This window comes from Microcebus murinus, chromosome 8 (assembly GCF_040939455.1).
Source record: "Microcebus murinus isolate Inina chromosome 8, M.murinus_Inina_mat1.0, whole genome shotgun sequence".
NCBI classification, from domain to species: Eukaryota; Metazoa; Chordata; class Mammalia; order Primates; family Cheirogaleidae; genus Microcebus; species Microcebus murinus.
This window is the reverse complement of record NC_134111.1, coordinates 74547852-74602706: the sequence shown is the minus strand read 5'-3', so window position 1 is coordinate 74602706 and position 54855 is coordinate 74547852. Positions and strand designations below refer to the sequence as shown.

At 43.2% G+C, this 54855-nt stretch overlaps 1 protein-coding gene across 1 annotated transcript; it reads right to left on the bottom strand.

Annotated features, from left to right (window-relative positions):
- Nucleotides 1–9914: 9914 nt before the first annotated feature.
- On the bottom strand, nt 9915–51078 carry CASP10 (caspase 10). Its single transcript, XM_012739025.3, has 10 exons — nt 50695–51078; nt 39238–39591; nt 37233–37326; nt 31926–32061; nt 29138–29250; nt 24791–24827; nt 22802–22905; nt 20765–20882; nt 19693–20185; nt 9915–14549 (listed from the first exon to the last, which is right to left on the bottom strand). The coding sequence occupies exons 2-10, from the start codon at nt 39588–39590 to the stop codon at nt 14396–14398; spliced, it is 1602 nt and encodes a 533-aa protein (XP_012594479.2). The 5' UTR covers nt 39591; nt 50695–51078; the 3' UTR covers nt 9915–14395.
- Nucleotides 51079–54855: the final 3777 nt, after the last annotated feature.

The window sequence follows — 54855 nt, the reverse complement described above, 5'->3', positions numbered from 1 at the left end:
TGTCCTCATTCTGCTACTATTTGTTTGCATTTATTAGCCAAATATGCCAGTTTATTATGTATTTCAAACGGCTTCAATTAATTCAGGGAAAAAAAAATCTGCTATCTGAGTCTGAGACTTCTTGGCTGGGCCTCAGCTGCCCATCCAGCTGCCGTCCCCAATATGGATGCTCCTGTCAAATCAGACACAAGGAACCCTGTCCAGATTCCCCCCCCCTCCCCGCTCAGACCCACACAGACAATTAAATCTTAGGGATCTGGTTCAACATTTTGATCATTAAAATTTTTACAAAAGTATTACATATTCCCCTCAAATAATTTTGAAATGCCAAAAGCATAATAGAAAATACAATGTTGAGCCCCAATCTCTCTTTACCCATAGGGATCATCTTTGTGTGTGCATAGCAATTACTGGATCACAGTGTGTATAGAGTTCTGTGCCATCTTTCTCTCTTTCACCCCAGCCTCATTTCCCTCTAGCTTCCTTTAAAGACTAACCCTGAGCTCATCCACCTTATTCCTTCTGTCACCTGCCTGAGCCCCATCTGTTCTACCTGATCAGAAAATTTTTCAATAGACTTGTCATGTTGACTTGCTGCCCTCTGGTGGATTTTTATTTAAGGCATTTACAAACACTGTGGAATTCACTCTGGCAATGACCACTGACATAAAATACCTGTGATTCTTGGATATAATTCTCCCTCCGGGAGGATCAGTTATCTGATTTCATGGGAACAGGAATTTGTTATTGGCCTGGACAACAGAAAAGTGTCTGGAAAATCCCCAAGTATTTGGAAACTAAATAACACACTTCTAAAAATCCAGGGGTTAAAAAAAAAATGAGAAGAAAATTAGATCATAATTTCAACTGAATTGAAAACAAAACATGAAAACTTGTGGAATGCCACTAAAGCAGTACCTATGGGGCAATTTATAGCACTAAAAAGAGCCTATAAGGTACAGGAGTTGGGAAGGGCAGGACAGGATTCAAGGGGCATAAGGAATATTTTGGAGGTCATAAATGTGTTCATTATCCTCACTGTGTGTGTATATATATATATATTCATGCATCACTTAATGACAGCAATATGTTCTGAGAAATGCATTGTTAGGCGATTTTGTTATGCAAACATCACAGAGGGCACTTACACAAACCTAGGGGTAGAGCCTACTACACACCTAGGCTATGTGGAATAGCCTATTGTTGTCATGATACTGAATGCTGTAGGCAATTGTAACACAATGGTAAGTATCTGTGTTTCTAAACATATCTAAATACAGAGCCTGGATGCACCAGGCTGTTCCTGGAAGGCAGGAGGAACGATGCTCAGCAGAAGCCAATGTCAGCACCTCTGGCACCTTTACGGACGGAAGCCTTCACCAGCAGCCCTCAGCCCACAGCAATTAAAGTTGCTATCAGCCCGCAGGGTCAGCCCTCCAGAAGCAGCCGGCTGGGGAAAGGCAATTCCATGCTTTTCACTCTGGAAAGCAGCGTGGTGTGGCCAGCTTGGACTTAGTATCAGCCAGACCTGGATTCAAATCCTGACTCTGCCTCTCACTTGCTGAGGAATCTGGACACCTTCCTTTGCTTCACTGAGCTTCAGTCCCTTCATGCGGAAAATGACCATTTGACAAGGCTGCTGAATACCTGCGGTGCTTTACGTGTGACCTGAGACTCGTACTATCCCACAGACAACAGGTGCTCCACAAATGCTAATTCCCTTGCCTGGTATTTCCCTGGCAGCCACGCGCCACCTTCTTCCTGGAGCTGTTGGGGTGGCAGGGCGGGCAGGAAGCTCGGTGTAAACAACCAGCCTTCAGTCCCGCTCAGACACACGGGCCGCCAGAAAGCAACGGCTCACAGCAGGTGACTCACCTCCTTCCACCCTGTGCTCAGGCCGTGCCACTCCCAGCTTGCCACGCCTCAGTCACGGCTGAAAACACTCCAAGTCCCGCCGTCTCTCAGAGACTTGTTCTTTACTGCCTGGCCCTGTGAGCTGTCATTTAGAAATTATTTTAGTTTCTTCTTTGAAAAAATATATTTAAAAATCAATCCTACCCATAGATATAATCATACAATTATAAAATTAAAAAGCAGTAGTTTTGTCACTATATTTATTTCTTTATTGAAAAACTGATTACAGGCCGGGCACGGTGGCTCATACCTGTAATCCTGGCACTCTGGGAGGCCGAGGCGGGAGGATTGCTCAAGGTCAGGAGTTCGAAACCAGCCTGAGCAAGAGCGAGACCCCATCTCTACTATAAATAGAAACAAATTAATTGGCCAACTAATATATAGAGAAAAAATTAGCCAGGCATGGTGGCGAGTGCCTGTAGTCCCAACTACTTGAGAGGCTGAGGCAGGAGGATTGCTTGAGCCCAGGAGTGTGAGGTTGCTGTGAGCTAGGCTGACGCCACGGCACTCACTCTAGCCTGTGCAACAAAGCGAGACTCTGTCTAAAAAAACAGAAAAAAAGAAAAACTGATTACAAACTGATAAACCCCTCCCACGGCCTCTTCAATGCTTCCTTGAGGTCACCGCTGTTAGCCTTCTGATTTTTCTAGGTCTATAAAGGCATAAGAATTCCTCCTCTGCCACGTCCTAGCTGTGTGACCTTGAGCAAGTTAACATCTCAGTGCTTCTGCCTCCTCATTCATGAAGTAGAGATAATAGCAATTCCTGCATGTGAGGGTTACTGTGACAATCAAATGAGTTAATACATGCAAAATGCTTAGAACAGGCTCCTGGCATGCAGAGTACATACATAATAAGTATGAAAATATATTGTTATGATGTATGCACATACATATCACACACTCCATTTCTTTTACAAAAGCAGGGCCAGTGTGCTGTGCCAGTATCAATAACGGTATTGCCTCTCCGCTGCAAATCCGCTCTTCTCTGTGCTGCTTGATGACACTGCAGCTCCACCCTACAAAAAGACCCCTTCGCCAGCTGGCACAATCCCAGCCTTTGTCAGTAGGAGGCGCTGCAGGGGCAGTGCAAGACCTGGCAGAGAAAGGTTTCTCTTCCTGGTTCTGCTGCTGTTCTTCCTACTCCTGTGGCATGGCCACCAGCGGCTGTCAGAAGACGCAGTGGTGTTCCCACGCAAGGACTGCAGCGGCCCTGCAGGGGGCAGCTTCCTGCTCACCAGCCCCCATTTGCTGACTGCAGACTCGCTCAGGCCATGACACCCCAGCCAACTCTCTACCTTCAGTGGGCTCCAGCCCCATCTTCACCAGTTCTGATTCGCAGCAGCGGGTGGAGAGGAGTCTCCCCGATCTGTTCCTTCCTCAATGCTCTCTCTCCCTCAGCCCCCAAGGCAGTAGCTGCTCACTACATCAGCTGCTCCTGTGTTCTTTACAGCGCCCTTGACCCTTTAGTAGGGAACCTTCAGTAGGGAACCTTCTTTCACTCATTAATAACTCCATTAAATTTTCCCTTTCAAATTACTGGTGTGGCTCCATCTCTAACTGGACCCTAACTGAGATATACATAGTCCCAATTCACTCTCTTAATTCATGCCTATTACATCGTTGGATAGCTTGTAAGATGTATTAGCTGTTCCTCTACGTAAGAACGTGGGGAATTTTCAATTTGAGACTATATTATACACTGTGTAGTAGTGAATGTGTGTTTTTAGCCACCTGACTATTTCTGAAGGAAAAAATCCCTGGAAGAAGAGTGACATGCTCTGTCCTAGAGTTGTGCAATTAAATCTTCGAAAAATGTGAAATTGCTTTCCCTATAAGGCTGCACTGATTTATATTTCCAAAATGGTAGAAAAGAGTGCCCCCCTCCCACACCCTCAGCAATCTCTTCTCCCCTGACATTTACTAATCTTAGGGGTAGTATCTCATCCTATCCGTTTTTTTTGTGCAATTACTAAGGAGATTGAACATCTTTTCATAATTTCATTGTCCATCTTTATCTCTTCTGTGAAACACTTGTTCATATGCGTAATCCAATTTTTTTTTTTTTTTTTTTTTTTGAGACAGAGTCTCACTTTGTTGCCCAGGCTAGAGTGAGTGCTGTGGCATCAGCCTAGCTCACAGCAACCTCAGACTCCTGGGCTCAAGCAATCCTGCTGCCTCAGCCTCCCGAGTAGCTGGGACTACAGGCATGCGCCACCATGCTCGGCTAATTTTTTCTCTATATATTAGTTGGCCAATTAATTTGTTTCTATTTATAGTAGAGACGGGGTCTCGCTCTTGCTCAGGCTGATTTCAAACTCCTGACCTTGAGCAATTAGCCCGCCTCGGCCTCCCAGAGTGCTAGGATTACAGGCGTGAGCCACCGGGCCCGGCTATCATAATTCAATTTTTATTTGGACTCTTTGTCACTTTTTTTCTGATTCATAAAAATTCTTTGTTGGTTCATTCCTAAAAGGATGCTTAGTTTTACAAATTTTATCAGGGGCTTTCATCTTTAGATAGTTACATAGCAAATATTTTCTCCTAATTCATTGCATGCCTTTTTTATTATTGTGATAAAATAGACATAAAATAAAATCTATCCTTTTCACAAATTTTAAGTGTACTGTTCAGTGGCATAGAGTACATTAATATTTTTGGTTGTGCAACCACCACCATCACCATCCATCTTCCAAAACTTCATTGTGTGTCTTCTGATGCAATTTTCTTATGTTAGATTACACAGAAGTTTTACATTCAAATTTATCAACTTTTTCCTTTATGATTTCTGGCTTATGTGTCTTACTTAGGGAAACTTTTGCTGGTCTTTTATCCTCTACATTTTCTTTTAATCCCTTTCTGCTTTTAACATTTATATCTTTAAACCATTTGGAATTTTGTGCTTGTGCAAGTGGTCTGAGGAAGGCTTCTAACTTTACTTTCTTGTTGTTGGAAAGACAATGGTCCTAACTTTATTTTTAAAAATCCATCTTTATTTGATTATTTTATGTCACCTTTGCCAAAAAAGTATCTTCTCTCTCCACCCACATTGTCATTTCCTGGAGGAGAGGGACATTTCTCACATCCCTACGTTTCCTCCTTACCTGATACATGCTAGAGCTGAGCACATGGTGGTTGCTGGTGTGACTAGTAGGAAGCCAAATGGGAAGTATGAATGCCACATTTCTAGTGAAATGAAGCAGCAGGTGTCAGAACTCAGAATAAGTAAAAGCTATTTCCCAATTCAAGAATAGATATGGGCCGGGCACAGTGGCTCTTGCCTGTAATCCTAGCACTCTGGGAAGCCAAGGCGGGCGGGAGGTCAGGAGTTTGAAACCAGCCTGAGCAAGAGCGAGACCCCGTCTCTACTATAAATAGAAACAAATTAATTGGCCAAGTAATATATAGAGAAAAAATTAGCCAGGCATGGTGGCGCATGCCTGTAGTCCCAGCTACTTGGGAGGCTGAGGCAGCAGGATTGCTTGAGCCCAGGAGTTTGAGTTTGCTGTGAGCTAGGCTGATGCCACGGCACTCACTCTAGCCTGGGCAACAAAGCGAGACTCTGTTTCGAAAAAAAAAGAATAGATATGATTGTGCTTTGTGTTTGTGTTTGTGTTTGCGATTTTTTATTTTGTTTTGTTTTGGTTTTTTGTGAGATAGAGTCTCACTCTGTTGCCCGGGCTAGAGTGCCATGGCATCAGCCTAGCTCACAGCAACCTCAAACTCCTGGGCTCAAGTGATCCTTCTGCCTCAGCCTCCTGGGTAGCTGGGACACACAGGCACATGCCACTGTACCTGGCTGATTTTTTTTTCCTATTTTTAGTTGTTTGGCTAATTTCTTTCTATTTATAGTAGAGATGGGGTCTCACTCTTGCTTAGGCTGGTCTTGAACTCCTGAGCTCAAGCAATCCTCCTGCCTCGGCCTCCCAGAGTGCTAGGATTACAGGCGTGAGCCACCACGCCCGGCCTGTGTTTGTGTTTTAATTACTAAACAATCTGGCTTATCCCTTTGTGTGATGCACTGTCTTAGGTTGCAATGTAGGAAACAAAGGCTGGATATGATATTGTTTTTGCCCTTATGGGGTTTGCAAGACCTCAGTGTCCATCGGTAAGAGCTATTTAGATCATGGATGGTTCACACATACGAAGGCGCTCTAGCAGTTGTGCAAACATATAGATCGAGGATACCTATATGTTCTGCTATGGAACAGTCTCCAAGACACCTTCAGTGGGCTAACCAACGTGCAAAACAACATGCAGCATTGGTGGGATGGGAAGAGAGGGAAGGACACAGATACACATATGCTTACATAAGAATAAGATATCTCTAAAGTGTGTTCAAAACATTGGAAACAATAATTACGTCCATGGATGAAACTGAAGGTTTAGAGGACAATGTAAAATTTACTTTTTTCCTGTGGACTCTTTTGTACTGTTTGAATTGTTTCACCACTTCCTCGTATTAAATTTCTAAATAGAGAAAATGGGCATTGTAGATGTATGTTTACCACGTAATGGGAGAGACACACACATACACACGAAACAAAGGTGTGAACAGTAAGAGCACAGAAGAGAACCAAGTTCAGAAGTCTCAACTCTGTGGCTCCCAGACAGGCAGGTGGCGCTATAAAGGGCCAAGTTCCTGTCTTGCTTCAGGGAGTTGCTGGTATCTAGGGTGCAGCTGCTGGGTGCAAAAAGGAGCAAGTCTCCGGAAAGGACTAGAAAACACTGCTGCACACAGGCATGGGGGCAAGGTATCTGCTCAGAAGGGGCCATGGGAAGGGACGTTGTTGAGATCCAAGTCTGCTTGGTGCCCCCACACTGTTCTCTTCCTGCCCCTGGTTTAGTTTCATTGTCCTTTCCGGAAACTTCAACCACCTACCAACACAAAGAACAATAAAAGGGCGAACTTGGCTGAGTGAATTTATCACATGCAGCGACCCCAGATTCAGGGAGTCAGTGCTAGGGACCTGGGGAGTTTGGACATTGGCCTGGCTTTTGTACACACAGCTATACTTTCACTTCCTGGCAGAATGACTCACCTTTCTCGTCAGTAATGGAATTATTCTTATATTTGTGCACAGTCTTCAACCTAAGCCAGGCCCATTTCTGACAGGCCTGAAACTGTTGATGAAGTTGGCTTGTCCTTGATGTCTCAGGATGGTCACTTGAGCGGAGAGGCCATGGCTCCCATCTTCAGGACTAGGGCTGGGGTGCAAAATACCCTGCGTAGACCTGCCCTCTATCCCTTAGGTAATATTTTCATGAGGTGAGTATAGTATAGACAGGAAGGACAGGTCCCTGGACTTGATCTGCCAGAGTTCAAGTCTGGTTCCTCCTACTTTCTAGCAGTGTGACCTTGTTTATTACTTAGCTTCTCTCCGCCACTTCCATGGGGTTCACCATTTTTAGCAAGAGCAGGTGGCTAGACCCAAGGACTGGAGTTGTAACTTGGCAGAAGCAAAAGGCCGCAAGGCAGGACTGGCTCACTGTTCCCTCGAAGTGTGGCCAGACTGAGGATTCAGGAAGGCATGGGTCAGGGTGAGGATTCTTATGCGAATATTCCCCCAGCCCTAGTAGAAGGATGTTAGAAGCTGGGACCCTCAACACCCCTATGACTTGTCCTACGCACTTTCGCCCTGGAAAATTCCTAGGACAAAAACAGCACCCCACCCTCCAGGTATAGCTCCGAAAAGAATATGTTCCATGACGTGCTGACCGCGAAATGCTCCAGGGTGTGCTAACTGCAATTGTTCCCGACCACCTGCCAGGTTGGGGTTGAGTAATCAGTCACAAACAGCTTCCAAACCGATAAGACGCTGATTGGGGCTGATTGCCCCAAACCCAAGCCTCATCATCACCCCACTCTATTTTTCTGTTTCTACTTCCTTGTTTCTGTATGCTTATAAAACCTACTAAGAATCTAAGTAAAGTAGACCTTGACAACCATTTGCTTGGTCTCGTTCCTTTCTCTCGCCCATCTCTTTCAGGCATGGTCCCCCTTGACCCCCACGAGTAACAGAAGGTCCCTCGGGCCGGGACAGAAGGATCTTCTTGAAGTTTTTAAGGATCTTTTTGAAGGTTTTTCAAATGGTCAAACAGCAGACTGATCCAGTATAGCGCTGAGCTGCTGATTGTGCCTGCAGAGCTAAGGCATGTCGGTGGCAGCTGGGGGGAGGGGTGTCACAGATGAAGACAGCTGAGTCTGCAGAGAAGCCCTGGACTCACACACATTTCTCAGAAGTAAGTTCGTCAGAAGCATCACAGGGAGTTTCCCATCTGCAGGCTTACTTCCTGCTCCAGACTAGATGCCTGGAATGATGATTAGTTTGTAACAAGAATGGCTCAGGGCCATAAAGTGTCATTGTCCCTCAGCAGTGCTATTTATATTTCTACCACAGAAATAAAAATGTAGACGTGAACTGGGTTGGAGAAACGTACCCTTTCCCAAACAAGAGGGCAAAACCACCCTCCACGCACTACCTGGCCAGGTGTTCAACAGTGCACCAAACCGGGAAATCACCCAATCTGGTGGACAAATTACATTAATCAGCATCAACACACAAATAAAAGATTTAAGAAGAAAGAGAACACCCACACATCCAGCACTCGGGTGAGGAAATAAGACGTGATCGACGCATCTGAAGCCCCTGTACTTCCTCCGCTTTGCGTCCCTCTGTCCCCAAAGCCCGACTCCATCCCAGGCAACCACTACTCTAAACTCCTCGTTTATCACCACGGTGGATCTCTGCATCGACACAATGTGCATGGGAACTCATAAGCAACACGTAGCAAACATCGTGGTTTTAACATTGTGTGAAATGTTACACAGACAGAAAATATTTTTGCCATTTTTTTTTCCAGGCCATTGTCTCTGTTACAGTCTGGGAGGAAGAGAAATGCTGTAAAGCCGGAGAGGGAAGGGGGCGTCAGGAGTGACGTCCTTGAGTCAGCGGCACCGACGGCCCCTGCAGAAGAGGAGGGCCGGCTTTTGCGAACGCGCAGGCACCCACGGGAGAAAAGGCCACGAGCCAGGCTCCCAGCACGGGCCGGTCAGTGGGCGCGGCGGGGGAGGGTGGAAATGTGGTCTGACTGCTTCCCTTAGTGAGGTGAGCGAGACCATGGAAGGTAAGTGAGGAGCGTGGCCAGCAACAGAGGCCTGAGGAGACAAAAGAAGGTGTGAAACATCAGAATCCATAGGAACATGAAAAATAAAAAAAAATAAAAAATAAAATAAAAAAAAGAAGGTGTGAAACAGTGTGAGAGTGCGGAAGGGTGACCTAATGAGGGAAACGTCACAGCAGCGCCGAAACCACTGAGCCTGTTGGAGGTTTGTGGCCGTCGGCTGTAATGTATTCTGCAACGTGGTGTAAGTTTTCCCACTGGCCACGTCCAGGAATTCCAGTGCAAACTTGGAGTGGGTGGACACGTGGGATTAACGGGAGTTGGGATTCTGCCACCTGAGTAGGACTGAGGGAGAGGATTGAAGCCAGTACTGGAGAGTGAGTTGACTGATCTCTAAGCCTGGTGAAGACGGAGTGAGGGCAGGGTTGAGGCTGGAGTGAGGGCAGGGTTGAGGCTAGAACGAGGGCAGATGGGGGCAATCAACTAACTGGAGGCCTGGGGGCACTGGCACCAGAGGGGCTGCAGGGAGCATCCTGGGAGAAGGGAAGGATCGGAGGTGGTTGTCAAGGATGGGCAGGCGTGACACTGAGTTTGGGCGGCAGTCCAGATATTAGTAATGACAAAGCATACTGGGTGCATGACTGGGGAACATGGAGTAAGATTAGCTCACAGGAAGGGCATGGGGGAGCTCGGGGACAGGTGCAAAGCAAAATGATGGGTAAATACATACCAGAATGGAGTTAGGAATGAACGTTCTCTTCCTTGTGTGTTCTTGTACTTCCCAAATGTTCCACAAGGAGCACACATGACTACGTAGTCAGAAAACGGGTTATAAAATAGAATCAAGGATATGACACAAAGGTAAAAATTGAAAAAAAAAAAAAAACTTTTTTATTAGTAAGCAAATTTCTAATATTTACAAGAGTCCAGTTCACAAAGCTCATACAGAAAGTTATTTCCATTCTAGAATTGTAGCAGGATTTCTGAAACATCGTACAGAGTCATTTAAAATGAGACTAAATAAGAGATATAAGTTTCATAGTGTTACATGGCTGGATACCTTCCTGATGGCTCTTTTATAAATATATTTGTTTTTGTTGCATTTGCATTAAGAAACCTTGGAGTTATCTACGAGATAAAGAGGTGGGAGGACTAGGGAAATGGTGGACAGAATTGGGGGCAAGGCTTTTCTTGAATACCTTTGAGTATTTTCTTATCTTGTAAAGATACTATCTACCCAAAATTAAATTAATACACTTTAAAATTTTTAATAGAAAAATCTTTTAAAAATTCAGACTTGTAAAATTTATGTTACGAAATGGTTGTTTGCAATGCCAAATGAGTTCTGCTTTAAACAAGGAAATTCCCTTACTACTTTTTTTAAAAGGATGCTACTACAAAATTTTAAAATTTTTGTAGAGGGTTCCATTAAAAAAAAAGAAAAAGAAAAAATTTAGATCCTATTCAAAGAGAACGAATGTGTTGCTACATTCTTATGACATCTTAAGAGCAAACTGCAGAATTTCAGCAAAACCCAGACCCTACCAGAAAAAAGGTTAAATGATTTGTCACATATCCAGCCTGAGCAAGAGCAAGACCCCATCTCTAATAAAAATAGAAAAAAATTACCCGTGCACGGTGACGTGCTCCCATAGTTCCAGCTACTTAGGAGGCTGAGGCATTGCTTGAGCCCAGGAGTTTGAGGTTGTAGTGAGCTACAAAGACACTACTGCACTCTAGCCCTTTTTTTTCTTTTCAAAAAAAAGAAAAAAGAAAAAAATTAACTTCCACCTTTGTGTGTTGAGCAAAACTAGCAAAGTACATAGGAACTTCACTCAATCTTTTCCTTCATAAATGTCTGGGCATACAATGGCTGTAGCCATTGCCAAATAGCTGTGATCAAATCCCCTATGATTCCTGAACTCAAAATTCACACACACACACACACACACACTTAAATACAGACAAGTATGTTTTACACATTGTATACGGCACACGCAAACCAGTGGGCCCAGCCCTGCCTGGGAGACATGAGGGAGAGTGATTGCACTCCTGCTGTCTGTATGTATCCATGACTCACAACCACAGATGTGCAGGAAGCCCTACGAGCTTGCTGGAGGCCTCTAAAAAGAATGTTTCTGACTCTAAAGTTTAACCTTCCACAAGCACTAAGTTAAGCAAAATAGTAACATGAAACAGACTAAAGGACCAAAACATAAACATCAAACTCCACATGCTCCTGATGAAGAGATTTCATTAACAGTGTTTTGTCTGGCTCATGCTTATAATCCTAGCACTCTGGGAGGCCGAGGCAGGAGGATCACTCAAGGTCAGGAGTTCGAGACCAGCCTGAGCAAAAGTGAGACCCCTGTCTCCACTAAAAATAGAAAGAAATTAGCTGGACAACCAAAAATACATAAAATAATTAGCTGGGCATGGTGGCGCATGCCTGTAGTCCCAGCTACTTGGGAGGCTGAGGCAGGAGGATCGCTTGAGCCCAGGAGTTTGAGGTTGCTGTGAGCTAGGCTGATGCCATGGCATGCTAGCCTGGGCAACAGAGTGAGACTCTATCGCAAAATAAATAAAAATACAGTGTTTTGTCCAACAGAACTCAGAGCCAAGGGCTGGCCGCCTGCTGCTGCTGCGGATGCCATGAACCAGTGAGGGGAGAATCAGCCCTTCCCTCAGAGGATGCACGGGAGAGGGTGCCGCCAGTGCTGAGTTGCTGCTAATAAAGTCAGCCGGAATAAGGTGCAAAGGAGCTCGAGCCCTGTTATTTCCAGTGAGGGTATTGCCACAAGACCCTGTCACCTAAAGGCCTTCAATGCACCTCCACACAAGTAGATTTAAATGGCTATACATATATATGTTCTCCTTCACCTTTTCAACAGCTAACATTTTCTCTACAGATAAGGCTGAAAAACCTAGCTTGACATAGTGTCGCAGAGCAAGGGAGTGGAGGGGTGAAATGGAAACCCAAGCTGCAAACCCTCAGACCCTTTGCTCCTTCCTGTGCACCTGGTCACCCTTCCTGAGCAGAAGACTGTTCAATGGCTTGTGTACCCAACTGGACAAAGACTGGGCCCACCCTGGCTTGCATGCACAATGGCGTGGGAAGATCATCCTGACACACGCCTTAGACTTACATCCTCAGTCAAGCTGCATTCAAACCCATGTGGTGACTAGCTATATCATAACAGGTTCTTACGAATACTTCTTACGGCAAATTTACCGTAAATGGATTTGACTCTCACATAAATAAAGTCAGGCACCCCTGAGAGTTATTTTTCTTCATTCCTTGACATCTTTTATGAGCACCTGCATATCCAAGGGAAGGTTCACGATGTGCTGTGATGTCCCGTGGCGTTCCGGTTCACGTAAGTGGGAAATAAAACCCCGTAAGCGATGACTGGCTGGAGGACTGAGAGCAAGCTGCTGTACCTCCCTGGGCCTCAGCTTCCTCGTCTGTAAATGAAGCCCTTTCCCACAGGACTTCCAACCACCCACCTAAGTCTAAGCTCTACGGATTCAAAATGTGGCTTCAGGATTAAAAAGAAAAAGTTCCTCTTGAAATAAAAAGAAAGCTCCAGTACATAAAATTGTTCAAAATGCTTGATTTAAAAAGTATCAAGGCCAGGCGCGGTGGCTCATGCCTGTAATCCCAGCACTCTGGGAGGCCAAGGCGGACAGATTGCTCAAGGTCAGGAGTTCGAAACCAGCCTGAGCAAGAGCGAGACCCCGTCTCTACTAAAAATAGAAAGAAATTAATTGGCCAACTAAAAACATATAGAAAAAAATAAAAATTAGCCGGACATGGTGGCACATGCCTGTAGTCCCAGCTACTCAGGAGGGTGAGGCAGAAAGACTGCTTGAGCCCAGGAGTTTGAGGTTGCTGAGAGCTAGGCTGATGCCACGGAACTCTAACCCAGGCAACAGAGTGAGACTCTGTCTCAAAAACAAAAACAAACAGTATCAAGGCTGGGTGAGGTGGCTCATGCTGTAATCCTAGAACTTTGGGAGGCTGAGTTTGAGGTTCAGGGAGCTATGATGACACCCCTGCACTCTAGCCTGGGTGACAGGGCAAGACCTGTCTCAAACAAACAAACAAACAAACAAACAAACCCAATGCTTCCATACAGAGCTACTCCCCCAAGGCACAGCCAGGCATTTCTCTGGCCAAAAAGAGCCCAGTGATCCTTGTGAACAGCTTTGGTCCCTGAGGCAGCCTCCGTCCTCATCCCTTGGGCCAGAGGAGCAAAGCGTATTAGTGACAAGGTGGGCTGCTGACTGCAGGCCACACACCACAGCTGCAAGTCCTGGAAACATCCAGCCAAGAAACAGCTGCTGCTCATATTAGTGACAAGGTGGGCTGCTGACTGCAGTCCACACACTGCAAGTCCTGGAAACATCCAGCCAAGAAACAGCTGCTGCTCTGGACGCAGTCCTGATTCAAGCTTGTCTGAAGCCTGTGCTGCCCATTTGTGGGTTTCCAGGTGAAAGAGGCAGTAGATTCCCTTTTTTGCTTTAGTGACTTTGAGTTCGGTGTCCTGTCACCGAGACCAGAAAGGTTCTGACCAACACAGAATTCAACGTTACAAAAAGTCTCCACTTCAGAACAACGGAGTGTGTCTCTCTTCACACTGAGCCGCCATCTTCATAGAGCTGAACCTGCCCCCATCTGATGAGGAACAGCCTGAACCCCAGAAACCCAAGAAAAGGCCACAGATACGTAAACCAAGGTGAAGTATCCTCTCGTCAGGGTACATACCCAACCCAAGAAAAACAGCTCCCGTGTGTGCACCTTCCTTACACTAAAGCAGGCAATGGGCTGAGCACAGACCCAATTTTCACTTCCTACACGTACAAAAGAGAAGCCTTAGGAAGGGGGACAGCAGAGACAGGTGAGTGGAATGTGGCCTCACTGTCCCATGTACAAGGCCATGCAGAGGGACACAGATCTGTAACTAAGGCAGGGGGCTGTGCAGAGAGGAAATCTAAGCTCAGTCTAGGCTAAGAATGGGGGTTCTCTGAACTCAAAGGAACCTTAAAATAATCGTGGTTCCACTTTGCACTTCACAGATATGTAAACCAAGGCAAAGTATTCTCTCTCCAGGGTACACACCCAGCACCAAGGACACGATCCAAGTCTTTAAAAAGGAAAGTCATCTAACATTTAGACTTGTCAAAAGAAAAAGAAAACACAGAATTGACTGTGTCTGGAAATCGGGAGTTTCCCGCCACTAGAAGCACAGGTGGAGACCAGCTCCTCACCCACCACTGAGTCCTGTGCTAGGTGGGAGGTCGCAGGACAAAGCCACAGGTTCCTTTCAAGTCTAACAGACGATGAAGACTCTCTGCTACCACTGAAGTGCTCCGGGTGGCACAGGGAATACTAGTTTTTTCGTTAGTGTGCTGGCAGACTGGGGCATCTGTTTCTTCAATCCAGATTTGTCCGCTTTTCGACTCACATCATGGTTGACAGCAGTGAGGATGGATAAGATGTCTTCATGTCTGCAGACAGAAAAGAAAACTTGCCTCATTCAGAAGGTAGAAAACACACACTAGGACTCAGAAAGAAACCAGACACCATGCACCAGGTCTTAGATAAATATGTGGCAGATACCATGTTACATTAATAGTGCCCTCTCCATTCTTGGTTTGGGAGAGATACAAAGATAAACATGACACTTAAAACACTTAGAGTGCAGACATGAATCATTGACCAACGATGGCATCTACACAACATCCACAATACAAGACATAATGTGATCAACTCCATATGAAAAGTAGGTAAAGTTCCATTGCAAGTTCAAAGAAAGCACTTCTGCTTGGAAGGAAGAGAGAGGGCTTCATGGAGGAGGTAGCATTTGAGCCTAGGCTTGAAGGATAAGTAGCCTTGACCAGAACAATCTGGGGGGTGGGCAATACATATCACTGGAAGCAAACATGGGCTCTGGAGATAGACTCAATTTTGAATTGTGGCTCCATTGCTTGCTATTGTGTGGTCTTGGGCAGGTTACTTACTTCTCTGTGCCTCAGTTTTCACAGCTCTAAATGGGGACCATGGTAATCCCAATCTTAGAGATTACCATGAGAATTAAATGATGTATTTCAGGTAAAGCACTTAGAACACTGGCTACACTATTCCATTGACCATAATTTTTAATACTATTTCCTACTATCCTCCTCATCATCATTTTTCTTTTCTTCCTTTTTTTTTTTTCCTGAGACAGAGTCTCCCTCTGTCACCCCAGGTAGAATGCAGCAGCATCAGACTAGCTCACAGCAACCTCAAACTCCTGGACTCAAGCAATCCTCCTGCCTCAGCCTCCTGACTAGCTGGGACCACAGGCATGAGACACCATATCTGGCTGAGTTTTCTATTTTAGGTAGTGATGGGGTTTTGCCCTTGCTCAGGCTAGTTGTGAACTCCTGAGCTGAAGCAGTCCATCTGCGTTGGCCTCCCAGAGCGCTAGGATTACACGTGTGAGCCACCCCACCTGGCCCAGCCCATCATCATCATTTTCAGGTGGGGGATGCAGGCCCTGCCTTACTCTCCATCCCTGCATACTGCTTTGCACTCGCTGTTCTCTCTGTTCCCAGATCTTCCTGTCGCTGATCCCTTCACATCCTGTAGGTTCACTTGAAATACTACCTTCACCAAGAAGCCTTTTCGAGTGGCCCCCACCTCATTCTCTATATCATTATATCATGATCCTGTTTTGATATGTTCATAGCAGTTATCACTTCCTGAAATTGTCTTATTAATTTAAATATTAAATACCGAAAACAATAAAATATTGATTGAAGAAATTGAAGAGGACACTAAAAAATGGAAGGATATCCCATGTTCATGAATTAGAAAAATTAATCTTGTTAAAACAGCCATACTACCCAAGTGTTCTATAGATTTAATGCAATCCTTACCAAAATACCAATGACAAGCCAGGTGTAATGGTGCGCCTAAAGTCCCAGCTACTCAGGAGGCTAAGGGGGAATAATCACTTGAGCCTAGGAGTTCGAGGCCAGCCTGGGCAACAAAGTGAGACCCTATCTCTTCACAGAAATAGAAAACACAATCTTAAAATTCATATGGAACCACAAAACACCCCAAGCAACAGTAGCAATTCTGAGCAAAAAGAACAAAGCTGGAGGTATATGCACACCATCTGACTTTAAAATATACTACAAAGCTATAGTAAACAAAATAGCATGGTACAGGCATAAAAGCAGACACAAAGACCAATGGAACAGAATAGAAAGCCCAGAAATAAATTCACATACCTACAGCCAACTGATTCTCAACAAAGATGCCAAGAACACACATTGGGGGAAAGACAGTCTCTTCAACAAATGGTGCTAGAAAAATTGAATATTCACATACAGAAGTATGACACCTATCTTTCACCATATGCAAAAATCAACTTAAAATAGATTAAGAACTTAAACATAAAACCTAAAACTATGAAACTACTGGAAGAAAACATAAGGCAAGCACTTTACAACACTGGGCCGGGCATAGATTTTTTAAATAACACCTCAAAAGCATAGAGAATGAATGCAAAATAAACAAACTGGATTATATCAAACTAAAAAGTCTTTGCACAGTAAAGGAAATAATTAACAGACTGAAAAGATAACCTACAGAATGGAGAAAGTATTTGCAAACTGTATGTCCCACAAGGGGTTGATATCCAGAATATAGAAGGAACTCACACAACTCAACAGCAAGGGGGGGGGGAAGCCAAATAACCCAATTTAAAATGGTCAAAAAACCTTAATAGACATTTCTCAAAAGAAGACATACAAAAATATGAACAAATGTTCAACATCACTAATCATGAGGGAAATGCAAATCAAAACACCAGTGAAATATCACCTCACTCCAGTTAGAATGAATATTATCAAAAAGACAAAAGAAAACAAGTGTTGGCAAGGATGTGGAGAAAAGGGAACACTCACATACTGTTGGTGAGATTATAAATTAGTACCGGAATTATGGAAAACAGTATGGAGGTTCCTCAAAAAATTAAATATAGAACTACCATATGATCCAGCAATCCTACTACTGAGTATACATCCAAAGGAAATGAAATCAATATTCAAAGATAGGCTGAGTGTGGTGGCTCACGCCTCTAATCCTAGCACCCTGGGAGGCCGAGGCAGGCAGATTACTCAAGGTCAGGAGTTTGAAACCAGCCTGAGTGAGACCCCATCTCTACTAAAAATAGAAAGAAATTAATTGACCAACTAAAAATATATATACAAAAAATTGGCCAGGCATGGTGGCGCATGCCTGTAGTCCCAGCTACTCGGGAGGCTGAGGCAGTAGGATCGCTTAAGCCCAGGAGATTGAGGTTGCCGTGAGCTAGGCTGATGCCAGGGCACTCATTCTAGCCTGGGCAAAAAAAAAAAAAAAAAAAAAAAAAAAATATATATATATATATATATATATATATATATATTCAAAGATATATGTGCACTCATGTTTATTTCAGCACTATTTACAACAGGCAAGATATGGAATCAACCTAAGTGTCTAATAATGGAGGAATGTATAAAGATGATGTGGTGTATATACACCGTGGAATACCATTCAGCCATAAAAAACAATGAAATCCTGTAATTTGCAATAACATGGATGAACTCAGAAGACATAATGTTAAATAAAATAAACCACACACAGAAAACAAAACAAAACAAAACATGTTCTCACTCATATGTGGAATATAAAACAAAAAAGTTGATATCATAGAAGCAGAGAGTAAACAGGGGTTATGAGAGACTAATGAGGAAGAGGAGGAAGGGGGAAGGGAAGATGGGGAAAGGTTGGTGAATGGGTGCAAAGTTACAATTGTACTGCCAGGAATAAGTTCTGGTGTTAATTTTTTCCAATAGACTTAGGGGTTACAAGTGGAGTGTTGTTATATGGATATATTGTATCGTGGTGAAGTCTGGGCTTTTGGTGTACCCATCACCCGAATAGTGTACATTGTACTCAATAGGTAATTTTACAACCTTAAACCCTCTTCCATGCTTCCCTAAGTTGTGGTATTCTATTGCACAGTGGGGCAACCATAGTTAACAGGAAAGTATTGTATTAGTTAACAGGAAAGTATTGTATATCACTAAATAACTGGAAGAGAAGCTTTTAGAGCTTCTCACCACAGAGAAATGATAAATGCATAAGGTGATGTATACACTAACTACTGTGATTTGATCATTATACAAAGTATATATGTACCAAAATATCAAATTGTAGACCACAAATATGTACATTTACAATGTATCAATTAAAAAATAAAGAAAACACAAAAAGACATTTCTGGATTAGCAAAAAAAGGCATTGCTTAGTCGTGCTTTCATATCATCTCCTTTTAATAAACTGTTAAATATTTTTCAATAATAATAATGATTTAAATATTCACTTACATTTTTATTATGTGTCTTCCCCTCACTGGACTGTTAGCTCCATGTAGAGGAGATAACATCTCTCTTGTTCACAACTGCCCAGCCCATAGGTCAGTACCCAGTATAGTGGACACATAGTAGACCCTGAATAAATATTGCCTTGTTCCTGAAGCCATAGCCATTGGCCTCTGATGGCTGTGGTGGGGGTGGAGGAGTTGGTAAAGAAGAGGGAAAAGTTGACTCAAGGCTCTAGTCTTGAATTTCCAGAAGAGCATGGTGGCCACTCCTAGAAATGAAGATTGAGGAGTAGGAGCTCCTAGAGAAGGCTGGGAAGATGTGTTCAGGAAGATGCATACTGGATGTGAGGTCCAAGGGCAACACAAAGGCGGGATGTCTGGCAGGCTGTGAATGAGGTTGGCTCAGGCAGTCATTCACTGATCCAGCAAATTTTTATCAAGCCCAACAACATATCTGTATCACGTGCTGAGGATATAAAGTTGAATGAAACAGGGTCTCTGCTCAAGAATTCAGAGATAAGTGGACCGGAGATGGCACTATGAGAGACCTTTTCATGGAGGTGCAAGTGGCCTCTAGGTATAGCTAAAGCTGCCAAGAGGGGAGTGGGGGAGAGAGAGAATGAATGTGCAAGTGCAGAGAAGGGGGCCCAGGGAAGAACCCTGGTGAAGGTCCATTTCCAGGGTACAGAAAAGGAGCATGTGGCAGAAGGGAAGTTGCCAGTGGCAAATAGAATGCCAAAGACAGCACATAGGTGCTCAGCAAATATGAGTGCCTGATAAACCATAAAGGAAGGAACAAATAAAAGGCTCCCATGCTTTGTTCATGCTGTTTCCTCTGCCCAACAAGTCTTTCACCCTGATATTTTCACCCTGATAACATCTATTTGTCATTTCTACTAGTAGACCTACTCTGATCCTCCAAATCTGGGTGAGGTACTTGTCCTGTGCATTCCCATAACATGCGTGCTTTACAACATGTATTTAGCACCTGGGGATGCTCTTCCCTGTCTGTGTTTTTCTATCCCTCAAGCTTCTGAGCAACATGAGGCCGGGGACCGTGTCTTTTTTTATTCTGTATCTTCCTTTCCAGATCCATCTGGTACTCAATACAAGGTTGTCATAAATGGATGGATGGATGGATGGACGGATGCATAGATAGATAAATGGGCAGCTGGACAGGTGGACTGATGTACAGGCAGGTGGATGGAAAAACTCAGAGCTCTCACCTTGGGACCAAGGTCTTCAGATGCTTACACAGAGACTGAATATACCAGCTGCCTTCCTCCATGTGTCGAAACGATAGATAGCCTGGGACAGTGGACAGCCCGAGCAGGAAATCCACCGTGATGGGAATTCTGTACTCCAGAGGAGGGAATGTGCTCTCAGGGTTCATGGCATCTGCTTCAATGGGCACGGAAGGTTGTATCGCTTTACCTTGGCAGGCCTGGATGAAAAAGAGCTTAGGTTTTTGAGCCAGTCTAGGGCACTGGTTGGCTGTGAAGTGAGACAGGATCTTCCCAATGGCAATGGGAACCCCGTCTGAACAGTAGACCTCCCTATCTTTCCCGTGGGTCAGAACACAGAACACGAAGCAGTCCCAGTCAGCATGGTCTGGATGACTCTTCTGTTCCTGCAGAATCTCATCCATACGGCCCTTGGTCACATCATCATGCTTGCACACTGTGAACCCAAGCCACTTAAACACACGCCTCAGGGACTCTGTAAGAAAAGGAGGGGAAGGGGAAATAATGAAATGAAGCAAAACAAAATAAAATGAGAAAGTGAAACGATGCTAATTAGTTCTAAAAATTGCACAGCAAATAGTCTAAAGTTTTGGATTATTTTTACTGTCAGAACAACAAAATCTTACAATGAAACTGCCTGCCTGTAGTACCCAGTGTTGTCACAACAGTCCTGAGAGTCAGCAGTCCTGTCCCGCACATGAGGAAGCTGCAGTCCCACGACTTTCCCATGGTCACAAACTTAGCTAGTGGTGGAGCCAGAGCCCAAGCCCAGGTTTTCTTGAGTCGACCCCGCATGCTCTCCCCAAACCACTCAGGTATAAACAGTCAACGATTCTCGTCACTCTTTAGCGATTGGTGACACCCAGGGATATACAAAAGGCTCAGAAACATTTATGATATCATCCTTACATTTATATGGATGATAAAAGTTACAAAGAGAAAATATGAAAATAAAAAAGAATTGTAAGATCTTCAGAAGACAGAGTGAGAACCCATCTCTTAAAAAAAAAAATCTCCAAATTGCATTTGGTAAATTCTTTCAGGCTTTTCTTACCAGCATCTTTATGGGTCCCTGGTCTAACATCTAGTGAAGAGGCAGAGGTAAATGTGTGGTTGTTGATGATGACACAGTGGCCTCTGAGTTTCCTATTCATCCCGTACACAGCTACCTCCTTGAAGAAGAGATACAACCACTTAGTAGGGATCCTCAATGTAGGGGTTTAAATGTTTCTAACCCATCACCCTAGTGAGTCCATTTTGAAAAAGAGCAGGGTACATCTCTTATTGCCAGTTTTTAAAACCATGTTTTTATACTTTAGTCTAAATCCCTGGGAATACTTGTGCCACATTAATTCTAAAGTAACATATCGAAAGCTTGGTGGTTCTGACGACTCTCTACTCAGTTCTGCTATTAAATTATGATCTGAATATAATTTCAAAGATTCTTTTTAAGTCCTAGAGCCCAGGACAAAGAATAAATCTCATGTGCACTGGAGATCAGCCACTTCCCTTCTCTTAGGGTGCCACTCCTAGTGTCAGAGGCAGACAGTTCTCAAGGTCCTGGCGCTGGCTTGGAATGCCAGATTCTGACTAAAATTCAGACTTCACCCGATTAGCCTGGAGAGTCTCAATTATCATAGTTAGAAAACAGAATATGTGTTTTAATATTGTCAAATCCAGCATTTTTGCAAAAGCATCTTCATTTTTGGGTCAGCAGCATGAAAAAAGCATACGTAAGAATTTAACAAGACAACAAAAATGTAAAAGTGTTTTTTTCAGATGATAGGTTTCTGGAGTGATCTGATTCCTCCAAAAACAGAGAAAATTCTGGCTGGGTGCGGTGGCTCACGCCTGTTATCCTAGCACTCTGGGAGGCTGAGGCGGGCGGATTGCTCAAGGTCAGGAGTTCGAAACCAGCCTGAGCAAGACCTCGTCTCTACCAAAAATAGAAAGAAATTTAATTGACCAACTAAAAATATATATACAAAAAATTATCTGGGCATGGTGGTGCATGCCTGTAGTCCCAGCTACTCAGGAGTCTGAGGCAGTAGGATCGCTTGAGCCCAGGAGATTGAGGTTGCTGTGAGCTAGGCTGACACCACGGCACTTACTCTAGCCTGGGCAACAAAGTGAGGCTGTCTCAAAAAAAAAAAAAAAAAAAAAAACAGAGAAAATTCTTTTGTAACTTTATTTCTGGACATAAAAATAATACACAAGCCAGTGCAGTGGCTCGCACTTATAGTCACACTTACTCAGGAGGCTGAGGTGGGAGCCCAGGAGTTTTAGATCAGCCTGAGCAACACTGAAAGACCTCATCTCAAAAAAAAAAAAAAAAATACATATATGATCGAAGTAGGAATTTTAAAATATGTGCAATTATTTTTGAAGGCTATTGTAAAAAATATACAATTACAAACTGGCTGAGTTGCTTAGTGAAGGCTCTGTGCAACTAAAATGATTCCTTGAAAATATGGTACACATGGCCAGGCGTGGTGGCTCACGCCTGTTATCCTAGCACTCTGGGAGGCTGAGGCGGGCGGATTGCTCAAGGTCAGGAGTTCTAAACCAGCCTGAGCAAGAGCGAGACCCCGTCTCTACTAAAAAATAGAAAGAAATTAATTGGCTAACTAAAAATATAGAGAAAAATTTAGCCGGGCATGGTGGCACATGCCTGTAGTCCCAGCTACTCGGGAGGCTCAGGCAGGAGGATTGCTTGAGCCTAGGAGTTTGAGGTTGCTGTGAGCTAGGCTGACACCACAGCACTCTAGCCTGGGTAACGGAGTGAGACTCTGTCTCAAAAAAAACCCCAGAAAATATGGTACATCTTTGATCCAAGCAGAAAAGAACTGGCTTCAGTGGGTTAAAAAAAGAAACTTCCCCTCTCCAGAAAATAACCCAGAGGGTGCACATGACTGAAAATGTAATAGCATTACTTCCGTAGCCAAAAGTATGACTTGCCACCAAAAAAGGTGGCAAGAATAGAGATAATCACAAGGAGAAGAAGAACCAAGTCAGAAACAAACAGCTCTAAGCCCTCAAAGCCACTAAGGGCTGGACCCTAGGTAGGCGGCACCTAAGAAACTGTCCAGACCTCTGTGCTGGCTTCAGAATTCGGAGTGTTGGGAGATGCTCCTCGGGTGGCAGATGCTGGGATCATGGAGCCCAAGGCCAGTGCACCATCTGTGGCTCTGTCACCTGGAAAGAGAAGTACGTAGGCTCTTCAAATATCTTTACCCAAGCACTTAGATTTCCTTACTAATAATTTTATAATAGAGCATCTAATTCTAGAGGATTGGTTTTTCCTCAAGGCACTCCTGAGACAGAAATTCAGCCACAATTCCCTTCCTGATAAGAGAGGCTGATGTTCTCACATTCCTTTTTGCGTTGTCCCTTTGGAGACTACCCTGCTGCCAGAGCATGGGTTGGGGGATTAAGATGACATGGATCAGATCACAGGTTCCTGGTAGAAAGCATGGATGAGCTGAGTCAGCATTTGTCTGTCACTGGTTATATAGAGGCTAGGTGGATCTCAAGAAGTAAAAAGAGGGGGGAAAAAAGAAAGAAAGGTCCAGGGACCCTATTTGGGCAAGGCAAAAATCAGTCCACAGCACTGGAATTAGCTTAGTCATGCGTTTGGCACTGGCTGAGGATCACACTGCTTTGAAGTGTTCCTGCAAACTCCCTGGTTCCTCTGGATGACAATCTACCATAGAGAGGGAGTCGACAATGGGTTATTTGTCACAGGACAGCAACAGAAAATGTAACATGAACCAGTTTTCTTCTCCCACTCCCAGTAAGTTTATAGTAGAATCCACCAAGCTCTGCCCTTGACTCTGGGCATGGGTTAGTTATTAACTATGGTCAAGGGTCAGTCCTCAGGCTCAGCTCGGGCTGAGCGAGTCCCTCTTCCCCAGAACAGAAAAGGCATGAAAAGGGCCCCAAGCTGCAGTGGCTCAGAGCACCTGTAAATTCCTTCTCACACTGGGAGAAGGTAACACTCCAGGGGAAGCCACGTCTAAACTTTGGAACTGCAGAATTGTAAAGTGGAAAGAAACTGCCTTATTCTTCACAGAAGAGAAGTGGTTGCCTGAGCTCACTCAGGTGCACAGTGGTGGAACCTGCTCCTCGGAGGACGAGCTCTGGAGTCAGAGTGCTGGGCTCAAATGCCAGCTCCACTTTGCTCCCGTTGCAGGACCTTCAGCAAAGTACTACACTCTGTGTACACTCAAATACAACCCACTCTGTGGGTTCCGGTCTCCTCATCATTAAATGGTGATAACAGTAGTGTCTATCTCTAGGTGACTGGAAAATTAAATGACATAACCCCTGGAGAGTTCTCAAACAGTGCCTGGCATGTGGCAGGTGCTCAGTGACGGTAACTCTCACCAATGTCATCACCATCACCGACGTCACACACGCAACCTCCAGGTTAGCAAAAAGACTGATTTCTAGGAAAGCTGTGTGTCTTGGGCTCTGAAGGTTAATTTTCCAGGAAAAAAAAATGAGGAATGAGCTCTGATAGACTCTACATATCACAGAGAGACTCCACCAAAACCTGTTTGTTCATAAGCAGTGTAGCCCAGTGGCAGATTCTGGAATATTTTCCTAAGGTCGTGGTTTCTGAGCACTAAATACACACTATCAAGTCCCTTCTCTGGTTTCTTGCCCTCTGAACAGCAGAAGCATCTGGAGCCACTCTGGAGAAGACACTTCCTCAGACCGCACATTCTGCAGCCACTGCTGCCTGCAGGCTTCAGCCCGGCCAGGGGCTCCTCTCCTCCCTCTCCTCCCCACCAAGAGTGACCTCGTTCTGAAGGCTGGAGGGAGAGCAGCTGTATTCCCCAGAGTCGGCTGTGCTGAGCATTCAGAGCACAGACCACCCCGCCCTCCCCATACCCCACAGAAGAGCTGGCATAATCCCTGCATTCATTGTTTTGCTTTGAATTGAAATAAAAAATGAATTCACCACTAATTTGTAAATCTTCTCTATCAAGTCACCTTGCATTACTTGCTATATATCTAATATATCTGCTCCTGCCTTACTGACCCGAGTTGTCAAAACTGTATTAGAAATACCTACCATTACTCCTTGCATGCTCATTTTGACAAGGCCTCTCCTGTGAAGAAAACAGAAAATGCATGAAATACAGGAAGTTCACACAGTTAAGACGAAGACCAAAAATCTAGACTTGCTACAGAGAAGGGCAGACATCTAATCCCCAGCCACAGGAAAGGGCATTGACAGGAGACAGGAGGAGAATCAACTCTCGCCCCAAAGGGGAAGCTTCACAAACACACACTGGCAAAAAATACAACATGACATGTGCACCAGGGCATTTATTCTTTGCAGCATTGTTGGAATAACTAAGGATTGGGAATAGCCTATAGGATGCCAAAGACAATCTCTATACTCCTCTTCAGGAGATACTGTCACATAAAGGAAGCAAAGTGAAGAATAGTACTTCAGTATGTTATTAGGCCATTAAATATGAAATGTCCAATTTCTAATTAGAAGTGTTGTTTATTATATCTCAAACAAGAAGCAGTACAATTGATCAAAATATGTGCCTAAACTATCAACACAGTTTTGCCATCTTAATGGTAGCTTGATTATGAAGAAGCCTGGAGAGCAAGTGGTGACGAAATCTTGAAAGGTGTTTTCCACAGCTGGTTGAGAATTGAATATGTTTCCTTGCAAGAAGTGGTCCAAAGCCTGGAAAAAGTGGTAGTCAGTTGGTGCAAGGTCTGGTAAATACGGTGGATGACAGAGCGTTTCCAAGTCCAGCTTCTATAGCTTGAGCAGCATAGTTTGTGCAACATGTGGTCAAGCATTGTCTTGCGAGAGGATTGGCCTGTCTCTATTGACCAATCTCGTTTGCTTAATCACAAGCATTCTCAACATTTCATCCAAGTGATTGCAGTAGACATCCACTGTAATCGATTGACCAGGTTTCATGAAGCTGCAGTGGATAATACCAGCACTGGACGAACAATCAGACACCATTAGCTTTTTTTTTTTTTTTTTGCTTATTTTTTTTTATTTTGGCATATTATGGGGGTACAGATTTTAAGGTTTCAATAAATGCCCTTTACCCCCCTCCCCCCACAAGTCTGAGTTTCCAGCATGACCATCCCCCAGATGGTGCACATCTCACTCATTATGTATGTATATACGCGCCCCCCCTCCCCCCGCCCAATACCCTATTACTGTAGTACCTATGTGTCCACTTAGGTGCTACTCAGTTAATACCAGTTTGCTGGGGAATATATGTGGTGCTTGTTTTTCCATTCTTGGGATACTTCACTTAGTAGTATGGGTTCCAGCTCTAACCAGGAAATATAAGATGTGCTATATCACCATTGTTTCTTAGAGCTGAATAGTACTCCCATTAGCTTTTTTTGATGAATATTCAGTTTTGGACTGTGTTTCAGCACTTCATTGTTGTCCACACTGTGCTGAACACTTGCAGTAAAGAATCCATTTTTCATCACACGTAACAGCACAGTGTAGAAATAGTTCACCTTTATGTCATGACAGCAAAGAAAGGCAAACTTTGAGAAGATTTGTCTTCTGATACTCGCTTAATTCATGTGGTACCTATCTATCCAGTTTCTTTACCTTGGTGATCTGTTTCAAATGGTCCAATATTGTTGGAATAGCAACGTCAAACCTTGCTGCTAATTCACACGTAGGTTGAGATGGATTCACTTCCACTACAGCTTTCAGCTCATCATTATTCCCCTTGGTCTCCGGTGGCCCACATGGCTCATTTTCAAGATTAAAGTCACGAGAACTGAGCTTCTCAAACCATCGACGTACTATGTGTTCATTACCCGCATCCTTCCCAAACAGTTCGCTGGTATTTCAAGCTATCTGCACTGCATTGGATCCACTAGGAAATTCATATTTGAAAATAACTCCAATTTTTTTACCTACCCATGGTTTCAAAAAAACTGCTCTAGAAAAAATTTGAAAGATAATCTCAAGCCAAACCATGCGTTTGAAAGAATGAGGATGTACCTTCACAATTAAAATAAAATAAGGGTCAGAGTGAAGTGTCAGAGGTATCAACTGTCAAAGAGTACTTAAGGAAATCAAACATTTCATACTTAATAACCTAAACTATCTCTTTTGTAATAAAGGGGAGATATGGGTTGGTTTTTCTCAAAAGTAACAATAGGATAAATCATAAAACAAATACAAGTGGTACTTGATAAAGGAAAAGAGACGAGGATACAATGTAGAATTTACTTTCGGCCTACATTAACATTTTGTATAATTAAATACAAAATTAACACAAAGTCTAGGGCCCTGTCTTCTCTGTATCCTCCTCCCTCTTCATCACCATCATTACCTCCCAGCATCCTCAGCCCTCAGTCTACAGCAGAAAGCCCCAAAGGAAATTGTGTGTCCAGTAAGGCCTTAAAAACAAGCAGTTAAAGAGAGCCATGCCTCTCTTTAAGAAAACTCTAGACCGGGCATGGTGGCTCACATCTGTAATCCTAGCATTTTGGGAGGCCGAGGCAGGAGGATTGCTTCAGCTCAGGAGTTTGAGACCAGTCTGAGCAAGAGTGAGACCTTGTCTCTACTATAAATAGAAAGAAATTAGCCAAACAACTAAAAATAGAAAAAATTAGCCAGGCACAGTGGTGCGTGCCTGTAGTCCCAGCTACTCAGGAGGCTGAGGCAAGAGGATCGCTTGAGCCCAGGAGTTTGAGGTTGCTGTGAGCTAGGCTGACTCCATGGCACTCTAGCCCAGGCAACAGAGTGAGACTCTGTCTCAAAAAAAAAACCTCTATGCCACAATCAAAAATATTGATTTAGGGGATTTAGTGTTTTTTGTTTTCGTTGTTGTTTTTGGTTTTTTTAGAGATGGAGTCTCGCTCTGTCACCCAGGCTGCAGTGCAGAGTGCAAGTGGCATTATCATAGCTCATTGTCACCTTGAACTCCTAGGCTCAAGCAATCTTTCTGCCACAGCCTCCTGAGTGGCTGGGACTACAGACACATGCCATTGCACTGAATAATGTTTTTTAATTTTTTTAGAGACAAGATCTTGCTATATTACCCAGGCTGCTGTCAAACTCCTGGACTCAAGAGATCCTCCCACCTCTGCCTCCTGACTCGCTGGGATTACAGGTGTGAGCCACCGCACCTGGCTCTGATGTTGTTTTTAAACAAATTAGGAGATGTTACTTGAAATACAAAGAGTGTCTTCTCATTAAATCCAATTACTAGCAGTGTTCTTTTAAATAAGAAAACCCCTGCCTGAGGTGCATATGAAACATGAGATGTTTCACCAAGTTTTATTTTATCTAGCGCTTGTTGGAGAGGGGCAGGGTTGCCCAGTAACTTTTAAGATAGCTTCAGTCCCTGAGAGTCCACGAGAATATAGGTGATCTGATATGCTGCCCCCCAATCCCCCGGCACTTCCAGCACCACCACAACTAGCCCCCACTTTAAACCGGCTGTGGCCAGAGTCTTCCCTGGTCAGCATGACTTCAGAGACCACAGCTGAGCCACACTCCTTTAGAAACGCTGAATTTCTAAAAGGCAAAGAGCAGAATCGTGTGTGTGTGTGTGTGTGTGTGTGTGTGTGTGTGTGTGTGTGTTCTAGGTACATGTCAGTATCTGAGCATAAAACTAGTTGAAAAAGTGGGTAGGAAGAATTAGGTTTAGCAGGCAATTTAACTTACAATTACCGAATCCTAGAATGTCAGTGCTGGGAAACCACATTTTAAAAAGCTACTGGGGCCAGGTGCAGTGGCTCACACCTGTAATCCCAGCACATTGGGAAGCCAAGGCAGGAGGATCGCTTGAGGCTAGGAATTTGAGATCAGCTGGGCAACATAGCAGGACCCTCTTCTTCACAAAAAAGTAAGTTAAAAAAGCTGGGCATGGTGATGTGTGCCTGTAGTCCCATCTACTCGGAAGAAAGGCTGAGGCAGGAAGATCATTTGAGCCCAGGAGTTCAAGGCTACAGTGAGCTATGATGGCGCCACTGCTCTCTAGCCTGGGTGACAGAACAATACCCTGTCTTTAAGAATTTCAAAATGGTAACAGCAGAGCATTAAACAAAGCATGGGGCACTGTAATGACTGCTCAGATTGCATGCCCATGAAGCCAGCTCTAATTGCATCCTACAGATAAGGACAAAGGAACCATTGCAAAGCAACCCAAGGGTGTGTGTGCTGGAGTCAGGTCTGGTTTGTAATAAAGGGGAGCTAGTGAGAGCCAATTGTTAAATTTTCAGAAAATGTGCAATCTGGTTGATGTCATGTTGTTTGCTTGAAATCAGCCATGGTGGGACTCTTTACAGCAAACATTACAAATGAGGGCCTCTCTCTCTCTTTCTCTTTCTTTCTTTTTGGGTTGGGGGAGGAAAGTGGAATGGATTGTTACGTTGACAAGCACACCATTGAACCTACCTGTAAGGCTCCAAGCAATTTTGTAGTGTCTGATCGGGAAAATAGCTGTTCTTCCTCTCCTTGATGCAATGACTCAGTTTCCTTGTCCACAGGAAGTGTCGCTAACTGGGCAGCTGCAAATAAAATCACAGAAAGCGAAACATAACCAGTCATCACAAGCAGCCATCAAAAGTATTTTAAAGAGACTCGTACATTTCTAATGGCATCTCTTTATGGAGGCCTCAATATACACCCAGAAAAAATGTGAATTTATAATTCATTTTATTATTGTTAATTTTTATTCCTTGTATTGTTATGTTTTCTTTCTTACTGTTTTTATGTTTTTGTTATTTTAATAGTTTTATTAGTTCCTTAAAAGTACTATATACTTTGCCAAATACTATTTTAGAACTTATGGTGCTTAATATACCAGGTAATTACCAAATAGAGATTCCAAAAGCATTACCTCAAAAATTAGTATCAGAATTCAGACTATAATAGCAAAAAAAAAAAAAAAAGAAAGAAAGAAGGAAAGAAATAAAAAAAATAAGAAAGGAAGAAAAAAGAAAAACCATTCAAAAGTGCTAATTACTTAAAAATGTTCTATCCATAAAATGGATTTCTATGGAACCATTAATAAGAATGAACAATATCTATATGATATTCATGAAAATATCAGCTATATTAGGTGGGGGGAAAAGCAAGTTATAGAATATGATTAGCATGGTCTTAGTTAAATCTACATATAAAATATCTATAGGCATACAATTCTTTCTATATAGAAGAATATATCCAAAGAGTGGTTATCTTTGGAGAATGGGTTGGCAATGGAGGAAGGAGGAGAAGAGAGAAACTTTTACCTTCTACATTCTGATTGTTTTCATTATTGAATTTTTATTTAATTTTATTATAATTATATATATTCTTTTTAATAATAAATTTAAAATAATCAAGCAAACACCAAGGCTCAAGAAAACTCAGAAAGTTAACCAGGTGGTCCTTAAATAAAGCTAATATCCTAATCAGATACAATGAACTTGGACTTTGGGTCACACTTACACAAAAGTCTAAAATCTGCATACTTACTGTCTTTTCAGGCCTTTAGTCTTTCATCCTAAAGGCAGAATTAGGACCAAATTCTTAAGACTGTAGAAAGTCAATATTAAAATATCAATAATGATTGACACCCAAAAGAGATCACACAGGTAGGTTGTAGAAAAGAAAAATCAAAATTAAAAGTCTTCTTCTGGTATAAAACTCAGTCCTCAGGAGTCACAGAGGCAAACGTAAACATTAATTACATAAAACTAGCGTGTCTTCTCCAGAGTTCAAACATCCAAAATAATATGACCACTTGCCCTGTGTTTACCTTGTGTGGGGCACTATATTATAGGGAAATGACAACGTGTTCAGGAAAAAATATCTCTGCTTTCAGAGCTCATGTAAGGATTCCAAACACTCTTTCAGTATCAACTTCCTGGTTTTTATTTCTCACTTAATAATTTAATAAGGACAACTGATCTTAGTCTTCCTAACTTTTACTTAAATTATGCATTTATTCATTGCTTTAGTCATTGCTTGAGATTTTATAAATTTAACAACAGTATATTTTGTTTCTCAACTCATTCTGTGTTTATTGAATTCTTAGGGAGCAGCTTCCTCTTAGCTAGTTTCATTCTTAAACAAAGAAATTTGCATTCACTCACCGAGCCAACTTATGAGTGTGTCATAAAAGCTTCTTGGATATACTCATGAGTTTTTATGTACAGCTGTTGTTTAACAGTGGAGTGACAGACTCAGAAAAACATAAATATTTAGCATATTGACACACAGAGAGGCAGCCAGATTTGATTTCTGCCCTGTGTTTCTACCTCTATATAATATCACAGCAAAACCACCTTCATTACACAGGCTTTTAAAATGAGAGAGAAAAATTAAACTCTTCTCTGAGAATATGAACGTCTTCATGACCTCTCTCTGACAAACATAGTCATAATAGCAACATGTGCTAAATGCTTACTCCATGCCAGACAGGCATTTTATAAAAATTATCATTCAGGCCGGGCACAGTGGCTCACACCTGTAATCCTAGCAAGGTGTTCAAGACCAACCTGAGCAAGAGCAAGAACAAGACCCCCATCTCTGCCAAAAATAGAAAAATTAGCTGGGTGTCCTGCCCTATAGTTTCAGCCACTTGAGAGGCTGAGGCAGAAGGATCGCTGGAGCCCAAGATTTTGAGGTTCCTGTGAGCAATGATGATGCTATTGCACTCTAGCCTAGGTGACAGAGTGAGACCTTGTCTCAAAAAAAAAAAGAAAAAAAATTATCTCAGTCCTCACAAAAACCTATTATGCCCACTTTACAGACAGGGAGAGTGAGACAGAAAAGCCAAGAAAGGGCCACTACACCACTAATAAGTGGAGTCCTGGCAGTCTGACTCTAGAACTCCACTCTTAACCCCTCTGCTATCCTGCCTTCTTTTTCATGTTATTTCATTCAAAACAATTTCCTCTACTCTCACTCCCTTATAAGTATTAGAAGACGTTTGTCTAAAACTACTTTCCCCCTCTAAACTATAAATTCCAAGAGGGCAGGAGCTTTGCTCTGCACCGGGCTATATTCACAACTTCTAAAGCAGTGCCAGGCTCAAAGTATGTGCTCAATAAATGTGTATTGAATGAGCAAATGGAGACATTTTCTGGCTTTCCCAAGAATAATATTATCAGACAGATGAGTAAACATCATTCATGACCAATACGTTTAAGAATTCCCATGGTCTAAGGCAAGTAAGCAAGCACAAGCTACTTACCTTTCTCTCCTTTATACTTCTCTATCTTTTCTACGAGTTTAGGTACAATTTTTTTGCAGAGGTCCTCCAGGAATGTCAGATTATCTTCATCTATTTTACCTTGTTTCTCTAGATGTGACAGCAAACCTAGAGAGGTCTGCAAGAGAATCAAAGGAGTCACATTTACCTGCTACTGCTTATCCATTCACTTGTTAAACATCACTGCATGACCACTGGGTGACAGGTTCTGCATGACAGTAAGATATAGTCTCCGCCTTCAAGGAGCTCAATAGTGTAGGGGAAAAGGCATTCCCAAGCAAATCTCTATACAATCTATATCAATACCAGATACAAAATGTATATAACTCTCTATATAACAGGTACACTGCTTGCTGCATTAACCTCAAAGTAACCCAATGAAGTCGATACCATTATAATCTTCATTATAAATATGAAATAATCGGGGCACAGGGAGGTTCCAGTAACTTGTCCAAGGTCATGAAGCCAATAAGTGGCAGAGCCAGTACATCTGATGCCAAAGTCTGTGTTATCAATCACTGAACTAGACTGGCTCTAATCACAGCTTTAAGTGATATCAGTGATGAGGGAACCAGCAAAAGAGAGACACCAAAGAAATGAGGAAAAATGTTTTGAACGGATTTTGAAGCTGCCATTTTAAAAGAAAAACAAATTTCTAAAGTACTCCTGGGGCGTGGGAATCACAAATGAGCTAGCATTGTTGTAACACTGAATTACACACGGGGTGGAAGGCACCACAATCTTTTCAGTGATTAGGGCTTTTCAACATATTCATCTGGCTATGAAAAAAATTATATGAACAAACTTACATTGGAGCCCACAGAAAACAGTAACCAGAGAGTGAGCACTCGAGCACTAACTGCATACATCAGCATCGGCAGGGTGAGAACCGGGAAGAAGTCTCTGGTCTGCATGTGGGACAGCGTAATGTCTGAAAGGGGCAGTGTGCGGAGGGATGTCGGGAAGAGGCCAGAGTGGAGCCTGGAACAGTCACGCACCGCCTGAGGAGTTCGGGCAAGTGTCCCAGAGGTCGAGGGCTGCCAGTGACAGTGTTTAAGGAGAATAGTGACATGAACAGATTTGTTTGTAAACAGAAATCTTTTAGGGGTAGGCCAGGGGAGAAAACACTGGCAGGAAGATTCAATCTTCTGGTTGAAGGGATGATGAAGACCTGGTCTACAGCCAACAGGGGCGACGCAGGGGAGGCACTGGGCATTTCTTTTTTTTTTTCTTTTTTTTTTTTTTTTTTTTTGAGACAGAGTCTCGCTTTGTTGTCCAGGCTAGAGTGAGTGCCGTGGCGTCAGCCTAGCTCACAGCAACCTCACACTCCTGGGCTCGAGCGATCCTCCTGCCTCAGCCTCCTGAGTAGCTGGGACTACAGGCATGCGCCACCATGCCCGGCTAATTTTTTATATACATATCAGTTGGCCAATTAATTTCTTTCTATTTATAGTAGAGACGGGGTCTCGCTCTTGCTCAGGCTGGTTTTGAACTCCTGACCTTGAGCAATCCGCCCGCCTCGGCCTCCCAGAGAGCTAGGATTACAGGCGTGAGCCACCGTGCCCGGCTGGCACTGGGCATTTCTTAACCCTCATTCGGTGAGGTTTGGAGACCCACTGAAAGCGGGTGAAGAAATGAAGGAAGAGTCAAAGATGGCTTCGCATGGTGATACCACTCATTTATTCTCCATCCATCCGTCCACGCAGCAGGCCCCGCAGGAGCCGCACGGGGGAGGCGGTGATGCCTGAGTTGCGTCTTGAAGGGGGACGAGGTTTTCAGGGACACTGTGGGAAAGGGCGTTCTGGGCAAAGAGGGCCATATGCGGAAAACGATGAGAAATGGAAATCTGGCTGTTAGGAGCTTCTTGGTGGCAGCAAGAATAGATTCATTGAACCAAATGCTCTGGAATGTGACCAAGAGTTGACTTAGTGAACAGAGAGAAGTTTAGCAGTAAAGGGAAGGAGGACCATTGAACAGGGCCATAGGTAGAGGAAGCGCTCATTAAAGTGTGTGTGTGAAGTGTGTGTTCAAACAAGGCACCCAAAATGCCAACCAACTCAAGGAGAGGCCAGAGTTTCAAAGTCTTTTTTTTTTTTTTTTTTGAGACAGAGTCTCACTCTGTTGCCTGGGCTAGAGTGAGTGCTGTGGCATCAGCCTAGCTCACAGCAACCTCAAACTCCTGGGCTCAAGCAATCCTGCTTCCTCAGCCTCCCAAGTAGCTGGGACTACAGGCATGCGCCACCATGCCCAGCTAACGTTTTCTATATATTTTAGTTGGCCAATTAATTTCTTTATATTTTTAGTAGAGATGGGGTCTCACTCTAGCTCAGGCTGGTTTCGAACTCCTGACTTCGAGCGATCCTCCTGCCTTGGCCTCCCAGAGTGCTAGGGCTACAGGCATGAGCCACCGCGCCCAGCTGAGTTTCAAAGTCTTAACTGGTTTCTGTCCTCATTGATCAAAAAAGAGAGTATAGGCTGGGTGTGGTATCTCACACCTGTAATCCTAGCACTCTAGAAGGCCAAGGTGGGAGGATCACTTGAGTTCAGGAGTTCAAGAATAAATAGCCGGAGCAAGAAGGAGACCCCGTCTCTACAAAAAGTAGAAAAATCAGCTTGGTGTGCTGGCGCGTGCCTATACTCCCAGCTACTTGGGAAGCTGAGGCAATAGGATTGCTTGAGCCCAGCAGATTGAGGTTGCTGTGAGCTATGAGGACGCCACTGCACTCTAGCCAAGGTTACAGACCAAGGCTCTCTCTAAAAATTAAAAAAGAGAGAGAGCGAGCACAAATTTTCAGGCAATTGCAGACACAGGCAGGAGGACCAACAAGGCAAGGAAGTGTCCGTGCCCATCTGCACCCCCAGCGCACCGACAGCCTGGCCAGGGAATAAAGCAGGAGAGAGGGAGATTCACCCAGAGCTGGTCAGCTGACCAAGGGGAGCTCCCGCCCCCCAAGCCCTGCACAAGGTTCTGCTATAGGTTAAGCGCAAATGAGCTCTCTCTGAACCCAAAACAGAAACTCAACTCTTGATGACAGCCTACCAGGAGAAGGAAAAGGGGCTAGACCTGATTGCAGAAGCAAAGATGGAAACTCATACTTTGTAAAATGTCTTTTAGATGTTTAGTAAATGACACATGGGCACACACATAAACACACACACACACACACATGCACCTCTAAATAGGGCCTGTACATTACTCTAGTTTAAAAATACCACTCTGACAAATACTAGCAGGAAACGTCTGAAAGTTCTTTCGTTTTGTTTCTTTGCTAAAAAGCTAGTAGGTTTGGGTGTGGTTTCCTGTGATAATTGCTAAACTGAGAACGGATTTCCTGACAGTTGTTCAGGTCTCTGGGGATGTGTGCAATTAGCCATACTGCTTAAATTTCTAGGAAAGCTATCAAAGGGGAAGCCAGAACACCCTACAAAGGCAAACGTCATTTTGTCCATACGAATTTGGAACCATGTGAATTTAGAACCTTTCCCTTTCGGCTGAGGGGTGTTCAGTTCTCCAGTTTATCTCTGTGACAAAGCCTTTGCAGACAGCGCAGCCTCATTAAGCCCTGGTATGAAACTCATCTGTGTCACTTATAGGTTGTCCTTTGCACACGGCAGCACGCTGGCCTGATGGCAAAGTTCAGCAGAAATCAACATGGATTATCTGAGGTGTGTGACTCAGCCACGATTCTGATATGAAGAACGAGATCACCTTCACAATAAAGCTGAGGTCGTTTGGAATGCAAGAAGGAAGTATAGTTTTCCTTAATCTCACCAAGTAACACCACAGTTTCATGCCACAGCTAAACACAGTGATATTTCCTGTTATTATTATACTGAGCGAGAAAAACATACAAAATCATTTGGCTGCTTGAGCACCGGCCTTTGATGATTTAAAAGTTAATTTAGGCCTGGTGCCATGGCTCACGCCTGTAATCCTAGCTCTCTGGGAGGCCAAGGCAGGAGGATTGCTCGAGGTCAGGAGTTCGAAACCAGCCTGAGCAAGAGCGAGACCCCCGTCTCTACTATAAATACAAAGAAATTAATTGGCCTACTAATATATATAGAAAAAATTAGCTGGACATGGTGGCCCATGCCTGTAGTCCCAGCTACTCAAGAGGCTGAGGTAGCAGGATTGCTTGAGCCCAGGAGTTTGAGGTTGCTGTGAGCTAGGCTGATGCCACGGCACTCACTCTAGCCTGGGCAACAAAGGGAGACTCTGTCTCTAAAAAACAATAAATAAAAATGGGTTCAAAACCAGCCTGATCGAGAGAGACCCCGTATCTACTAAAAATAGAAAGAAATTAATTGGCCAAGTAAAAATATATAGAAAAAATTAGCCCTGGCCGGGCGTGGTGGCTCACGCTTGTAATCCTAGCACTCTGGGAGGCCGAGGCGGGCGGATTGCTCAAGGTCAGGAGTTCAAAACCAGCCTGAGCGAGACCCTGTCTCTACTATAAAAATAGAAAGAAATTAATTGGCCAACTAATATATATATATATAATTAGCCGGGCATGGTAGCGCGTGCCTGTAGTTCCAGCTACTCGGGAGGCTGAGGCAGGAGGACTGCTTGAGCCCAGGAGTTTGAGGTTGCTGTGAGCTAGGCTGACGCCACAGCACTCACTCTAGCCTGGGCAACAAAGCGAGACTCTGTCTCAAAAAAAAAAAAAAAAATTAGCCGGGCATGGTGGTACACGCCTATACTCCCAGCTACTCGGGAGGCTGAGGCAGAAGAATTGCTTGAGCTCAGGAGTTTGAGGTTGCTGTGAGCTAGGCTGACACCATGGCACTCCAGCCTGGGCAACAGAGGGAGACTCTGCCTCAAAAAAATAATAACAATAATTTCTACTCTGCCATTGTTTACCAATTCCGCATTTCCTTATTGTGCTCTGAACATTATTACGCCATAAAACATGGTGGATGCCAACAGCAGTCAGCATTTACTGCATGGTTGTTACTCTGCCAAATGTTGGCCTAATGCTAACACTTCATGCACATTATTTCATCTGATCCTCCCAACAGTTCTAAAAGGAAGTAGTATAATTGTCTAGTGTTTGACACATGAGAAAACAGAGACTCAGAAAGGTTCAATCACTTGCCCCACATCACCAGGTTAGAAGCAGAATCAGGACTAGAATCCAGGCCCATCCAACACCAAAGTCAATGCTCCTAACCTTATATGACATTTGTCGCCCACAAAAAATAAACCTCCCTGAAAATATTTCTTAGCATCCTCCCAATCATTGATTAAGGCAGTGCAAACATAGACCCCACTCTATGTGACTCACTTACCATTGGGATTTTGGGAATCGAGTCTCCCAGCAGGAAGATCATGCTCTGTAAGTTCTCTGAGTCGATGCCTTCTGACAGTTCATAGAGCAGGTTTCTAAGACATACACCCAAAATGACAAATAAGCCTCACACTTGCAGAGGACACCACAGTAAATCAAGTGCTTTCATAAATGCTTCCTGCCATTTGAATGATCAACTCCATAAGTAGACAATTATTAACTCCATTTTACAGATTCAAAACTGAAAACTTTGAGTTTCTAAGTGACTTATTTAAATTAAGATAATGGCCGGGTGCAGTGGCTCACGACTGTAATCCCAGCACTTTGGGAGGCCAAGGTGGAGGATTGCTTGAGTCCAGGAGTTCAAGACCAGACTGGGCAACATAGAGAGACCCCCCCATCTCTACCAAAGACATTTGTTTTTAATTAGCTAGGCCTAGTGGCACATGCCTATAGTCTCAGATATTCAGGAGGCAGAGGAAAGAGTATTGCTTGAGCCCACTAGATCAAGGCTGCAGTGAGCTATGATTGTGCCCCTGAAGCCCAGCATGCGTGACAGAGGGAACCCTGTCTCTAAAAATAAATAAATAAATAAAGATAACACAACAAGAAGTAGAGGCAGGCCTTCTTTTTTTTTTTTTTTTTTGAGACAGAATCTCACTCTGTTGCCTGGACTAGAGTACCGTGGCTTCAATCTAGCTCACAGCAGCCTCAAACTCCTGAGCTCAGGTGATCCTCCTGCCTCAGCCTCTCAAGTAGCTGGGACTACAGGCATGTACCACCATGCCCAGCTAATTTTTTTCATATATTTTAAGTTGTCCAGCTAATTTCTTTAGATTTTGTAGTAGAGACAGGGTCTCGCTCTTGCTCAGGCTGGTCTTGAACTCCTGACCTTGAGCAATCCTCTCCTCTCAGCTTCCCAGAGTGCCAAGATTACAGGCGCGAGCCACCACACCCGGCTGGGGCAGGCCTTCTGATTCCAGCCTAGTGCTGTTTTTCATCACACTAGGAAGGCATAAAACACAACTGTGGCATGCCCTCCCATTTCCTGACTCAATTCTGAAGGGAGAGTCAGGCTTCCCTGACAGGCCCTTGGTTGACAAGACCTGATGCCAGCCCACGTACAGTCAGCCTCATACTGAAAAAGGAAGGAAACTGCCCCAGCTTCTGGATAGTCATGTCACCTACAACCAGAAGAACTGAATATTTCATTCATGAACTAGACAGTCCTGTATGCCAGAGACCATCCCTCAGATGTTTACCCAGTAGAATCGAAATATGGATTTCTGGAATTCAGCATTCCTCTCCCTGACCCAGGGGCAGCTCAGATTCTGGGTGCCAGCTCCAGTGCTAAGGCTCAGAATGTTCTCGTCACCTTGAATATAAAACACCCTTCCAAGGCTCCTCCTGGGGGTTCTATGATGTGAACACTACGTCAGTGGACAATGTAAAACACTGTCATCTAAGGTCTGACTCATGATAAGCCCACTGCCTAAATTTTACCTCTTTGGGCAAAATATCTATATTTTACCTCTCTGGATTTCCACTCAAAAATGTATAAAAATCTCTAACTAGATATGGCATCAATGGCATCCCTCCCTACCCTAGAAACACATCTTTTCATCTTGCCTATTTAGCTCCAAGTATATATTACTCTCTTCTGGAGACCCCTGGATGTGCGTGGACACACCAGTGATTCCCGGGAGGAAGAACTGTCTGCGAGTGTCGAGGCTGGTAACCAGGAAAAGTGGGGGCTCTGCGACAGGGAGGTGGGCTTCGTTGCTAGTGAGAAGCAAACAAAGGGGCGCCACCTCCAGGCCCAGAGCTGGGTCTTGAAGCTTTGCTGACCTCCCATCTCATTCTGAGGCTGAGAAATCTCCTGGTTTAGAATCTCCTGGTTTATCATCCAAGGAGGCAGATAAGAAAAAGATCTTACTTCTAGCTTCCTTTCAAAGCCCTTTGGCCAGAGTGAACATGAGATGCCTTCATCACAGACCCATCCTCACCTAAACAGAGAGACCCTCCTTTGGGTGGGCAGCAAACTCTCCACTTGCTCTTTGGTGTAGTTGAGGTGCTTCAGCAGTGACATCCAGTTGAGGGTATAAAGGAGTTCTGCGAGGAAGAAAGAGTCTTCCTCACACAGCAGCTCCGCTGCCAAGAGAAGATCAAAGATATTCAAGGCTGACCTGGACGTCTCCAACTTCTTATGGGAGACAAAGTCCTGGCAGAGAAACTTCAGTTGCTCCACATCCTTGCCTCCCAGTTTTGAATCAATAATCAGAAGCCTCTCTCGAAAGTTCACTTTACAGTTTTTATCTGAACTGGAACTCAGCCATTGATCTTGAGATGCCATGGCCATTCTGAAAGAGACAGAGAGGTGAGGCAGGGCATTAGAGAGCGAGGACACACAGCACCCCAACTTCCCAGCCCCTCCCCCAATCCTAGCCTCCTCTGTTCCAGGCATTAGACTTTTCTAGAAGTTCTGAAAAATAAAAATTACTGTAAAGCTACTTCAGAAACCAACAGCCCAGAAAACTCCACCCCAACACTTGCAAGTTACTTTAGAAGGTTTGGAGAAGTTTTTATTGGAATTCAATTTACCCAGATTCCTCCCAAATTAAAATGTCACTAGTAGGAAATAAGAGAGAGGGCAACATAATGCAATTTCTCTCACACCTCGTATCCTGATTAGAACTCTCAAACCCAGTTCATTATGATCAAATGGTAGAAACAGCACCTGGATGTATACGTTCGTTAAGCTTTAGAGACATAACAATCTGGGGGGTTATCCTTCTGAAGGATCTACCAACCCAAAGACAAGGAGGTGCCGTAGCAGTGGAAGGGAAGTGTCACACAACTAGCTCCATTTTGCTCTGGCCCCTGCAGCAACAGCCTCTAGGTTAAAAGCTTCTGCTTAGTTCTGCACAGAGGCAAGAAGAAAGGTGACAATCGCCCCTTTTTCAAAACTAACTCCCAGGGACATAAGAGAAGTATTCACACACGTAACAATGCTGTGTTAAAGATTATTAGAAACATCCTGACCTTCATCTTCCAAAGTTAGTTGACCAAGAGCAAAGAAGTTTTATAACCTCCTCTGACCCTCACTGACACCCAGATATTTGTGGTCCTTGGTTACTTTTTGCAACCCAATCCCTCCTTCCCCTTCCCTTATGATAAAAAGTAGCCTAAAGTTCATACTAACTTAAGGTGGTTCTTTAGACATTAGTCCACCCGTTTTTCAATTTGCTGGCTCTCTAAATAAAAGTTACTTTCCCTGCCCCAACACCTTGTCTCTTGACTTATTTATTGGCTGTCCTGCAGTGAGTAGTATAAGCTTGAAATTGGTTGCAAATTTGCAAGACCCAGACAGGAGTGGCTGCTCACTGCCAGCTGACCCCATTCAAGGGAATTCTTGGGCAAGTCCCTAGCAGCTGCTGGGGCCATTTGTTTGCCAGACTTCCCTTGGATTCCTAGGAATGCATGACTGCCCTGGCCTATACCAGTTGGAGCAAAGAACTGACAAACCTCTGTGAGTCAAAAGACTTGATTTGGAATGTGTAGGGTAAGTCACTCTAGTGTGTACAACCAGGAACTCCCTTCCATCATTCCTTGGAATAAGCCACTCTGTTTTTGTTTTTGCTAGGGTATCCAGTCACAGAAAGGAATAGCTGTTGGACTCTTATCCCATGTGTGAACAAGTTCATTTGCATTTGTTTGATTTGGTGCCCTCCAGGCTTTGGTTTGAAAACCCTTGAAATTCTCTTTGTATTGAGTGTTTATCTAAATTGGTGTATGGCATGTACAGGGACTGTCTATTAGAAAATTCAAAGGCATGCCAGGTTTTCTAAGTCTCCAGCTAGCTACATACCATGGCCCATTCTTGTGCACATGTTTAGATTGATGGGCAAATTACATCAAGGAAAATTCAGAGTTCAAATGGTCGATCTGCCACTGTAAAGTTAAAATGTACAGGCTATTAAGCTGTCTCTATTTTTTTTTCTGCCTACTTTGAAATTGCTGTTACATTCTACTTGTATTGAGATGAAATTCACTATTTATGGTATTACTAATTCAAGGCTACTTGGAAATCTTGGTTTCCTATACAATTCAGCCAGTTCTAGCTAAAATATCAACATTGAAAACTCATTTGAAACTGAAGAAAACGAAGGAGTAAAAGAGGCTTTTTAAAAACTTTAATTGTGGGCCAAGCATGGTGGCTCATACCTGTAATCCTAGCACTCTAGGAGGCCAAGGTGGGAGGACTGCTTGAGCTCAGGAGTTTGAGACCAGCCTGAGCAAGAGCGAGACCCCATCTCTACTAAAAACAGAAACAATTAGCCAGTCAACTAAAAATGAAACAAAAAATTAGCCAGGCATGGTGGCTCGCGCCTATAGTCCCAGCTACTTGGGAGGCTGAGGCAGGATTGCTTGAGCCCAGGAGTTTGAGGTTGCTGTGAGCTAGGCTGACGCCATGGCACTCACTCTAGCCTGGGCGACTTATTTATTTGAGACTCTGTCTCAAATAAATAAATAAATAAAGCTAGTTTTTAAATTATTGACTAAAAAAATATTAAAATGTCTTCAAATTGTCAGCATACATTTTTGCCTCAGTTTATTGGTCATTTTTATGTTTTGCCTTTATTAGATGTTTTAAGGTATCAGGGTTGAAACAAAGTTTATAAAACTATAGATGCAGCCAAAACAAAAATGATCATTGTTTGTGTGATTTTTGAAAAGTAAGACTAATTTCACATCATTGGTTTAATAAAAATAGCTGAATCTTCTGAGCTACTGGCAAAATACCCATATATTTAACTTTAAGGTACATATTTAGACAAATATCTAATATTCACCCACAGGCTATAAAAATGGTTAACAAGGAAAATAATTTAAAATGATGACTAGCTTTGTCTAATACTCAGTTTTCATAAGTAATCTAAACTGCTAAAAATGAATAGAGTAAATTTAAAATGGGATTAATACTGAGGTGAACTTTTCATGTAATTTGGAATCTTAATCCTTTGCACTCGGATGTTGAGTGTGACTCGATACAGTTAGCAAAAATTATAAAGATTAAAATTACTCTTTGAATGTATCAATAATTTGAAATATTAAAAAATCCAAATAAATAAGCTTGTATGAAAAGAAACTCCAGTTTTTTATTCTACTGCCGCGCTTTGTAAAATCTGGGATATTTAAAAAATTAAATCCCAAGTAGAATAAAGGAATCGAGAAAAAAGGAAGCGAGTGCAAAGGGTTAAAGTTGTTTTTTCTTTGAGACAGAGTCTCACTTTGTTGCCCAGGCTAGAGTGAGTGCCGTGGCATCAGCCTAGCTCACAGCAACCTCAAACTCCTGGGTTCAAGCAATCCTTCTGCCTCAGCCTCGTGAGTAGCTGGGACTACAGGCATGCGCCACCATGCCCGGCTAATTTTTTTTCTATATATATTAGTTGGCCAATTAATTTCTTTCTATTTATAGTAGAGACAGGGTCTCGCTCTTGCTCAGGCTGGTTTCAAACTCCTGACTTTGAGCAATCCGCCTGCCTCGGCTTCCCAGAATGCTAGGATTACAGGTGTGAGCCACCGCACCCGGCCAAGGGTTAAAGTTTTGTTAAATAATATAGTAAATACTCTTTACGTGGATCATTTCCAATTAACAGAAACACTGTGTTATAAGGAAATATGTTTTCCAAAAATCACAAAATGGCTCTCATCTAAAAATACTTATATATGACAGTCCTGATTTCGTGCTTCTTAGGTTTCCACTAAAAATTTTTGTTTTTTTTTTTGAGACAGAGTCTCACTCTGTTGCCCGGGCTAGAGTGCCGTGACGTCAGCCTAGCTCACAGCAACCTCAAACTCCTGGACTCCAGCCATCCTCCTGCCTCAGCCTCGTAAGTAGAGTGCAGTAGCTAGAGTGCAGTAGCGTCATCATAGCTCACTGCAACCTCAAACTCTTGGGCTCAAGTGGTTCTTCTGCCTCGGCCTCCCAGGTAGCTGGGACTACAGGCATGTGCCACCATGCCCAGCTAATTTTTCTATTTTTGGTGGAGATGGGACCTCACTGTTGATCAGGCTGGTCTCCAAGTCCCAACCTCAAGTGATCCTTCATGTTGGCCTCCCTGAGTGCTAGGATTATAGGTGTGAGCTATAGCACCTGACCAAGAATTCTATTTTTATATTTTAGTCAATATATAAGATTCTCTATATAAAGTATACCAAAGAATAACATGCCTTTAATGAGAAAAGTTATACAAGAGACATAAAATATGTTCTTATTAAAAATAATTTTGTCTATTTAGAAGTTATTTAACAGTTGATTCAAAATATAGATTTAAGGCCAGCCGATCACAGTGGCCCTATGATACTAGCACTCTGGGAGGCTGAGATGGGAGGATTGCTAGAGCTCAGGAGTCTAAGACCAGCCTGCGCGAGACCCTGACTCTATAGAAAATAGAAAATTTAGCCGGGCATGGTGGTGCATACCTGTAGTCCCAGCTACCTGGGAGGCCGAGGCAGAAGAACCACTTGAGCCCAAGAGTTTGAGGTTGCAGTGAGCTATGATGACGCTACTGCACTCTAGCCTGGGCAACAGAGTGAGACCTTGTTTCCAAAAAATAGAGAGAGAGAGATTTAAAGAAAAATAAAAACAAGATAGAAAGGAACCAGTAAAGTATGTGTGAGAGAGAGAGAGACATGAGAAAAGTTATAGATATACAAATATATTTCTAGTAAGAAAGATTAAACAGAAAAATAAGTAATTTTGTATAAAAAAATAACTTTTATTATAAAATTTTGTCCTGGCCGGGCGCGGTGGCTCACGCCTGTAATCCTAGCACTCTGGGAGGCTGAGGCGGGCGGATTGCTCGAGGTCGGGAGTTCGAAACCAGCCTGAGCGAGACCCCGTCTCTACTAAAAAAAAAAAATAAGAAATTAATTGGCCAACTAAAAGTATATATACAAAAAAAAAATAATAAATAAAATAAAATTTTGTCCTAAAATAAGTGAGTGGTTGTTTAAGAAAAGGGAAATTTAGGACAAAACAAAAAGTCCAAATATGTTGTCGACGCTCTATGAAAGTTATGATAAGGTTCATAAAAGAATATTTATGAAGAAATTTTGTATGTGATCAAATTGGCTGCAATTAAAAAGAAAAGTTTGGGGAGAAAACAACAATGTTTCCTTCAAGTATTAATTTGCTCTTAATGAAGTTACATGACATATTGATTTCAATTCTATAACCTGTTTCCTTTTTTTATTATTATTAGAATTTTTATTTCACCATATTAAGGGGGTATAAATTTAGGTTACATATATTACCTTTGCCCTGCCCAAGTCAGAGCTTTAAGCGTGTCCATCTGCCAGACAGTGCATACTGCACCCATAAGGTGTGAATATATCCATCCCCTCCTCCCCCCTCCCACCTGCCTGACACCTGATGAATGTTACTACTATATGTGCACTTAAGTGTCAGTCAGTTAATACCAATTTGCTGGTGAGTACACGTGGTGCTTGTTTTTCCATTCTTGTGATACTTTGCTTAGTACCATGGGCTGCAGCTCTATCCAGGATAACACAAGAGGTGGTAAATCACCATTGTTTTTTTTTTTTTTTCTTTTTAAAAAATTTCTCAAGGCTTGTATGTCTAAAGTTCAACTTCTTCTGTGTCTTGCTGATTTCAGCTTTTTCTCCCCTTGAGAAGGCCTAGGGTGGTAATTCTCACCTTGGACTTTTTCATCAGCTCCTGTAAATTTTCTCCTATCTGCTCCTAAGTCTGTTGTTACGATCTGATGCTAAAATGTTTTATTTTAAAGGGTTAGAAAAACAATGTTTTCCTTCAATATGACTTAATTCTACACTTTTCTGGATATGTCTAAATTATTTAATATGGTCAGAAAACTTCTCGAGCTATTGCTGAGTCATTTGTTCTCCTACTCAAAGTACTAGTTTTTCTTATTCACATTCCTTCATAATGTACTGTACACTCATGACTCTACATACACTTGTGCTGTGTATGGCTAATTCAAGTACCCTTTCCTATCAGGTTTGACTTCCAAACCTTTTTTTTTGTCTAAATGAGCTTCCCATGAAAAAGAAACAATTGAGTTACAGAAGGTTTTTCTTTACCTTTTGGGTACCTGGCTTAAACGAAACAAAGATTTTATGCTTCGTCAAGGTAATTTCTGTCTTTATTAGGTTTATGACTAACTAGGAAAACTAAACTTTAAAAGGGGTAAGGTTTTTTACATCCGTGTAACTTCCCGTACATTGAAGTCTCTTGATGACTATCGCTCTTGGTTAAATAAATGCTCATTATTTTACCGTTGTTACAGTGATTCTATTTTGAACAAATGTTTTAAACTTTTAATATTTGACAAACTTTCTAATATTAAAAATTTCAAATTACTTCAAACTAACTTTTGTAGTAGGGCCTCTAAAAGGCCACGAAAAACATAGAAGGTTTATGTGGTATGTTAAAATCACAGAGAAATATTGCCAAATTTGAAATGGTATTTAATTTTCCTTGAGTTACAGTTATCTAAACATGTTATTAATAATACGTGTTCCAAAATTGTATGAGATTCCTAAAAATCTGATATATATCTGGAGATATATATCTCCAGAATTTGAGAACAACTCAGTCCCATAGGCCCAGTCTGTTCTCCATTGCCAATACCTTGCCGCTAAAACTGTATAGACATCCTCCCTCTGGACGTAGGGACTATCATGGAAGAGGTGGGTGTTGGAGATGGTAAGGACCAATTTTGAGGAATAAAATTAGTCCAGATCCTCCAAAACAAGGACCCACACACAAATGCCTAAACAGCTGGCAAACTGGGGGACTTTGCTTCCTTTCTGTCCATCCCAACCCTAAAAATGTTCCTGCTTCCCATACACTTAAAAGAGAATTACTGGCTGGGCACAGTGGCTCACGCCGGTAGTCCTAGCACTCTGGGAGGCTGAGGCGGGTGGATCACTTGAGCTCGGGAGACCAGCCCGAGCAAGAGCGAGACCCCATCTCTACCAAAAATAGAAAGAAGTTAATTGTACAGCTAAAAATATACAGAAAAAATTAGCCGGGCATGGTGGCGCATGCCTGTAGTCCCAGTTACTGGGGAGGCTGAGGCAGAAGGATTGCTTGAGCCCAGGAGTTTGAGGTTGTTGTGAGTTAGGCTGACACCAGGGCACTCTAGCTGGGGCAACAGAGTGAGACTCTTGTCTCAAAAAAAAAATTACTAAGGGGCAATCAAGATACATGGCTATAGAGCCTTCCTTATTGTTATTCCCAGTTATGGGGTTTACAAATAAAACTAGGATAAAAATATATCCAGCCACCTTAGGCTCAAATGGCTTTAACAAAATGCTTATGTTTTATTTTGCAAATTGCTACAAGTCTACAGCTAAAGCCAGAATTACAGTAACTCAATGTTTATAGATAAGTTAAAACCTTGCCTTTGGCATTTTGATTTTCATTCTTCTATTGCCTAAAAGGTTTCAAAGCATTGATGAATGCCTGTCCACCTCCATTCCCATCTGGCCCAAAATATTTGATTGGCTTTGTAAGCCTTTGGTCTAAGTCCCTTAGCCACAGGGGTCCCACTGAGGGCTCAGATGGGCCTGGGCAGGTGGCCACACCACCCTGGCAATGATGGGACAAAATAAAAGTGTGGCCACTGATGCCGCCTCTGGCAAATCTTGGGCAAAATGGGGAATTGTAAACTAGAAATAAAATTCTAAGGCCCCCAGCCAAGTGAACAAACCCCCTCTTGGTCAAGGGGACCCAAACACAACCTTAAACCTGAGTTCCTGGTCACGAAGGTGAGGTCAGACGTGCCTCATTATACCCCCACCCTTTTAGAGTTTAACATTAACGTTAAGGTGGAGATCATAAGACTGATAGAACAGACTTGTGACAATAACACATTTTAAACAGAACCTAAGACCATGCCAGGCAAGGATTAAGGTGCTGCTCCAAAACTATAGATAAAAGCACTCAGTAACTGCATTACAACATGCAAATGCAGGCTGGGCACCCCATTCAGATTCTCCCACAGGGCCCCTGGGTACCCTTGGCAGGGGAACAAACTGACCTTCTAATAGACATGGGTACAACCTACTCAGTTATTAACACCAAATTGGCATGAAAGCCTTCTCTGTCTATTCCTGTTCACTTCTTCTCAAGTCCTGTATAGAGCAAAAATTGTATCTGATCCGTGTCAGACTAAGCCCGCTGTGTGTCTTTCAGATGTGCCACCCCAGAAAATGATGCAACTAAGGGGATCCCTCCTAATCTATGAACAATAATAGAACCAGAACTAACAGGTCAATAAGCCAAAAGATAAATCAGGCTGATTATCATTTCAGTATGAGTCAGTTACAGATGACTCTGAGAGGGTTGTGTGCCCCTCAGAGATACATTTTTATATGTAGTTGGGATAAAGGCCAATGGGCCTCACCCTGCCTAACACTCTTCAGAGATTTATGCCTCAAGGGACTCCACAGTGATCCCCTTTTCTGTCCATAACAGGTTGGAGGTTGCCCATTGGACCAGTTCCCCAAAATTATTTACCAGAGTGGTCAGTGACTTCCTGGGGGAAATTCCAGATAGAGATAAATATTTCTTTAGTTACTCACTCCTCCCTACTCATCAACATGTACTGAGAAATTTATCTAAAACCTTAAATGTTATTGCTAATAAAACTGCCCTTGCTCTTGCTAGTCTATGAAAATCATTTGACTCCCTTGCTAAAGTAGTGCTTGATAACCACATTGTCCTAGAGTACATGCTTGCAGAACAAAGAGGAGTCTGTACAGTGACTAACACCGCTTGTTGCACTTATATTGATTCCTCCTTGAAAGAGACAAAAGACACATATTGACCAAATTAGGCAACAGGCTACCTGTCTCAAACAAACCTTAGAACACCAAAGCAGGCTTAAGTCTGGACACTCTTGGAGACTGGTTTACAGACCTATGCTCTTTGATTCCCAGTGCAATCTGGTAAATTCCGGAATGCTTTTTCTTTTCTTTTCTTTTCTTTTCTTTTCTTTTCTTTTCTTTTCTTTTCTTTTCTTTTCTTTTCTTTCTTTCTTTTCTTTCTTTCTTTCCTTTCTTTTCTTTCTTTCTTTCTTTCTTCTTTCTTTCCTTTCTTTCTTTCCCTTCTTTCTTTTCTTCCTTCCTTCCTTCCTTCCTTCCTTCCTTCCTTCCTTCCTTCCTTCCTTCCTTCCTTCCTTCCTTCCTTCCTTCCTTCCTTCCTTCCTTCCTTCCTTCCCCTCCCTCCCTCCCTCCCTCCCTCCCTCCCTCTCTCTCTCTCTCTCTCTTTCTTTCTTTCTTTCTTTCTTTCTTTCTTGACAGAGTCTCACTCTGTTGGCTGGGCTAGAGTGCTGTGGTGTCAGCCTAGCTCAGAGCAACCTCAAACTCCTGGGCTCAAGCAATCCTTCTGCCTCAGCCTCCTGAGTAGCTGGGACTACAGGCATGCGCCACCATGCCCAGCTAATTTTTTCTATATATTTTTAGTTGGCCCATTAATTTGTTTCCATTTCTAGTAGAGACGGGGTCTTGCTCTTGCCCAGGCTGGTGGGACACATTCTTAAATTAGGCTTCACTGTTCTTTTGGTTACGATGATATACACACTAGCAAAACTTATTATATTATATAGTCTGCAACCAAGAGCTGTACGGGTCTGACCACAAGCAAAAAAACAAAATAGGAGGTGCCTATGATTGTTGCTCCAGACAAGGGCACTAGGAAATGTTTCTCCAGTCAGATCAAACAGTTTCATTCCACGGTTGCCCCTTGTCCACCTCGCTCAGCAGGAATTAGTGCTGAGACGCCCCTGCCCCAATTCCACACAGTGGTGGAATGAACCTTTGACAGTGGGGAAATTGTAGCAGTGGAAGGGAGGCTTAACACAGCTACCTCCATTTTGCTACTGGCCCCCTGCGGTAACATCCTCTAGGTCGAAAGCTTCTGCTTAGCTCTGCACAGAGGCTAAAAGAAAGGTGACAACCGCACCTTTTCTAAAACTCATTCCCAGGGAGATAAAAAAAAAAAAAGTATAGTATACACACAAGTAGAAACATCCTGTCCTCCGTCCTCCAAAGTTAACTGACCAAGATCAAAGAAGTTTTATAACCTCCGCAGCCCTCGCTGACTGATGCCAGTTGTCTGCTGCCCTTGCTTACCTCTTGAAACTCAACCTCCCCTTCCCCTTCCCTTAAGATGAAAAGGAGCCTAAAGTTCATACTAACTTAGGGTGGTTCTTTGGGACACTAGTCCGCCATCTTCTCGGTTTGCTGGCTCTCGGAATAAAAGTCGTTTCCTTGCCCCAACACCTTGTCTCTGGACTTACTGGCTGTCCGGCAGCAAGGGGTACGAGCTTGACCTCAGTTACAGTACCATGAGGGATGTTTGTTACATCCGTAACTTCACTCTGTGCCCTGTAACAGGGCAGGCCCACATGTCACACAAGGGAAAGCCCTAACCAGAGACCAAGAAGGAAATGCTGGTTTCAGACAAGAGTTGCTCAAATCAGTGTAGGAAGTTACAAATAACATAAGCTAACATTCCAACAGACCAGTTCACAAACTACAGCATTCTCTACGCCAAATTTCATTTTAATCAAAGGAACGATGCACTGATAAAATTTTTCCTTGTAATGTTATTTATTCTATAAGGACTTGAGGACTACATATTTATTATGCAAGACTTGGCTACTTTTAGAAACAGAAATATATTTCTAAAGAAACGAACACATAACAAAAATCAAAACCTCAATAACAAAGAATGGTTATATTGAGGTGGTGTAACTATAGATAAAACAGGCCAGCCACAGCGCCCCATGCCTACAGTCCCAACATTTGGGGAGGCCGAGAGAAGACTCTGTCTCTCAAAAAAAAGAATTTAAAAAAAAATTTTTAAATAAAGAAAATAAAAATATTTAAAAATATATAGATAATACAAATGGGGGGGCATGTGAGTCTCTCAAATTTTATGCAATGAGCATATATTACTTGCGTTGTTAGAAAAAAGGAAATTTAAAAATGCCGATTTTAATGGGATGGTTCATGGATCTTCCCTGCTAATAGGCTGTGGTCAAATGAGCGGTTTCTTGGAGGTACCTTTCTATTCTACCACATCAGACATTTGCCCTGAGGTTTCTGGAAGATTCTGATCTCTAGCTACAGGGAGTCTCTGTGGACTAGCATATTTCTGGTGGTAAAATGCTATGTTGAAGTCTTCCTGGTTTTTTTTTTTTTTTCTTTTTTTTTTATTTTTTTTTTAGGCTTACTGTATAGAGTTAATCTTCCTGGTTTTTTATTAACTTTCATTTTCCCTGGCATGGTCAAGAAATCCAGGCAGAAATAGCGCCATTGCTGACATGAGTTTTTACACGTTTCTAAGAAAAATCAAAGGAAAGATCAGCGCATAGGGTGGGGGCACAGGGGACACTGTTACTTACCCGCCTTCAGATCAAGTGCCACCAATCCTCTGGAGGTAAGCGGTTCTAGAGGAAATTGCCTGAAAAAGTTTTAGAGAAATTAGAATACTTTTGCGCGGGAAGAGAGCTCAAGACTTGCTGGCTGTTTGCATGAAAACTGGATCTTCTGGTCTGATATTAATTTCCTGGCTGATGTCATCATTGCCTATCTGCCTTTTCCCCCTCCCCTTTTCCTGCGTTAAAAAAACCCTGACAAACAGCGTCCCCTAGTGGCAAATTTACAATTTTCTCACTGTAGAGCACAGGGTTTTCCCAGGTAAAGCCAAAGGCTCCTGGACATGAACTCCAAGTGTTCCACTCTTTTCTTTGGGTCTCAGTTCCCTTGGGAAGTCAGAAAGGGAAATATTTATTTTCCTAACCATTTCCTTCCCAAAATTACACCTTTAAAATAAAACCAAAAAGCTCATGAAATAGTAGTCAATCATCTTGACCATTTCTTAAGTTCAAATACAAATAAGCAAAATCTTTTAAAGATAAAAAAAAGGGTGGGGGGTGAGACTATCAGCCCATATGGAAGCATTTACAAGGAATTCAACCAAATAATGGTAGAGAAAACTGACAGTGTCCACTCTAACAGCACGTTCAACCCTGTAGCAGAGAGATCTTGAAGATATAATTTCTTTTTTTTTTTTTTTTTTTTTGAGACAGAGTCTCACTTTGTTGCTAGAGTGAGTGCCGTGGCGTCAGCCTAGCTCACAGCAACCTCAAACTCCTGGGCTCAAGCGATCCTCCTGCCTCAGCCTCCCGAGTAGCTGGGACTATAGGCATGCGCCACCAGGCCCGGCTAATTTTTTCTATATATATTAGCTGGCCAATTAATTTCTATTTATAGTAGAGACAGGGTCTCACTCTTGCTCAGGCTGGTTTCGAACTTCAGCCTCGAGCAATCCACCCGCCTCAGCCTCCCAGAGTGCTAGGATTACAGGCGTGAGCCACCGCGCCTGGCAAAGATATAATTTCAATCATGAAAATACCAAATAGTTACATCGCAACTACCGTGTGCCAGGCACAGGCTATTCACAAATGTTTATTCCTTTCATCAGTCCAACAATGCTTTAAGATAAGTACAATTACTATGACCCCTGCTTTAAAATGTAAAAACTAAGGCACAGAAAGGTTAAGTAATTTGCCCAAGGTCACAGAGTGTGCCAATGGGAGAGCCAAGATTTAAACTAGCAAGTCTGGCTCTAAGTCACAGCACTATACTTAAGCTAACTCAAATGTGCAGAGCTCTGGGAAGAGGTACAGTATCTTAGGTGTTTTATCTCTGGGAAAAAGCAAGTTTATGATGCTTTGATTGGCAAATGTGTTAAAGTGGCTTTTCATATCCTAGGCATCATCCAGAGAACTTCTGGATTTAAGAAAGATAAGCCCTAGATTACATTGCACAACAACATGAATGTACTTAACCACATCGGGACGAGGGTCGACCACAGTCGACAGCCACAGATGAACAGGCTCTGTGACTTTAGCCGACAGCCATGATATGACTTTTCTAATTTTTCATTTATCTAAATAAAATTGTGAACATTTAAAAATAACGTAATGAGGCCAGGCACGGTGACTCATGCCTGTAATCCTAGCATTCTGGGAGGCCGAGGCGGGAGGATCGTTCAAGGTCAGGAGTTCGAAACCAGCCTGACCAAGAGTGAGACCCTGTCTCTACTAAAACAAAAAGAAATTAATTGGCCAACAAAAAACATATAGAAAAATTAGCCGGGCATGGTGGTGTGTGCCTGTAGTCCCAGCTACTCAGGAGGCTGAGGCAGCAGGATCGCTTGAGCCCAGGAGTTTGAGGTTGCTGTGAGCTAGGCTGACGCCACGGCACTCTAGCCCAGGCAACAGAGTGAGACTCTGTCTCAAATAAATAAATAAAAATAACATAATGAAAACATATATGAATATGTTACCTATTCTGATTTACATTACAAGTAAAGCTGCCTGTAAAGTAAAACAAGCTTTCAGTGCTTTAAAGCTTTCCTCATCACACAAGAGCAAAACAGATTCGTCGTCAATGCACAGCACAAACTATTGTGCAGACTATGAGTGCCGGCTGTGGGCAAGGTTTCGCAGTGGGTGAGCGCTGTACCAAAGGGGTTAATGCCACTGAATCGTACACAAAACATAGTTAAAATGGCCAGGCACAGTGATACGTGGTTATAGTCCCAGCTACTCAGGAGACTTAGGCAGGAGGATTGCTCGAGCCTAAGAGTTCTGGGCTGTAGTGCCCTATGCCAATCAGGTGTCCACAGTAAGTTCAGTATCAATATGGTGACCTCCCAGGTTGCCTAAGGAAGGGTGAATCTGCCCAAGTCAGAAGCAAAGAGGTCAAAAATCCTGTGCTGATCAGTAGTGGGATCATGCCTGTGAATAGCACCTGCACTCCAACCTAGGCAACACAGTGAGACCTGGTCTTTTAAAAAAAAAAAAAAAAAAGATTAAAATGGCAAATTTTATGTTCTGTATATTTTACCACAATTTTTTTTTTTTTTTTTTTTTTTGAGACAGAGTCTTGCTTTGTTGTCCAGGCTAGAGTGAGTGCCGTGGCGTCAGCCTAGCTCACAGCAACCTCAAACTCCTGGGCTTGAGTGATCCTTCTGCCTCAGCCTCCCGAGTAGCTGGGACTACAGGCATGAGCCACCATGCCCGGCTAATTTTTTTTATATATATATATCAGTTGGCCAATTAATTTCTTTCTATTTATAGTAGAGACGGGGTCTCGCTCTTGCTCAGGCTGGTTTTGAACTCCTGACCTTGACCAATCCGCCCGCCTCGGCCTCCCAAGAGCTAGGATTACAGGCGTGAGCCACAGCGCCCGGCCCACAATTTTTTTTTAAAAGTGAAGAAAGACAAGCCCTAAGCCTTGGTCTTCTATTCAGTTTATCTTACAAATATTTCATTCCTTGGGCCATTTCAGGAGACAATTTCATGAAACTATCACTCTGTCCAATCCTGTTCATAAAGAACATGAACTCTTTCAACCTTGATTCAATAATATTAAATATTTAGCAAGCATTTCCTGTGTGTAAAGCACTGAATTGGGCACAGGGAAAGCAACAGTGAGTAAAACACAGTGGCTGCCTTCCATAATAATTATGACTACAGGGTCTCCCCTTTCCAGACCCTTATTCTGTGATGAACTCTCATAGCAACTCCCGGCCATGGTTGGCACTATTACCCACATTCGATAGATGAGGAAACCCAGGTTGGAAGAGGCAAAGTATCTTCCCACCAGCCCAAAGCTAGGAAGAGGTGGGAATTCAGGACTCACCCAGGTCTCACTGAGTCCAAATCCCACACTCATAATCCCCGGGCTTCTGCTACTTGTAACTCAGGTGATGTAATGTATTACCTGTAACTACCGGCCAGGGTGTGGTGATGCCACAGGAGCCCCAAGGAACAAGGGATGACTCGAGGTAGGGCTGCCCTGGAGAAGGAGGTATTTGATCTAGGCCTGGAAGGTACAAATAGAATACAGGCACCGGAAGTAAAACTTAAACTTTTATCCTAGTACTCCTCCTACTCCAGGGAAATACTTGAACCGAGTTGCAGAGAGGAGATGGCGTGCAGTGTGGGCATTTGTACTCCCACTTCCTCCCACTCAGAACGCAATTACTGGGGGCAGGCTGATGGTGAGTTGACTGTAGTAGAATAAACACTTCCTAACAATCTCTTTCCTGATTGGTTGCAGCCAGAGAGTCTACTTGGGCTGATCAAAATCCTGACAGTCTTTCATGAATGTGGGTGTCTACTACCGCCCTGGGGACAAAGAGGAAACACTGGACTGTTTCTCTTTAGTCTCACCTTGGACGGGAGTCGGGGTAGCAGTGGTTGGTCTTCTTTTCCTCCCAGGCTCTGGTCCATGTCCCCCACCCTGTGCTCAGGGAGACTTTATAAGAGCAAAGCGTCCTGACCAAGCGATTGGCGTAAGTGGTGGGGGAGGGGGAGGGAGGACTGGTGGAGAAGACTCGGGGCGCTGAAACTTCCACCTCACCCCCTGAGGGGCCTCAAAATGTCCTGAGGGAGCAGGTCCTTTAGAGTGGCCACCCCCGCTTCCAGGACCCCCTTCCCCCCACCTTTATCCATACACTCCAGACCGCCCCAGAACTGGTCTCATGCAGT

What these genes read in the sequence shown, in the direction of transcription:
- CASP10 (XM_012739025.3), bottom strand. Translation starts at nt 39,590, where the DNA reads ATGGCCATGGCATCTCAAGATCAATGGCTGAGTTCCAGTTCAGATAAA. An exon ending in CGATTCCCAAAATCCCAATG is followed by an intron (nt 32,062 to 37,232) that starts GTAAGTGAGTCA and finishes ATTCTCTTGCAG; the next exon opens with ACCTCTCTAGGTTTGCTGTC. An exon ending in ATTCTGAAGCCAGCACAGAG is followed by an intron (nt 20,883 to 22,801) that starts GTCTGGACAGTT and finishes CTCTTCTTCAAG; the next exon opens with GAGGTAGCTGTGTACGGGAT.